At 40.9% G+C, this 72,089-nt stretch overlaps 1 long non-coding RNA gene across 1 annotated transcript; it reads left to right on the top strand.

The window, feature by feature from the left end:
* The first annotated feature begins 42,214 nt into the window (after nt 1–42,214).
* On the top strand, nt 42,215–58,742 carry LOC110205053 (uncharacterized). The gene is made up of 3 exons (XR_002323493.2): nt 42,215–42,334; nt 55,036–55,178; nt 58,382–58,742. It is a non-coding gene; the product is annotated as an uncharacterized LOC110205053 (long non-coding RNA).
* The last annotated feature ends 13,347 nt before the right edge of the window (nt 58,743–72,089 follow it).

Here is a 72,089-nt window from a genome sequence, read left to right as displayed (position 1 = left end):
CCATTGGCATTTATTTGGTTGTTTTTATATCCTCAGTCTGAGGGCCATGGAAAAAAAACAAGAGGAGAATTAATCCATTGACAAGTTTTTAAGCACCTACTATATTTTTCAGGCAAGTGTGCTAGGCATTAAGGTTACAAAGACAGAAATGAAATCATCCTTCACCTCAAGATGTTTGCATTCTATCAGGACAAATAACCCATGCAATTATAAGTATTACAAAGTAAACATATGCAGAGTAATATTCTGTGAGTGCTATTAGCTAGGACATTAGAAAACATCTCGTGTTTTGTAAACCACTCCAGTATCTCTGTCAAGAAAACCTCAAAGGGGCTAACAAAGAGTTGGACATGACTGAAATGACTCCACCAAAAACAGCTATTTTAATGAGATTTTCCTTTCTATTGTTTCCTCATTTGAGCTGAGTTTAGGTGGGAGCTGGGGATTTTAAAAGGCAGAGGTAAGGAGGAAGTGCATTCCAGGCAAAGGTGCCACACTCTGCAAGCAGAATAGGGTGTTGTATAGCAGCAAATATTGAAATACCAATGTTGTATAGTAAGTAGGCCAGCTCATCTAGGATTTGGAATCTGTGGAAGGGAGATATAATAAGCCTGGAAAGGTAGTCCAGAGCCAGATTATGAAGAACTTTCAATACCAATATGGGAGGCGACAAGAGCCTGAACTAGGGTAGTGGTCATTTGAGTGGAGAGGAGGGGACGAATGTAAGAGATGTCATGGAGGAAGAACGGACAAAACTTGGCAACTGGTTGGATATGGAGATAGGAAAAGATGAAGAGTTAAAGATGACTTGAAGATTAAGTAAGTAGGTGACTGGAAGGATAGGACTGAGGAAGTTTGGAAGAAGAGTGGATTTGAGAGGAAAGATAGTAAGTTCTGTTTTGAACATCTTAAATTTGAGATGCAATTCCAGTGTACAGTAGGTGACACGGGAGTGGAGCCCAGGAGAGATATTGGGGCTGGGTATACAGATCCAGGAGGCAGTTTTTTTCAGATGTTTTTCCAGTCATGTCCAACTCTTCATGACCTCATTTGAGGTTTTCTTAGCAGAGACATTAGAGTGGTTTGCCATTTCATTTTCCAGTTCATTTTGCAGATGAGGAAATTGGAGACAAACAGGGTTAAGTGACTTGCCCAGATCACACAACTAGTGTGTCTGAGGCCAGATTTGAACTCAGGATGATGAGTCTTCTTGATTCCATTCTAGTCACTGTGCCACCTAGCTGCTTCTTTCAGCAGCATAGAGATAATAATTGACCCCCAGCCTTGCTCCCTGCCCTCCCAGAGTTCAAAGACGAAATGGGAAGACAATATACACATATCATCCTCACCTTGAAGAGCATAATTTCTCATATTTGGTCAGTACTTTACAAACTTTCAACAAACCTTCCCAACCAGCTTCTCAGATACACAAAGTAAAGTGTCAGAGAATACAGTAGAAAGCATTGGCTTTGATATTTGAAGACTTAGGCTCATAAATCAGAGATTTTGAATGGAAAGGGCCCTCACCAACATTTTGAAAATGAGGAAAATCAGGCTCAGAGAGATTAAGTCAATTCCCCGGAGCCACACAGTCAATAAATGTGAAAGCCGGAACCTGAAACCAGGTCCTCTGACTCCCAAGTCAATGTTCTTTCTGCTGACTCAACTTTGTTGTTTACTGAGTATCCCTGAATAAATTATTTCTTCATTCTGGTTTTCTGTTTCTTTAGCTGTAAAATGAAGAGGCGGGATCTCTTAGACCCCTTCCAACTTTAAATCCTACGGATTATCCCGTGCATGCAGTACGCTTTTAATAGTTAATTGAATCTCTATTTTAAAGATGAGGAACCAGAAACCCAGGGAAGTTAAGGGCTTACGTTAGGAGACAATATTTAATCAAATACCACTTCACATATAACTGAGGGGCCCCTATGTTGTTAAGGTAATAGGTGTCCTCCTGAGCAGTCAGGAAAGAGGGAGAGTAATGTGGCGTAATGGATAAGAGTGCAGGCCGTGGAGTCAGGAGAACCTGAGTCCTCACCTACCTGGGGCATGCAAAAGGTGGTGGATCAGTAAGAAGGCAATGGATAAAAAAAAAAAGGAAAATTTAATGGGACAAGCCTGTAGAGCCAAGGCCCCACTTATCAACCCACTGCTACCATCACCACCTCCAACTCGGACTCCACCCTCGGTGTATCCCAGCTCTGACCCAAGAGCTTTTGCCTTCTCTTACCAGGTTCATGGTCTCCACAATAAGTGCTAGCTGTCTCCTTACTATACTCCCTGGGGAACATTCCTTTGAAGCTCCTCTTTTTTGTATTGTTTTCCTCTGTTAGAATGTAAGCTCCTTGAGGGCAGGGATTTTCTTGCTTTCTTGTATTTGTATCCCCAGCACTTAGCAAAATACACAAAGCAAATGATTAATAAATACACTATATGCCTGTCTGTCTATCCATCTATCTGTCTAGAGCAAGGTCTGAGCCTATTTAGTCCAGCAAATATTTAAGCACTTATGATTGTGTAAAGCCCTGTCTCGCCAAGTCGCAGAATTTTGAATCCAAAGGGATATCCAAGCCATTTAGTCCATTGAGACCTGATAAAGAATCATTTCTAAAACATACCCAATGAGTGGTCAGCTAGCCTTTTGTGGAAGACTTCTAATGATGAGGAACCCATCATTCTTCTGAGGCAGCTCATGCTGTTTGGGGATAGCTGTAATTGTTAGGAAGCTAGTGATGGGGTTTCAAAGACAGTAGTAGATCCTACTCTCAAAGAGCTGGCATTTTTGTTGGGGGCAGTGCGGTCTTGTGGAAAGAGCACAGGATTTGGAAGCCCTGAATCTCAGCTCTTCTACTTATTATGCATGACCCTGGGTGAGTCACTTAATCTCAATGGGCCTCAATTTTCTCCTCCACAAAGTGAGAGGGTTGGCTAGATGACTTCTAAAGGCTTTTTCGTCTTTAAAAACCAATGCTTCTGTGAAAGACGTGTACACAAATAACTATGACGCAAGGGAGTGTGAGGTAAGTGCAAAGTTGAGGTCCTGGCACAGTGCTATGAAAAATGTGAGGAAGGAAAAATTGCTGTCAGCTGATGGCAGAAGGCTTCATGGAGGTGGCGGCACCAGAAGCAGGGAACTATAGTGGAAATAATAATGGCCCTGGATTCAAGAGTGCCCTCAACTCCAATCCCACCTATGACACTTAGCCACGTGGCAATGGGTTTCTCTGTTAGAATGTAAGCTACCTGAGAACAGGGACTGTTCTACTTCTGTCTTTGCTTCACCAGTGCTTAGCACAGTGCCAGACACACAGGGGTAAATTAATAAATATTTGTTTTGACTGATTGATCAATCGGTGGGTTGGTTGCCCAGTTTTTTCCTCCCTAAAATGGGGATAATAATACCTCTGGGTATTATTAGGACCTACCTCCCAGGGTTGTTGTGAGGATCCATTGATATCTAAGTAAAGTGCTTGGTAAATGTTAAATGTTTCACAAACGAAGAAATAATTTCAATGAGGAGGGGAGGGGGAGGGGGGGAGAGTGACAAATCAGGGAAGCTCGGTCAGAGATGCCTGAGTCCTTATCACTTTACAGAGTGTTTCCTAAAGTCATCAGTTGGCAGCCAGATCAAAAGCAGAACAGATTTCAGACAATTTTTCATATATGGATTATTTCTAATTAATTCCTCTCCGGCACATGCATAATCTGCAGTTTCTCTTCCTCCTGGCTCTTCTACTCCCATGCATATTTAAGAGCTGACAGCTTTTTTCATGCTAAATATAAATCAATTTTGAAGCAATGAGAGTTCAATGTGAATTGACTGGTCTCTCCAGGATCCAGCCTCTTCCTTTTCTCCTTCACACTGCCAGTAGCAGAAGCAGGACAAGACCTTGGTGAGAGGATGGCCACAGAAGGCCCCTCACAGACAGTCTGGATGAAGATGTCTCTTTTTTTCAGCATCTACAGCATTCTGGGAGGACAGAGGATGCCACTCTGTTCTAGGAGCCCCCAGACCCGGGCTGGCAATTCCTAACTCACACCCCCAAAGGACAGAAAGGTTCTTGTCCATGTTGAGCAGAGCCCACCCTCTCAGCCTCTCCTGGAAAGCCATAACACGTGGGTCTCAGGATAGCAAAGGTTTGCCTTTGTCAGGCACTCTGGAAAGTTCTAAAGTGACACTCCTCTTTGTAAAGTGAGCAAAGGTGCCATAGAAATTCCTCCTCCGCAAAAAAATTTCATGACATCTCTGTCAAAACACTTCAAGAATCCTGATTTCCTCGGTGTGAGTACTCCTCCTCCTAATGTAGATCATAGCCCCTCTATCTATGCCGGGGTAGAGGAAGATGACGATGATGAAGATGATTAATGATGATGGTGATAGCTGAAATGGTATAGCACTTTAAAGTTTTCAAAGCTTTTTAAGAACATTAAGTCATTTCATTCTCCCAACAGTCTTGTGAGACAGGCATTACTGACATCATTATCCCCATTTTGCAGAAGAGAAAACAGAGGCTCAGAGAGGTAATGTAATAATAATGAAGATGATGAGGATGATGATAGTTGACATTTATATAGACTTTACTATGTGCCAGGCACTGTTAATCTCTTTATAATTATCATTTCATTTGATCCTTACAACAACCCTGGGAGGTAAGGGCTATAATAATGCCCATTTTACAAATCAGGGAACTGAGACAAACAGAGATTAAGTGACTTGGGTTATGAATGTCTGAGGTTGGATTTGAACTTAAGTCTTCCTGACTCCAGCCCAGCACTCTATCTACTATATCACCTAATTCTCTGTGGATAGTGACACAGCTAGAAATGTCAGAGACAGGATTTGAAACCCAGTTTTTTGACTCCAAGTCCCACCCTGTTTCCACTACATCTTCTGGACTTGGAGTCAGGAAGACCTGAGTCTGAATGCCAACTCTGACATTTACTAGCTGGATGACCTTGGACAAGTCACTGAGCCACAGTGAACTTCTATTTGCTCATTTGCAAAATGGGGATAAAAAATGTCTAGAGTATTTTTACCTTATAGGAATGTTAGGAAGATCAAATGAGATAGTATATGCAAAGTATTTTACAAAGCTTAAGTCATCATATAAATATCCATTTTTATTGTCGAATATATTAAATGTTAAATATATTTGTGAATTATTACAACTAAAAAAATTATTACCTGATGGCAAATAGTTGACACAGCAGATAGAGCACTAAAACACCCAGGAAGATCTGAGTCCAAATGTAGACTCAAATACAAATTAGCTATGTAATCCTGGATAAGTCACTTAACCTATTTGCCTCAATTTTCTCATCTATAAAATGGGGATGATAATAGCACCTACCTCATAGGGTTGTTGTAAGAATAAAATGAGACATTTGTAAAGTGCTTAACAAACCTTAAATGCTATATAAATGATGATGACGATGATGATGATGAGTAAATTTCTAGGAATGAACTTTTCTGAGCTTGGTTAAACTGGACCTTTGACAACAACTCATGTTCTCTGTAACACGTTAGGGTTTATACCATCAATCACTCCTCGGCCCTTTCTGAAGCCACACTGGCTCTCAGGTAGATGACCACCTTCCAGGTTAAGGATCAGCCTATTATGGAGGACTCTGGCAAGAATCTTGTCAGCAAGGACTAAGAGAGAGACCCCCCTGCGATTGTCCCAAGACAATCTATTTCCTTTACCTTTATAGGGATGGACAATGGAGGCAATGGACTCCTAGGGGATAACCTCCTCTTGCCGTATAACCTGGAAAATTTCATTTAACTTTTGCATGAGCAACGGACCCCCGACCTTGTAAATCTCAGCTGGAATAGAATCAGCACCAGGTGCTTTGTCACACGAAAGGAGCCTAATGGCATTCAAAGACTCTTCTTCAGTTGGAACTTCAGCTAGGGAGAGATTGACTTCAACCTGAGGTAAATGGTCAGTGGCTTCAGCATTGATTGATTATGGTCTGTTGAGAATGCTATTGAAGTGTTCAGCCCATTTCTCTTGAATCATGTCCTTATCACTAATCAATGTGGCTCCATCATCACTGAGTAGTTGAAATGCACCACAGGGGCATATGGTATTTGCTGCCTGACAAATCCAGGAAAAATACCAGGAGCAGAACAGAAGTCTTTACACAATGTAGATCTGACCAAGGCCCTTGATACTAACAGGCATGAGGGCTTATGGAAAATTATATCAAAATTTGGTTGTCCAGAGTTCATCAGCATTGTACATCAATTTCATTACGGCATGTTTCCTGGGTTCTGGATAATGGTCAATGCTCTCATACTTTCCCAGTCACCAGTGGAGTGAAACAAGGCTGTGTGCTTGCTCCCATGTTTTTTAGCATGAGGTTTTCAGTCATGTTGCTAAATGCCTTCAATAAGGACAAACACAGCAGCATCAAGGTCAGCTACCACACTGATGGTAAATTCTTCAACTTGAAAAGGCTACAAGCTAAGACCAAAGTGGAGGGAGTGTTAATGCATGACTTTCTGTTTGCAGATGATTGTGCACTCAATGTACTCTCTGAAGCTGAGATGCAAAAAAGCATGGATTGATTCTCTGTGGCTTGTGCTAATTTTGGCCTGACAATTAACACCAAGAAAACCTAGGGGCTCTATCAGCCACCACCGCACCATCCATACATGGAACCATTGGTTACAGCAAATGGAGAAGTTTTGAACTGTGTGAATAAGTTCACTTACCTTGGTAGTGTGCTTTCCAGAGATACACACATTGTTAATGAGGTCGATGCATGCATTTCCAGAGCTAATTCAGTGTTTGGGAGGCTCTGAAGGAAAGTGTAAGAGAGAAGAGGTATCAGACTGACTACCAAACTGCAAGTCTACAGAGACATTGTGCTGACCTCATTGTTGTATGCCTGTGAAACCTGGACGGTATACTAGCACCAGAACAGAAAACTGAATCACTTCCACTTGAATTGTCTTACGAAGATTCTGAAGATCACCTGGCTGGATAAGATACCAGACCCTGAGGTCCTTTCTTGAGCTAAACTGCCAGGCATTAAAACTCTTCTTCAGAGAGCACAACTCTGGTGGCTGGCCATATTGTTCAAATATAAAGCATATGCTTCCCCAAAAGACTATTTTATGGAGAACTCACACAGGGCAAGCATTCACGTGGTAGTCAGAAGAAACGATACAAGGACACTCTCAAGGCCTCTCTTGAGAACGTTGGAATTGATTGTGTGACGTGAGAAACACTGGCACAGGACCGCTCAGCATGGCATGCCCACATCAGAAAAGGTGCTGTGCTCTATTAGCAAAGCAGAATGGAAACAGCTCGAAAGAAACACAAGATGTGCAGATTTAGAGAATCCCCCCCAAATGTTCACATGGATTGTTTGTGCCCGACCTGCGGTAGAGCATTCCCAGCCGGTATTGCTCTGATCAGCCACAGTCGGACACACTGTACCTTGACTCTAGCATAGTGATGTTATTTTGGTCCTCCTCAAGAACGAAGGACAACAACCAACCAGGAGATATGATACACTTTCCTCACCACAATTCCCTGAGGCAGGTAGAGCAAACGTTATCATCCGCAAAGCAATAAATTTCCAGGCCCAAATGGTCCTTTAGTTGGTGACTTCACATCTTCTCTTTTGTCCAAGGGATGGTAGCACTCCTTGAACATTTGTCTACAGGTGAATTGAAGGTTAAAATAGACTTTAGAGTTACTTTGGGATCGTTTGAAGTAATGTATGTAGAGTATTTTGCAAACCTTAAAATGCTACATAAATGTTAACTCTTATCATTACGTGGAAAGACATCAAAAGCCTGCAGCTTGATGAGTTGTGATGGGAAGAACGATATGGGTTGATGGGCATGACAGGCAAGAGTCTCAGGTCTTCCTTAGCCTCCCCTGAATAAGTGGCTTTCCTCTTGTCTCCCCCTCAATAGAGAAGGCTATCTTTCTTAGATACTCACCCCCAGTTGCCAATAAACTATTCCCAATACTCAAGGGAAAGCTTCTTCTAGAGAAACACCAGATTACAGAACAGATGTGGGAGCAGGAAACTCAGGCTGCCCTCCTGGAGGAACCCACCTTGATCACCTCTGGAAAAATAGCTAGGCCTGCTTCAAAAAACAAAGTGTTTCTTTAGTTATTAGGCTGTGATTCATTCTTGCTGGGCCACATTCTCAAAAGTTCTCACTTTCTGATAATTTGCTTATTAACCTGCAGGTTATCAGTTAATGATAGATAATCTCTGGAATGGACAGATTTGTCCATGTCACTCCTCTGCTAAAAACCAAACCAAACCAAACCAAACCCTTCTACGACTCCCTCTTACCACTAGCATCAAATACAAACCCCTGAAGTTGGACAGTTAAGGTCTTTACAGAAATAACCTTTTAATTGGTATCTCTAACTCATACCTCTCCCCACTTCAATCTGTCCTCCACACAGCCACCAAAATGATTTTCCTAAAGCATAGATATTATAAACCCATCTACTTAACAAATTCCAGTGGTTTCCTATTACCTCTAGGGCCAAATTTAAACTCTACTGTTTGGCATTTAAAGGTCCTCACAACCTGTCCCCTCTTAACTTTAAGTCTTTGTAAGAATTACTTCCCTCCACACATGCAGCAAAACTGCCATACCTCCCTACTTACTATTTCTAACACACTCCATCTTTATGCCTTTGTACTGACTGTCTTTTATGCCTGGGATATTGTCCCTCCTCACATCCACTTCTTAGAATTCCTGACTTCTTTCAAGACTCAGTTCAAATGCCACCTTCTGCAGGAGGCCTTTCCTGATTCCCACTCAGCCTACTCTCAGTTGCTAGCACCTTCCCCTCCAAGGTTACCTTATATCTACTTTGACTGTATTTTGAATATACATACCCACATCTGTATTTGATGTCTCTCCATTAGAATGTAAGTTCCTCGGATCCAACCATTCTGGAGAACAATCTGCCCAGAGTTATTAAACTACCTATACCCTTTGACCCAGCAATGCCACTACTTGGTCTATTTCCAAAAATAATTAGGGAAAAGGGAAAAGAACCTATATGTTCTAACACATTTATAGCAGCTCTCTTTCTAGTGGCAAAGAACTGGAAATTGCAAGGATGGTCATCAATTAGGGAATGGCTAAATAATTCATGGTATATGATAATGATGAAATACTACTGTGCTATAAGAAATGATAAGCTCAATGATCTTAGAAAAATATGGAAAGACTTGCACAAAATAATGAAGAGCGAAATGAGCAGAACCAAGAGAACATTGTGTACAGTAACAGCAATTTTGTTTTAAGAATGACTTTAAGTGAATAAGTTTTTTTGACTATGATAAATACCCAAATTAACTATAAACTATAAACTACAAATTAACTATATATATAAAGTTATATATATATATATATATATATATATATATATATATATATATATATATATATAAACTATATGTGAAAAAGATGCTATCTGCATCCAGAGAAAGAATTCATAAATAGAAGTTACGTATGGAATAATTGTAAGTGTATATACTTATTTGTGTCTAATGGTAACTATCAGGGAAGGAGGAAGAAAAAAAGAAATGTACATGATAATTTTGTTGTACATTTGAAAGGAATAGCAAGTTGTACATAGTAGATTTACAGTTTCACATGCAATCATCTTTTTTATTGTATTATGTTATGGAAATACTTGTTTTATTCCATAAATTTAAAATAGTTTTTTTTGAAAGAATGTAAGCTTCTCAAGGGCAGGTACTGTTTTTGCTTTTGTTAGTATTCTCAGTGCTTGACACATAGTAGGCATTTAAAAAATGCTTGTTGATTGATTGATTCTCTTCTTTCAAAGTTTATGGTAGATGTCATTCGGTGAAGCCTTTCTAGACTCCTCACTGCCATAAGGGATCACTCCCCTCTCAAATCCCTCTGTATTTTTCACATTCTGCTTTGTGTCATTGTAATTTCCATATGTAGTTAATCTTCCCCCTTCCTCCTCCTAGACCATAAGTTTTTTGAGGGCAAGATATGTGATTTTTTTTTCAGATTTTATCCCCATGTCCAAGCACTGCACATACCTTAATACCTCAAAGACAGGTGAACTTACCAGAAGGGGTATTCCCTCCACTAATGCAGCTACCCACCCCTTCACTCCTTAGCTGTAGACCTTCATGCATTGTGGCACAGTCACAGTCATGCGCTACTTAAAGCCTTTCTAGATTGGTACGTATTAACAAAGTTGACATCGGACTGAGTCAGCCATTAAAAACCCAGACTCATGTCTTAACAAAGATGTGAGGGAGCTAGCTCTTACCACTCTGGAAAGCCAACTGTTAAATTTAGGTATTATCATTTACACCTCACAAATCATCCAACACTACAAATCAGAGCTTGATTTATTATTTCATTGATTACCTAGACTTAAGAAAGTAATGGAGAAAGTAACATTAATGCAAATTTAACCTAAAAATGTGTTGTATATACTTTTTTTTCCAGAAAGAGCTGGTTGGTAAACATTTACATGCACATCCTTGCCTCCAAACCAGGATAGGGTACCAAAAAAGGAACCGCATCACAGGCTTCACACATGGAAGATCCTTAATAAATAGGAATTGAATTGAATTGTGCATACATGTCCTTTCCCCGAGTTTCTGTACTTTTTAGAGGGTTTTTCCAGACCCAGAGCAAAGAATCCTTTCAACAGATTTCCTGACACTGGGGAAGGGGGGAGGCACATGGTGAGAAGCCTTCTGGGAACTGAGGGCCCTTCCAGGACCCCTAGAGCTCACACACAGCCTACTCATATCAGTACAGCCCCCTCCTCCTTCCTACCCTGCCTTGTTTTCTTCCTTATTCCGCTCCGGGTTTTGAATCTCTGGCCTACTTTTGTGTCCTTTGTGGGTACCTTAGCAGGTCAGGGGGAGAGTGAGGAAAAGAAAAAAAGAAAGAAAAATACTTCATGATCAGAATTAGCTTTTCACTTCAACCCAATTCACACGCTGACACACGTCTGTTTAAAGCTGACATTTCTCTGTGGGACACCTGCTTGGAAGGGGGTACCTTGTATCAATCACCTGCTGGTGGGTGGGGGGGCTGAGGGGAAACCAAGAGGAAAGAATAGGACTCCACTGAATACTCCTTTTAGGAACAGAGCTCAAAGATGAGACAGACTGCAGGGCCTGGGTTGAAGGCCTTGCTCATCTTTTTTTTTTTTTAATTTGATTTTATTTTTAAATCTCTTTATGAAATCATTGGTACGGCCTGTGTAAAGTGCCCAATGACTGCTATTCTTCACCTCCTGACCAGGTGTCCCTTGTCTGGTCCCAGAACCTTTAAGGGCCTCCATCATGCTAGGGCTGGGCGTCCGTTCTAAAAGTAGCCTTAATTTTAGAATTGTTCTCATTTTCTCTCAGGTGAAGTTTTATGAGCTAGAACTAAAAGCTTTGGACTCTCTGAGCTCTCAGACCTCAAGAAAATTTTTATTCTCTGCATTGCTTAAAAACAGACCAGGAGTTAGCATTTCAAACAATTTTCTTGCTTTACTAAAAAAAAAAAATGCCTTCGAAATAGCCACCTGTGATTCTGTTAAAGTGCAGGAAGAGACAGATGTCTGAGAATGGACTCAAAGCAGGCAGTTTGGGAAGCTTTTTAAAAGCCTAAAAAGGATTAAACATTTAAATAGGGTGGAGGTGGTGAGGAAAGAAAAGGATTGAGGAACTGAAGTGTTTACTTTCTAATCAGAAGGTCCAAATTAGACTAAACCCAACAAACAGAGATTTTAACACTTCAGGGTTTGAAGCCCTTTGGTATGCTCTGATCCATGGCTATGACCTACATAAAACAAATAATTAAAACAAGCAGCCCTGAATATGTTGCAGTGGGATCCCTTAGATCAGGGATGAGGAACCTGTGGCCTCAAGGCCACTAGACCAGGGGCTTAGCTGTGGCCTCCTAAAGTCCTTGTCAGAATTGAAAGTGACCTTCTCAATCATATACTGTACCCTTCTTGTTTTACAAATAGGGAAACTAAGGACCACAGATGGAAAGTGAATTGTCTGACATCACACAGAAAAGTACCAAATTGTCCAAAACCACACAGTACCAAGATCTTATACTTGTCTCCCCAACTACAGCAGTCCACTTTGCCACACTCACATTTGTGAAGAATTTTTTTTTAAAGAAATGGAAGGGAATTTGCAGATGTGGGGCCAACTCCCTCATCTTACAGAAGAAGAAACTAAGACCCAAAGAAAGTAAGGAACCTATCCAAGGTCACACAACTACTAAAGATATTCATTGAAGCAGCTAGGTGGTTCAATGGATAGAGTGCCAGGCCTGGAGTCAGGAAGACCTGAGTTCAAATCCAGCCTCTGGTATTCACTAGCTCTGTGACCCGGGCAAGTCACTTAACCTGTTTGCCTCAGTTTCCTCATCTGTAAAATGAACTGGAGAAGGAAATGGCAAACTACTCTAATATCTTTGCCAAGAAAACCCCTAAATGGGTCATGAAGAGTCAGACACAACTGAAACAACTAAACAACAACAACAGCATAACCTAATGTATCGAGAATCAGCCTAGAAGCCAAGAAAATGTGGGTTCAAGTCCTGTCTCTGACTCCTACTGGCTCTGTGTCCTTGGACAAATCACTTGAAGAGAAGCTGAAGAGAAGGAGCTGGACTGCACTGGTAGAGGGAGAGTCTGGTCACCTGGAAGTTCCCTCTATTGGTGCAATCTCAGGTCCAATTCCTACCCAGTACCTATGTCTTTTCCTATAGGAGTATCCTTCTCCCAGAGACACCCAGATCACCTAGACATGAAACAGTTTTATTACAAGATCAAAATTCATTGGGTTTTCAAGGGACCTGAATGCTGAGGGAAAAGATTGAGGTACAAGATAGGACACAGGGTTCCAGAAAGAGCCAGAGGTGCCACGTCCAAAAATGCTGTGTGGCCTTTTGAAAACATTTATCAGAATGCCGGTAGACTTTTAAAAATGAAAAAAAAAAAAAAACAACACTTCTCTACTTGTTACTGCTATTGCTTTTAAGTGCAGGTATCCTTTGATGCCTCCTTCAGGATTATTTTGAAGTCTTTTTATTCATGTATATAATTGGCATAGTAACAGGCAATAATTTTTTCTAACCATGGCAGCTTGTGAAGCTGTCTACAAAACAGCAGAGGAGTTAACAATCTGCACTTGTGAATGGTGTTATCCACACCAGTGAAATAACAGCTCTGATGATGAAGATGAAGAAGAAGAAGATGATGATGATGATAATGATGATGACCAATAACATCTACTAGGTGCTTTAAAGCATGCAAAGCACTGTTGAATTTGAAGCTCACAAAATCCTTTTGAGGTAGATTTCACAAGTATTATCATCCTTATTTTACACATGAAAGACTAAAAATCAGGGAAATTGACTTGCCCATGGTCATATGTCCAAAGTCAGAGGCCAGTGCCATGGGCAGGATGTGAATTCACCCCTAATTCCAATTCCAGCAATTTATCCACTCATACCTAACATATAGACAGCTTACAAAGTACATGTATATATATTATATATATACACATACACATATACATATATATGCATATATATATATATATATATATATATATATGTATATATGCCTATAGACCTATTAGAGACTCACCCAACCCCATGAGTGAGGCAGTGTAGATTAGATTAGATAAAGCATTTACTAAGAATTTGGGAAGCTAGGCTTCAGCAAGATGTGAACTGAGAATTACCAAAAGATGATTTTCAAAGAGGCAGATGAAATAGAGACCAAATTGCCAACATCCGCTGGATTATGGAGAAAGCAAGAGTATCCCAGAAAAACATCTATTTCTGCTTCATTTGACTACACTAAAGTTTTGACTATGCAGATTACAACAAAATGTGGCAAATCTTCCAAGAGATGGAAGTACCAGATCATCTTACTTGTCTCCTGTGGAACTTGCATTTGAGCCAAAAAGCAACAGTTAGAACTGAACTTGAAACATGATTGGTTTAAGATTGGGAAAAGAAGACAAGGTTGTAAGTTGTCACCCTATTCATTTAACTTATATGCAGAATACATCATGCAAAATGCCAGGTTGGATGAATCAAAAGCTGGAATTAAGGTTGCTGGGAGTAACATCAACAATCTCAGATATGCAAACATGGCAGGGAATGAAGAAGAAGCCTCTTGATGAGGGTGAAAGAGGAGAGTATAAAAGCTGGCTTGAAGCTTAACATCAAAAAAACTAAGATTTTGGCAACTGGTCTCATCAATTCCTGGCAAATAGAGGGAGAAAAAACCAAAGCAATGTAAGATTTATATTCTTGGGCTCAAGGATCACCACAGGCAGAGACTGCAGCCATGAAATTAAAAGGAGCTTTTTCCTTGGAAGAAAAGCCATGGCAAATCTGGACAGCATACTAAAAAGCAGAGTCATCATCTTGCTGTAAAAGGTCAATATAGTAAAAGCTATGATTTTTCCAGTAGTAATGTATGGCTGTGAGAGTTGGACTATAAGGAAAGCTAGGGGCTGCAGAATCCGTGCTTTTGAATTGTGGAACTGGACAAGACCTCTGACAATCCCTTGGATAGCAAGGAGATCAAATCAGTCAATACTCAAAGAAATTAATTCAGCATATTCACTGGAAGTTCAAATATCAAAGATGAAACTTAAATACTTTAGCCACATAATGAGAAGATGGAATTAATTACAAAAGGCATTGACGTTGGGAAAGATTGAAGGCAAAAGGAGAAGAGGATGCAGAGGATGAGATGGATAGATAGTGTCATAGAAACAATGAGTATGAACTTGGACAGACTTTGGGGGATAATGGAGGTTAAAAGGGTCTGGTGTGCTATGAGGTCACAAAAAGTCAGACACAGCTGAACAACAACAAATGTACTAGGTAGGGATACAAAACAAGGAAACAAATAATCCCTCCCCTCAAGCAGCTTACAGTATAATAAGAGAAGGTGACACCTAGAGTGGCCAGGGAAGGGGAGGGAACTAGTCTAAGACAACCAAGGTGGAACTAGGACAAAACAGAGAGTACACTGGGAGGGGGAAATGAGCATCTCTTCCAGGACTTCTGATGATATGGTGGATCCTGGCAAAAACTCAGCACTCGTCTAGTTGCCCTCATGGTAGAGTTATCTCCAGGCGGGGGGGGGGGGGGCGGCTCAAGGCAATCAGTGGAGGGGGAGCTTACAAGTGTACCTGGAAGGGAAGAAGTGTAGGCATTATTAGCCATTTTTTTTTAATACAAAGATACTGTAGCCAAAGGAGGAGAGTCATTTCACCTGAACTTTAAGGGTTAGTAAACAGTAGAGCCAGGCCTAGAAGCCAGGTCTTCCGGTTCTCTTGTAAGCTCCCCCTCCACTAACCAGGCTGGTTCCTTAAGGGAAGACACCACTTGAGCTATGCTTCTTGGCCACATCCCACTAGACCTAGTGCAGTTTGGGCTCATATTAAAAATCTTCTGACTGAGAACAACATGTATGCAGAGTGACAGGATGGTTCCAAGTAACCTCCCTACATCCCAGTTTCTTCATCAAAAAAATCACATAATACTAACATTTTCCCTGTGTACCTTCCCCCAGCCCACTCATCTCTACCTCCTGGGACCTGGATGGTTCTGAAGACAACCTTCAGCTCATCCTGTTTCCCCAGTACAGACATGCCATTGGAAAGATGGATAACCCTAGGCCTTTCTAGGCTGCATTACTGTACAGATCCTTCTGCCTAAGAAAGCAATGACGGTGCTCAAAATGAGGCCACAGTAGTTTCTGTAACCTCCTTGCTGCTCTGCCTAAAAGTGGCATCGATGTCCATGGAACCACAGGTGCATGGAAGCCAAGAATGTTAGGGTGGGGAGGGACAGGAGAGAGGGTGTCGTCTTGCCTCAGTGTTTCTACATAAGGATCAACTGAGGCTCAGAAAGATGAAGGGATTTATACAAGGTCAAATGGGAAGTTAGTGGCACAGCCAGGCCCAGGACCCAAGTCTCCTTAGCTCCTGGTGAAGCTTCCTGCTCTAGCATGTTTGCCTCCTCAGAAGTTTCTCTGGATCTCTGGATAGGCATTACTTCCTGAATAGTCGGGGGAGAAGGTGAGCCATGCTCCCACCCCAGTGTCTAAGCAGGGATGTTCTAGCTCATGTAAAACAACTGGTTCTCTGAGACACACTTTTAAATTTACTCTTATTAACATTTTCTCCAGCACTTCCTTAAATCTAAACGAGTAAGGATTTCTGCTCATGATGAAAAATTTCATCATCTGTACCAAGAGTCAGTATAAGCTGGCCCTAGCATACCTCTGCCTCTAAGGCTCTCCAGCTCTCCAGGACTTCTTAAAAGTCTTCTAAAATCTTCAGCCACATTTTCCTCCTAACCTTTAAGTTGATCTGTCTGGAAGCAGGAGAAGGATGTTACTTATGGGTTTTGAGATCCAAGTCTAAGGCAAGTCACCATGCAATCACCTTTCCCGTACCCTTACTTCCCCCTACCATTTTAGTATAATGTGAAAACACTACATACTTGTAAGGATTAAGTAAGTTAACATCTGTAAAGTGCTTTGCAAAGTGCTAAAAGTCCAACTCTTCATGACCCAATTTTGGGGTTTTCTTGGCAGAGATACTGGAGTGGTTTGCCATTTTCTTCTCCAAAAGCACAAAATAAATGCTAGCTATTATTATTTATTTTTATTATTATTATTATTATTCTAACCACACTTGCTCAGAGCCTAGCACAAAGCTCTGAGCACAGTAATTCAATTCAACATTTATTAAGCATCTGCTATGTGCCAGGCACTGTGCTAAGTAACTGGGAATATAAAGACAAAAAGAAACAGTTTTTCCCTCCAGGAGTTGACATTTCCATTGAGGGACTGGGGGACAGGGCATGGAATAGGACAACAAAGCAAGTATGTAGAAAATTAAATACAAAATACACACAAAGTTCAGCAGGCATTATGCACAAATGTGAGATTGAACCTAGATCCCAGGCAAATGTTAATAGGAAAAGAGGTCGCCAAAGGGCAGTATACAGCTACCATCTGTGTAGCAGACACTTTGCTAAGTGCTTAGGGGTACAAAGAAAGACAGAAGACAGTCCCCGTCCTCAAGGACTTCATATTCTATTGGGGGATAATTGTGTACATACAAGATACAAAATGCAAATGTGAGTTCATCTCAGAGGGACATCTGGGGTTGGGGGTGGGGTGGAACAGGGAGATTGTAAAAGGGCTCCTGCAGAAGGTGAGATTTGAGCTGGGTGTTAAAGGAAGCTAGGAGGAGAAAGAGATGGGAAAAGAGATTTCAGGCATAGGGGACAGCCACTGGAAAGTGACAGTGGAGATAGGGAGTACCATATGTGAGAAATAGGGGCCCCTAGGTGGTGCAGTGAATAGAGCACTGGCTCTGGAGTCACTAGTGTCCGAGTTCAAATCGGTCTCAGACGCTTGACACTTACTAGCTATGTGACAGTGGGCAAGTCACTTAACCCTAAGTGCCTCACCAAAAAACAAAGAAAAACAAAAAGCAATATGTGAGAAATGGCAAACAACCAGTGTCACTGGATTAGAGTGCACAGAGGGGAGCAAAGAGTAAGCAGACTGGAAAGGTAGGAAGCAGTCAGGTTGTAAAGGGCTTTAAAAGCCAGACAGAGGGTTGATGTTTGATCCTAGAGGCAACAGGGAATCACTGGAGCTTATTAAGGGGAATGGAGAGGCAGCATTTTATTCATGTCTGCACTTTAGAAAGATCATTTTGGCAGCCAAGTAGAGGATGTACTGGAGTGAAGAGAGACTTGAGGTAGATAGACTAATCAGAAAGTTACTGTGATTGCCGAGGCAAGCGAGGAGCCAAAGATCATGTCAAGATTGTGACTTTGGATGACTGGTGGTGCTCTCAAGAATCATAAAGAAGATGGGAAGAGAGGAGGGTGGGGAAGGGGAAGGGATAATGAGCACTGCTTATTGGTGATGTCTATGGAAAGCCAATTTGAGATGTCCAATAGACAGTTGGTGATACAAAACTGGAGTTCAGGAGAAAGGTTAATGCTGGAAACAAAGGCCATAGAATCATCTGCTTAAAGGCAAAAATTGAATCCATGGGAAATAACAAGATCACCAAGTAATATTGAACAAACAGAGAAGAGAAAGGGGCCAAGAATAGAGCCTTGGGAGAAACCTATGGTTAGTGGGTATGAGTGGAAGAAGATCCAGCAAAGAAAACTGAGGAGTGGTCAGACAGTCAGGAGGAGAACCAGGAGTCATGAAAACCTACAGAGAAGAGAATATCCAGGAGAAAAGGCAATTTTGCAATTAAGAGAACTTGCTAACTTTGAGGACAACAGTTTCAGCTAATTGAAGATGTTAGAAGCCAGGTTTTAGAAGTGAGTAAGAGAAGAGGGAGTAGAAGCACAGACTATAGAATTCTTTCCCAATGAGTTTAGCCTTGAAGAGGAGATATAGACGACGAGATCTAGCAAGGATGGTTAAATCAAATGAGGTTTGGTTTTTGTTGTTTTTTTAAGAGGGTGAAGATATGGGCATATTTATAGGCAGCTAGGAAGTAGCTGGTACTGAAAGTGGGAGGGGAGATTGTGGGACACTAGAGGATGAAGGAGAGAAGTCAGCCGCAGTAGATGGAGCCATCTTTGTCTCTCTCCCCACCCCGATACACTACCCATCTGCCTAGCTTCCGCAGGAGTCAGCCCAGAAAGATAGGAACCTTTGATGATTATACCGAGGTACACAATCCCAGGGACTGCTCTATCAGGAGTTCCTAACCATTGTTGTGTCATAGACCCCTTTGGCACTCTGATTAAGCCTATAGACCCCTTCTCAGAATAATGTTTTTAATACATAAACTATGTAGATTTACAAAGGAAATCACTTATATTGAAATAATTACCAAAATTTTTTTTTTAATTCACAGACCCCAAGTTAAGTGTCCTAAGCAGAGGGGCTGGGATGTCAGTGCTAGGAGAGCAGTGGAATAATAGCAGCCATTCCCATAAATCCTCCAGGAATGTTTAGGGGCACTCCCAATGCGAGTAAGTCCACAAAATCATGGCATCTCATAACTGGACAGAATGCCGTAAGATCATCTAGTTCCATCCATATCTAAGTAAGAATTCTCTCTCCAACCGTGACTTGGAATCACCCAGCTTTCACTTAAAAGGTTTCTAATAATAGGGGATAGAGGGAAAAGGGACAAGAGGAATACTATATCCCAAGACATAACATTCCAAGTGTAAACAGTTCAAATATTAGGAAAGTTTTCCTCACATTGAGCCGAAATCCAGCTCTCAGTAACTTTCTCCCACTGTTTCTAGTTCTTCCTATTAAAGCAAAGCAGAAGACTAATCCTCCTTCAAAGGAGAGCCCTTCATGCACTTGAAGACAGCTATAATGTTTACCACACTAATATCAGAAATGCGTCTTCTCCAGGCTCACCATCCTCAGTTCTTTCAACTTCTCCTGGCATGGTCTTCAGTTCTCTCCTCATACCAATCCCCTTCCTCTGGACACTCTCCAGCTCCAGCTTGTCAATGCTCTTCCTAAAATTTTTTGAAAACTATTATTATTATTATTATTATTATTATTATTATAAACTTGACAAATATCAACAAACATAAATATTTTCCTACAAAAAGAAGAACAGAGATGGAGGATTTTATATGGTGTATATGTGAATCTTAATTATGTACAGTTTATTTTAAGAATACATATTAAATTTAATATGACAGTTCCAACTCTGCCCAGAATTACAAATAATACCACTGATATGGCCTTGACAGGGTAGAGGACAGAAAGACTTTTGCCTGTATATGAAGCTTCTCTTAACACAACCTAAGATTCTGATAGCTTTTTAGGCACCATCTCAAATTGTTGACTCATATTGAGTTTGGGGTCCACTAAACACCTCTTAAGTCTTTTTCAAATGAACTCTAGTCTAATCTCATATCCCTCATCCTTCCTTTGAATAGTGGGTTGAATTTTTTTGAACCTAAGTGTATGAGAACTTAAATTTATGTCTATTGAATTTCCCTATCAAGCCTTAGATTTGGCCCAGCATTCTAACTTGTCAAGATCTTTTGGGGTCCAGATTCCACAATTCAATATATGGCTCTCCTTCCTGGCTTTGATCCGTATTTGAAATTTTGGCAAGACTAATTTCTAAGCCTTCATTTAAACCAGGGGTGGAGAACCTGTGGCTCTGAGGCCACATGTGGTCCTCTAGGTCCTCAAGTGCAGCCCTGTGACTGAATCCAAACTTCACAGAACAAATCTACTTAATAAAAAGATTTTAGATTCTAAACCAACACTTGAGAGTTCACTGGGCTTCAGCAGCACAAATTCCTTTCATCCTAGATAGGGCTGAGAAAAAAGGGAGGGCAGCAGCTATTATGGGGATGTTACTTACACACACACACACACACACACACACACACACACACACACACCACACACGCCACCACCACCACCACCACCACCATCATTAACCCTACTTAATTTCACCCTAGCAACATGGTTAATGAAATTATACTCAAGTGTGTCCATGATGCCAGTGCTATGTTAATCTGGAAGTTGTGACAAGAATTCTGCCCCCCAGACCTACTACCATGGACCTCTTGCTCTAGCTGGAGCTCACATTTATTTCTGCATTTTTCCCCCAATTGTGAAAGTGGCATTCTATAGTGCCCAGTGACCTCCCTTGAGACCGGATTTGTTTTGACAGCTTATCCATCATATTACATGTTGATTTTCAGGGAGAGTGGGGAGAAGGGGAAATGAAACTTCACGCTTAGCCTCGGGGCCAGAAAGACTCATGATGAAATTGGACTAATGTTCCTTGCTGTCTCCGGACTTATTTTTCATTCTCCTCCAAGGTGTATTCTGGGAGAAAAGACAAAGGAAGTGTTGTTCCTAGATAAACATGACAAATGCTGTGGGGCAAGGTAAGTCCAAAGGTGTTGAAGCCTTACCATTCATTATTCACAAATGTACAGAATCCCAGAGTAAAGAAGGTCATAAGGATTATCTGGTCCAAGCTCTTACCCAACCAAGGAAGCTCCTCTATAGCATCCTCTATAGCATCATTCAGACGCTGCTCATATAGTTCCAATGACAGGAAAGTCACTATTGATCCAGGCAGTCTATTTCATTTTTAGACAACTAATTGGTAGAAAGTTCTTCACATATTGAGCTAAAATTCATATCTTCATTCCTAGCTCTGGTCTCTGATATCAAGCAGAATAAATTTATACTCTCTTGCACTTAACAACCACAGTCTTAAAGGAAGAGAGAATGAGGTACTAGATTTGGAGTCAAGAAACTCAGAAGATCTGGGTTCAAGTTCCAGTTCTGTTCCTTATTGAGTAATAAATGTTACTTTAACTTCCTGGGCTTCAACTTATTGGACTTGATCCATCTTTCCAGAAAAATTAAAGGGATAGGAATCAATTAGGGAAGAGAAAAATAAACTGTGGTGCATGGATTTAAGCGATGGAATCGTACTGCTCTGTAAGAAAATGTTGAATGCAGGGCAGCTAAGTGGTGCAGTAGATAGAGATCTGGCCTTGGAGTCAGGAGGACCTGAGTTCAAACCCGACCTCGGCCACTTGACACTTACTAGCTGTGTGACCCTGGGCAAGTCAGTTAACCCTCATTGCCTCACCAAAAAAGCAAAGAAAAAAAAAGAAATGTTGAATGTGAAGAATTCAGAGAAGCATAGAAAGAATTATACAAACTGGTATAGAGTGAAATAAGTAGAATCAAGGAAACAACTTACACAATGACTACAACAGTATAAATGGAAATGGAGAGGAAAGAATATGCATGCTGGTTAAGAATAATGATCAGGACTGGTCCCAGAGAGGAGATGAGAAAATGCCTTCCTTGCCGAGGCAAGTGAAAATATGAGCATTAAACATTACATACGCTTGTCTGACTTGATATGTTGTTACGTATTGCTGAATTGCTTTTTTTCTCTTGTTTTTTTATTCTTTGTTACAACGGTTAGTAGTATGGGCAAAGGATGGGAGAAGGATTTAATAGGAAACAAAGGCAATGTAATAACAAAAGATATCAACAAAAATTTAAAATGTGAAAGAAAAGAAGAGGGTTGGACTAGATCAATCAGTAAACATTTATTAAGAGCCTACTATGGGCCAAGCAATATGCTAAGCATTGGAGATATAAAAAATGCAAAAAGACAGTCACTGCCCTCAAGGAGTTTACAATCTAACGAGGCAGACAACATGCAAGGAAACATATGCAAAGCAAAGTATATGCAGTATAAATAGGAGATAATTAAGAGAAGGAAGGCACTGGAATTAAGAGGGGTTGGGGAAGCCTTCCTTTAAGGTGGGATTTTAACTGAGATTAAAGGAAGCCAAGGAAGTCAGTAGTCAGAGCAGAGGAGGGAGAGCATTCAAAGTATGTGGAACAGCCAGAGAAAATTCCTGAAGCACTCCTAATGTAGTGTCTCGGTCATGGAACAGCCAGAAGGCCAGTGTCACAGGATCAAAGAGTTCATGTCAGGAAGTAAGATGTAAGAAGACTGGAAACAAAGGATGGGACTGAGTTATAAGCACTTTATATGCCAAACAGAGCATTTCGTCTTTGATCCTAGGGGCAATAGAAGGTAATAGATGATATCAAAAGTTCTATAATTTTGTAGTGCACCTTAGATGCAGGCTAACTAGAATTGCTCTTAGTGGGATATCTCCCAAGGGTTCCAGCTTAATTAGTCATTAGTACATAAATGTGAGTGAATTTTGGATCTGCTCCTGAGAGTAGGTTATTATGAAGGTAAAGAGAAAGAGAGAGAAGCAAGGAGAGATCACAAGGGTGAAGGGCACATAAAATGCAGCATGGGATACCCCAAAATGGAAGGAAAGATGAAAAAGAGAAAGCTGTGTAATCCATGTTTATACCCCAAATGTAGCCTAGCACTATTTTTCACCAATGAATATGGCCTAGTCCCCTGGTCTTGGCAATGAATATGTTCTTGCCAACATATTATTTCAAAACTGCAACAGGTCTGTGATAACCATCATTGTTGGTACTCCCTCCACTGGTATAACTCAAATCTCTCCACACCTTCTCATCCTGTTTAATTCTTGTTCATATCTTTCTATAACACCTTCATAGAGCACTTACCCAACTATTTCCTAGGAACCTTTTTCTGATTCTGTTACTATTTTGTGGCTAACAGAACATCACAAATATAATGCTTTATTAGTGTTCTACCACTTTTTTCCAAGGTATGGATATTTTGGTTAATATCTCTTGTGTTATCTTTAATACCTAAATCATCATAAGTGACATTCAGTAGCCCATTTATGCCCAACATATATCCTTCCATTGCCCTCATGCATATGCAATAATTATTTTTTAAAATTCTTTTGAGATTGTGACAACCCATGATTCATGGTCATATAGTATCACCAAAGGGGTGGGAGTGCTGCGGCCTTGAGGCCGCAGATTCCCTACCCCTGAAGAGAATATTAGTGTAAAAAGAGATGAGTAAGTATTTTGGAATCTTGAAAAGCACCGCCCCAAAAGGGGTTAAGCTCATGTTTCTCCTCTTCTTCACTTCTGGCATCAGCTCATTGTGTACCTGCAGTGCCTGTCCTAGACACATGTACTGATAGATTAATTCAATGGCCTACCCATGCAACTGCATGTCATAGGCTAGATAATATGTGCTTTTAATCTTATCATCATAGTAAGGGAGTAAAATACGTTGCTGTCAGTGTTTGTGATATGAATATTTTTAAGGTAGGTAGAAATATTTTTAATATATTTTACTTTTTCCCTTAATTATATGTTAAAACAATTTCTAAACTTTTTTTTAAAAAAGTTTTGAGTTCCAAATTCTATCCCTCCCTCCCATCTCCCCTCCCTCAGATAGTAAGCAATCAGATATAGGTTATACATGTACAATCATGTAAAACATTTCCACATTAGTCATTTTGTATATGAAGACTTGAATAAAAGAAAAAGAATGAATGAAAGAGTGAAAAATCGCATGCTTCAGTCTGTATTCAAGAAATATCAGGTTTTTTTCTCTGGAGGCAGGTAGTATGCTTCATCATTAATCCTTTGAGATTATCTTGGATTGCTATATTGCTGAGAATAGCTAAGTCATTCACAGTTCTTCATCAAACAATATTACTGTTACTATGTATAACATTCTCCTGGTTCTATTCACTTCATTTTGCATCAGTTCATGTAAGTTTTTTTCAGGTTTTTCTGAAATCATCCTGCTTGTCATTTCTTATAGCACAATAATATTACATTATAATCATATACTGCAGCTTATTTAGCCATTCTCCAACTGATGGGAATCTTCTTGATTTCCAATTCTTAACCACCACATAAAGAGCTGCTATAAATATTTTTGTACAAATAGGTCCTTTCCCCTTTTTCTTTGATGTCTTTGGGATATAGACCTAGCAGTAGTATTACTGGATCAAAAATTACAGTTTTATAATCCTTTGGGCATAGTTACAAATTGCTTCCAGAATAGTTGAATCAGTTCAAAACTACCAACAATGCATTAGTGTCCCAGTTTTCCCACATCCCCTCCAACATCCATAATTTTCCTTTTTGTCATGTTAGCCAAACTGATAGGTGTGAGGTGATACCTCAAAGTTGTTTTAATTTGCATTTCTCTAATCAATAATGATTTAGAGCATTTTTTCATATGACTATAGATAACTTTGATTTCTTTGTCTGAAAACTGCCTGTTCATATCCTTTGACCATTTATCAATTGGAGAATGACTTGTATTTTTATAAATTAGATTCAGTTCTCTATATATTTGAAAAAGGAGGCCTTTATCAGAGATACTTGCTGCAAAAAAAAAAAAAATTTTCCCAGGGGCAGCTAGGTGGCGCAGTGGATAAAGCATGGGCCCTGGAGTCAGGGGGACCTGAGTTCAAATGTGACCTCAGACATATGACTCTTACTAACTGTGTGACCCTGGGCAAGTCACTTAACTCTGATTGCCTAACCAAAAAAAAATTTCCCCCCAGTTTTCTGCTTTCATTGTAATTTTGGTTGCATTGGTTTTGTTTATGCAAAAAGTTTTAAATTTTATATGATCAAAATTACCTATTTTACATTTTGTAATGCGGTCCATCTCTTGTTCAGTCATAAATTCTTCCCTTATCCATAGATCTGACAAATAAACTATCCCATGCACTCCTTATTTGCTTATGGTATTACCTTTTATGTGTAAATCATGTACCCATTTTTACCTTTCCTTGGTATGTGTGTGAGATGTTAGTCTATATTTAGTTTAAAGGAAGGTAGAACTATTAAGGGAGTCTGGGCATTGAATTATTAGCAGTTTGACAAACTGATCAATTAAAGCTGTAATCCCGGTGCTTTGGCATAATGATCACATTCCACCATCCTTTTATTACTCTTCCCATTACAGATGAGAATGTTATCTATGCTAAATTTTAAGCTTGTAAAATATGCAGAAGTGGGGAGAGAAGAGAATAAGCATTTATTGAGCATCTACTAAGTGTCAAGCATGGTAGTAAATACTTTAAAAAAAACATCTCATTTGATCCTCAAAACAGCTCTGTGAAAGTAGGTGTTATTTATGATCCCCATTTTACAGATGAGGAAACTGAGGCAGACAGAAGTTAAATTTCTGGCCTAGAGTCACACAGCTGGTTTAGGAGACAGAATTCAAAATTAGATCTTCTTGACTCCAAACTCAGTAGTCCATCCACTACATCATCTAGCTACCTCCATGATATCAAGTGAGAAGGCATTGATGTTTTTCCCAAATTGCTTTAATTAGTATTTCATTGACTCTGACTTCCAAAGCATCAGGGAGAGGAAAGGAGAAGACATTTCCCAGGGGTTAACATCTGTGGTCATATCAAATGAGTGTGTGCTTAGTGCCCCAACTGCTAAAATCTCCAATGGCCAAAAGAGACTTCCACATCTAAAAGCAAATAATGCTTTGAATTTTACCATGGCTCTCACTAACACAACCAAACCCTGAATATCTGTGTGCACCATTTTAAAGTTCAAATACTTAGTCTACCCAAATCTAAGCTATAAGTTAGTCTCAACCTTTACAGAATTAACTAGACACTTTTAGGTCAAGTTACATAATTCTTAGTGAAAATAGTGCATTGACTTAGCATAGACCTTAATATGTTCTTGAAGGGGCTCACTGTCCTACTGTACATGCTTTAAAGGTATTAAGAAAAAACCCAGAATTTTCACAAATTCAACATTCATTAAGCACCTACTATATGTAAAGCACTTCTAGGTGCCAGGGATACAAAAATAAAACCTCAAGAAGCTATGCTCTATAGCTGGTAGAAGAACAAGCAAAGCAAGGCCAAATTTTTTTTTATCACAGTAGACACTAGGAAACAAATCTAACATATTTTGTTTATAATGCTCAGTTTTTTTCTCGCTTTCAGCTGTTTATTAGCTGTATGACCTTGGACTCTTTGAACCTCAGTCTCCTCATCAGTAAGACAAGGATAATAATAACACTTAACCTCACAGGGTTTTTGTGAGGAGCAAAGTGAGATAATATATAAAGAATTTTGCAAACCTAAAAATGCTACACACATTTGAGTTGTTATCACTGTTATCTTGCATTTGTCTTTTTTGATGGAGTTCAGATTGACTCAGTCCAAGGCCACGCCATGATTCTCTTATATTTTATGACTTATGGACTATGTAGATAAAATAACTTTCAGTAATTGAACAGAAATATTTGGATTTAATACCACCTTCTATAGAATCACTGATGATATCTTCAGGATAACTCCAAGAGTTAATAGTACCAAGCCTTGTTTACATGAGGTTGTAATTCCTCCTGCAAGGTCTCTATATGTTGAACTCTTTTTATTCCATGTAGTTTGGAGATTGTGAATATTTGGTATAATGACATCTATCAAAAACATTGTTGTTCTTAAATTTTTATGGATTGACAAGTTCATGTGGCTGTGAGGAATTGTTTCATCTATAATGATGGGTCCAGTTGTTACACAGTTCATTTGGTGAATCCTGAAGGGTATTTAAGGTTTGCATGTATAGTATGGGAATTTATCACCTCTTAGTTTATAAAGGATATTGAACTCCCAGTGTATAATCCTAGACACTTGATTGTGTCCTGTAATGCCTCAGTAGAGTACCTATCCAATTTTTTGCTAGAGAATTTTTTCTGATTCTTTTATTATTTTGTGGATACCAGAAAAGCACAATAAAAAAAATTTGCATTATTTATCTACCATTTTGTGTATGTGTGTATATGTGTGTATGCATGTTCCTCTTCTAGGTAGCCAATAGATACTAAGTTTTTGCAACCTGCTATGATATGCTTCATGCTTTCAAACATGTCATTGCATTGGTCAGAAATTCTAGATCACTTCAAGGTCTTCTTTTTCTAATTTCTGGTAGCAATATCCTGATCCCAGATGGTTATCTTAAACTTTCTGTTGCTAGAAACAAATCTGCATGATGCAAATTGATGATTGGGTTCATGAGGATATTACCCATGGGGTGCCTTTTGATACTACTCTTAGATCTTATTCTCTTACAGTCTCTGTCCAGATATAAACCATTGTGTTACATTCAACACATCCAGTGAGGTATCTTTAGATTTCTGTATATTTTTAACCTGTTTATGATGTGCCCTAAGAACATCAATACTCCTTATTTTTATGAGTGCATGTTCATTTTTCTATAGCTGCCTTAGAATGATGAGCTAAAATGACTAAGTTTCACCAGTATTACATGGGCATTTATTTGAACACCTCCAAGAGCTGCTGATATACAATTATTATATATTATTGTTGTTGTTATTATTATTAGGTAGAGAGAAAGTATTCTTATTTTAGAAGGCTCTGAGGAAGAATAGCACCAAACAGCAGACTGGTAAAAACAGGACATATGCAACTGACTTTGAAATCACTTTCATCTTCTAGTTTTTGAAGAGGTTGATTCTGATTAACTGACCTGCATGTTAATGGAACTGGAGTTTTAATTTGTATTCCTACTGCAGGAAAATCAGCAGCTCCAAGAAGATGGTGTTATTTAATTAGGTCTAGTAGTTAACTCAGACTAAAGTCTATGCACCAGCAGGATTTGGGAAAGAAAGCAAAGGCCCCTGGGAATCACAGGACTTCAGAGGTTAAAAAATGAGGAGTCAGTGCTTTAGAAATGAGATCTTCACCCCTGCAAAGAAATTGACATGGCTTTCTAAGTTGATCATTAAGGATATCTGATTGTGTAACTTTCACTAATTTTTGTGAATTTGATGAGATCAAAGAGAAGAATGTTGAAGGGTATGTCAGTGTAAATGTGTATTGCATAGGTATGAGAGCACATGGGTGTGTGAGAGACTGTAACTGTATATATGAGACTATATATGTGTGTGTAAGCACACGTGAATGTGAAAAGAATGTGTGAATATATGTATGGATGTGATTATGAATGCTCATGAGAAACTATATGAATATATGTGGGAGAATATGAATATTACACACACACGTTATGTGAATACCTGGGAGTATATACATATACATATAGATACATGCACATATGTATGACTGTGTAAGTGAGAGAATCTATGTAATTACACATGTAATCACTGGGAGTGTGCATGCATGTGTACATGCATGTATATATGAGCCAATGTATGTGAAAGCATTGATATAATGACATATATGAGCACATGTGCACACAAGATTGAATGCAAAAGAGTGAGAGTGAATCTGTATGAATGCATGCATGAGTGCTGAAATATATGCATCTGTGTGGATACCTGTTTACATGTGTGTGCTTAAACCTGCAAGATAAGCATGTGTGAAAGAGCATATGTGTTGTACAGGTATAAAAGCACACCAAGGGAAGCCATTTCTGGTAAATATGGCAGCTCTAGAATCCTCTCTTGCCCTGGAGTGTGTTAGTGTCTCGTTTCTGACACAGCTGAGCCATGAAGTTGCACATCTTCTACACTCGGCAGACAACAACCATTAATAGTAATGAGGGATATTATCCTCCCAATTATAGGTTGAGCCTTTCCAGTTGTCTCTTTGGTTCACAAAATAAATTACACATTTTCTCAGTGCTTGCTTTTGCCCACATGGTTTAATAAAGTGGTAAGACTTGGCGTTCCTTGCTTTTATTTAAAGAAGGAAGAGAAGGGGGAAAAAAACCCCAAGACATTGCAAATTACTAACTGACTTTCTCCTGATGAAATTACCAGGCAAGCTTAAAGCTGTGTGTCGCTGACAGATCCAGATAGGAAGAAATGAATTATGCTTCAAAGTTATAAGATGTGAAAATTGATTCAGGAACACTGGCTGTTTTCAATTTTATATTGCCATTTATTTTAAGAACACCCAGGTTCTCACAAACAGGAGTTTATATTCTGATATGAAAATATAATTAACACTTAGAGTGACACTTCACATCCCGTGGAGCTGGATGTTTCTGCTCTGATATACAGAGTCAGGCAAACTTGATTCTAGCCGGGCTTAAATAACGAAACAATGGAAAGTCTGGCTATAAATAAATCACGAAGAATCTACCGTCTTTTTCAGCCTTCCCCCACCCTCTCACCCTTCTGGCTTCCACCAAATTTTCATGAAGAAAAGCTTTCTCTCCGCCTTGAAGATGGTTGTTCTGCTCAGGTTGAGGATAACTGGAGGACGTTTCATGAGGGCACTGGGCCTATTTCTCCAATCTCTCTCTCTCTCTCTTTCACATTCTCTCTTTTTCTCTTTCCCTCTCTCCCTCTCTCTCTCTCTCTCTCTCTCTCTCTCTCTCTCTCTCTCTCTCTCTCTCTCTCACACACACACACACACACACACACACACACATACACACACACATACACACAAACACATACACTGCCCTCCCCACCCAATCTCCCAGGTATGAGGGGGGGAATTCATTCCTTTCCACTCCACCCCCTGCAAACTGAGTCACCATATTCTTTTCTAGACCTTCTTTGATTCCTTAAGAAAGAATCAATGTGGCATATCAGAATAAGAACCAGAAGAGTTTATTTGATATTGCTGCTGCTCAATCCCTGTGTGACCTTGGCCAATTCACAAGACGCATGGAGGAAAGAATGGATTTGGAATCAGAGAAATTGGTTTCACCTCACTTGCCTCCTGAGTGACCCTGGACAGCCTTGAGAAAGTTGTTTACCTTCTCTGGCCTTTAGTTTTCTCGTGTATAAAATGATAGGATTGGACTGGGTGATCTTTAAACCACTCCTAGCTCTGAAGTTTAAAGTATTATTACTCAGACACACAAATACTGCATGAGACCTGGTGGGGACCTCATTCTGATGTGACTGACGTGAACCAAACACTCGGAAGTGCACAACCTGCCAGCTGCTATGACCTTTAAGCAATTAGTTAAGCTACCTGGCCACCCCCATGTGACACTTCTGAAGACTGTACAGTCAATCAAAACCAACAACAAATATTTACTAAGTGCCTGGGCTATGCCAACCACTGTGTTCAGCCCAGACAATACAAAGACAAAAATGCATTCACAGGTTTTCTCCTGAAGGAGCACCCAACCCCCCTGGGAGATCCACGGCACACAGAGAAGCAAAGGAGAAGTCATGAGGAAGGAGAGAGCACTGAGAAGGAGCCCGCCACCTCCAGTGCCCATCGCCTACCGACTGCCCCTGGTGGGCAGGCCATCAATGGAGGCTTCTCCAAGGAAGTGGGATCTAAGCCGAGACTTGAAGAAGATAAGAGGTGGAAATGAAGAGGGAAAACCCTCCAAGTGTGGGAGACTGTTTATGAAAATGTGCAGAGGTGGAAGATAAAATGACAACTTTAGGATACAGATGGAGGTCTGATCCAGCAGAAACCTAGAAGCAAGTAGAGGAAGGGTAGTGTGAACCAAAGATGGGAAAATGGGTGGAGGTCAGATTGTGAAGGACTTTGAATGCCAAACAAATATGCATACGGAATGACTAGCCCTGTACTAACTGTTGGCAAGGAGGAACAGTAGAAAATATGAGGTATAATAACAGTAGTAGCAATAATACTAGAACTGATATCTTTCTAATGCCTTAAGGCTTTCAATGTGCTTTCTACACATCTCATTTAATTCTTCCTCCTTACCTCTCCCTCTTGGAATCCCTAGCTCTCTAAAACTCGGCTCAGTTTTGGTGCTTTGCCTCCTGATGTTTCTCTGTATTTACTTTGTAAGGATTTTGTTTTTATTTATTTTATTTTATTTATTTATCTATTTATTTTACTTTATCTTTACACACATTACAGACCCCCACCTAACCACCACCATCACCCTCTCTTCCAACTCATAGGTAAGCTGTTCGGGAAGAGACTGCTTCATTTTTTGTCTTGGTAACCTAGAAACTAGCACAGTGCCCGGCACATAGGAGGTGCTTAATAAATGACTGGTGAATTCAATTTGATTCAATCCAATTCATTTCTCACAATAGCCCAGAGAGGTAGATATTACCATCCACATTTTAAAGATGAAGAAATTGAGGCTAGAAATTTTAAGTAACTGGCCCATTATAATACAGCTAATGTCAAGAGGCTAGATTCAAACCCAGGTCTCTCCTAACGCTAAGTTCTACTGCTATCCTTGAGGAGTTTATAATTTCATGGGGAGACGTCTTATAAATCGGAGGGGGGGAGAGAAAGCATCATGTGGTACAAAGACAGTAAGACAAGTAAAGACCATAATTAAGGGTGAAAATGTGTAATACAAACTCTGACTACTGAAGGGGTTGTAGTGAAAGAAACACAATAAGAACCCCATTAGTCAGGCAAGGAGGGCTTCCGAGTATGGGGGTGGAGGAAGGGGTTACATGGGGCATAAGCTAAGTCTTGGGAGATGGATAGAATTTGGATACAGGTGAGAAACACGGAAGGGTATTTCAATCAGAGATAACACAAGTGAAAGCATGGAGTCAGGACTGATGCTGACAATGTCAATGACCCCTTTTCTATAGTGCCTTACCATCTACAAAGCACTTTCTTCACAACAACCTACCGCAATAGGTTCAAGTCTTGGTTGAGACATGGAAATGACCCAGATCCTTGAGAGTCATCTCAGCAGGGAACAAGGTCATTCTGTTTGTTTGGCAGGTCCCACCAAACTGAAAAGGCTTGCAGTATGGCCCAGTAAGTAAGCAAGCCACAGTGGCTACATGCCTATGAACTGAGACTTAACCTCATCATGTTCAAGAAGTCCATCACCAAGTTTGATGATTTTTTTTAACCCTATAAACTCTCAAAGAGTGCCTATGAATTCACAGGGTTAAGGGAGTGAGCACATTGACAAAATCACAGACCCTTGAGGTACCCAAGGATCAACTTATATTAGTGCAAAGGTGAGGAGGCTGACTCAATGAAATGAGAGGAGGAAGTATAGAAGACTGTTATTTAGTCGTTTCAGGTATATCCAACTCTTTGTGACTCATTTGGGGTTTTCTTGGCAAAGATACTGGAGTGCTTAGCCATTTCCTTCTCCAGCTCATTTTACAAATGAAGAAACCTGGGCAAACAGGGTTCCATAATTGCTTGGGGTCACACAGTTAGTAAGTGTCTGAGACCATGTTTGAACTCAGGTCTTCCTGACTCTAAGCCCAGAGTTCTAGCCACTGCACCACCTAGATGCCCCACAGAAGACTAGTAGAAGATAAAATTGGACTATAGATGGGAAAATCACTTTTAGAGTACTTTTAGAGCACATAAAGAGCTATTATTACATAGGGTTTATTGATATAAATTATTCATAGTGGTTCTGATGGTCATTTTGTCAGGGATATTACAGAGAGGATTCTTGCTCAGGAGCAGATTGGACCAGATGTTCTCCAAGGGCCTTTCCAACTCTTTAGATCTGGTGATTCTCTAATTCCTTTCCATATCATTAATGAGTTTGCCTTATTTCTGGGTACACTTCATAGCCCCACGGAACCCTGAGGCACAGAATGTTTAAGAATAGCTTCTGATTTTCAACCAGGCATTCCTCTCTCTTACCCATACCTGAGATGTTTGGTGGAGTGGAGAAAGCAATGGCTTTGGAGTCAGGATCCCTAGCCTTGGCACTCACTGCCTGTATGACCTTGAGTAAGTGACTGCTCCCTTTCTGGGCCTGAGCTGTAAAATCTGTAAAATGAAGGACTTAAGAGTAGGTGATGACTGAAGCTCCTTCCAGCTCTAAGTCCTATGGGAATTGGAGGACTGAAGAATCAGTTGGCAAGCCACAGATCAAGTTAGTGGCCTAAGCCCCAATTAAGTAAAAAACTTCCAAGACCTTGGGTTATTTATAATCCTGAGATGTCTCTGACTTTCACTCCTGGGACTGGCACCTGCTTTTATTAATAACCTTAGGTAGCTTTGCAGTAACAAACATCTTCCCATCACCAGTTTGCCTTGGTATGATGGGTCTGGAGGAGAGAGGTCAGGTCAGGTTAGGAGAATCACATTTATCAATATGAGGACTCAGACATCTCAGCCACCTGGGCTTGGCATGGTAGTACTTTGCCTCTGGGTGAAGAGTCTATTTAACTTGGCACCACATCCATTCTGGGAGACAACCCCAGGCTGGCAGGGCCAGTGACTCAGCTGGTTTTCCCCCGGATGCTGGGGAAGGGGTTGGACCTGCTCTGGGAAGAAAATCCCTTAATGGCCTCCTTTACAGACTCCATATTTACAAAGGTGAAAAGGCTCTTCTTAGACATCAAAGTGTTCCTAATCCATTCACTTCAGCTATGGAGAAATGTTTCAGAAGCCAATAGACCCAAAAAGCATGGGGTTAAAACCTAAGGACAAAATGTAATTGCAAATGGTCTGGTAGTAAGGGGACCTCGGTTTGAATCCTGGCTCTACTAGAAACTAGCCGTGCAACTTTAGCCAAGCCTTAACTTCTCTGACCTCATCTACAGAATAATTTTAAAAAGAATAAACCTAATATTCATAGAGATTTTCATGGTTTACAAAATGCCCTCAAATAAGTGAAGAGATTGTGTACTGATGTTTAAGGGCCTTTCAACTCTAAGGTTTCTACTCTTCTATCCTCTGCATCACATTTGGGGCCATTTCCAAAGTCACTTAAATCATTCGTTATATCTGAGCTAAATCTATATTCATTCAACCCTGGCTATAGGTCATATTAGAAAGCATTTTGCAGGTAAGAAGCTGACTGCCTGGCATCTTTGTACTGAAGGAAGTTTTTTTCTTTAATTTTGTGTTTTTTGTTTGTTTTTAGTCAAGACCTAAGACTTTGTCAGTGCAGGGAACTTCAGGTCTGGTTGCTATCTAGAGCCACCCCATGTAGATTGGGTCTAGTCCATGATTTGTTGCCTGGGGAACTGAGAGGTTAAATGTTTGCCCATGGTCACACAACTTGTGTTAGAGTCTGGAACTGAACCCAGATCTCTCTGTCTTCAAGACCAACCCTCTATCCACTGCACTGTGATGAAGAAGAGAAGGTGAATAAACTTTATCTTATGTCTACTGGTGCTTTCAACCTTATCTTACTGGATGCTCCAAATACCCTCTGAGGTAGACAGAGTGGGGATTATTAAAGTCATTTTACAGATGATGAAACAGACTCAGAGAAATGGAATGTCTCACCCTGAGTCCCTTAGCTCATTACTGATAAAAGTAGAGCTGGAATTAGAACTCAGGTCTAGTACCTAGTTCTGTGCTCTGTCCACTGATCCATATGCTATGCCAGCCCTTGTAGGAGGTAATCAGCAACCCAGGCTGCTTTTCAGGACAGGATGCTGTATCAAAGATGTTGTCCTCCTACAATGCCAGGAAAACCTGGGACACAGATCACCTGAGTTTAAGCAGAGGAAGGTGGTGATACTGGGGTGGTGGGTTTCTTTTCTAATTTCTTAATAAGCAGGGAGTGGGGGGATTGGGGAGTCCATAGAACAGGATTTCAGAAGTCCCAGGACAGCACTCCAAAAATAAATTTCCCTATCTATTTCCTAAAGGCTGAAAATACTTTCATGGGGGATTTAACCTTTAATTCCTTAAGTAGAAGTCAGGTTCACAATAGAAATCCCTCTAGGAGATGAATCTTTGATTTCAGGGGTATGGGTACATACTTTCTCCAGTGATGCAAATCATAGCTCATCTATGCCCTCTCCTCCTGCTATCTTGTTCCATGTTCTCCCATCCGTCTGTTACAGGGATGTTCTACCTAATGTACAGTGACCCAGCCCCTTGGCATTGTCCATCTGAGTCCTCAGACTCTCTTTGGGTTATCCCTGCCTCCTCAAGCCCACTTTCTTTTCCCAACATAAACCTGTGGGAGGGCTCATTGACTTCAAGTCACAGTGAGGTTTAAATGAGGGCTATCAGATCTATTTCTAGGAGCAGGTCCTGCTGGGGTGGGGAAAGCAGGGGAGAGCAGAGAGGACTAGATACCTGAAAAAAATTGAGGGAAAGGAGAACAACCAAAAGGAAAAGGAGAGTATGGGACAGCAAGGACGAGCTTCAAAGAAGCTTGCCTGGGGCCCCAGCTGCTTATGTCAGGGAAACAGTATGATGAAGTAGAAAAAAAGCATTTGATCTGGAATCTGCCATTTACTACTTGTGTGACCTTGGGTAAGCAAATTCTCCTTGCTGTGACTCAGTTTCCTTATCTACAAATTGAAGAAATTAGACTTGACTCTTCTTTTTTAATGATACATTTTCCTAATGACATCCTTTAATCTGATCCTTCCTTACTTGTTATGTGTGGCATCCCACTTGCATGCATCACATACCTCTCCATAGTCCTCTGAATATTATACCCATTTTAAATTTTTCAGAGACCATTAGTTTTCTGTAGTTTTTAACCATACAACAATGCCTTACCATACTGATATTAAAAGAATATCTTCCTCATTCCTCACCCTTCACCCCACGGTCATTGAAGAGGCTTTGCAGCTTTGTGAAGCAATCTTGCCTGCTCTCCTACTCGTGTCCTGTCCTGTTTCATTCTGGGACCAACTCACTGTCCATTTGAGAAATCCACAAATCTCAATCCAACAAGCATTTAAGCATCTACTATGAAAGAAAAAGTCGGGTCAGTCACATGGATGATGGCGAGACCATGGATGAACGGCCTATGTGTTCCAATACCAAGAGAGATCAAGGAAGGCCCCTGTCAGAACGGGCCAACTTCCTGTGGTGACTTTAGGGGAGGACAGAGACAAGAGTCCCTCTAGACAGGCAGGCAGGGAGAGATAGCAGTCTTTACTCTGTAGAGGAATGCTGACTTAGACAGAAGATATCACAGATCCATTGAGTATTAGTGACAGCATGGGCAAGGCACTATGCTAACTAAACCCAAGAACTGGGGGGAGATACAAAGACAAAATGGAAAATGCCCCCTGCCCTCAAAGAGCTTATGTTCCATTGTGGGGTTTAGGAAAGGCTGGCTCTTCTAGGTCCTTGGACCCGCACCACCTCCCAAGTAAAAAGTGAAGCATTTACTCTGTCACAATCAGCCAGCTGTTTTTGTCTGTATGTCACTTAGCAGCACATCTGAAAGAGGTTTGGTTTGAATTTTTTCAAAAGAACCAGCTATAGGGAAGGGGTGGAAGGATGGGGGAGATGGCGTACATGAAATCTGGATATGATCTATTGTTTTAAGTCTGGGTGGGGAGGGGGGATGTTTTCCATCCGGAGAAAGGAATTCCAAAGACTGCATTTTCTTTGGAAAGCTGATCATGGAGTGTGGATTTTACTTCAGTTGCATTTCAAACACCACAATCTGATTTGATGGCCAAGTCACAGAGAATGAGCACCAAATAAAGAAAACAGAAGACATGCCCAATCACTTCAGCCTGAAGCCTTTTTTTTTTAAGAAAGAGAAACTCTCTTTCATTTCAATGCCAATACAGTGGCACACACTGTATCTTTTGGACCAAGAAAGGAGGGACAAAAGTCCCGCCTTTAATGGCCACAAAAAAGTGAAGCTGACTAAAGCAGAATAAGTAACGGCTGCTGATTTGGGGCTTCAAACTGAACCCCCATCTTTGGGTGCTTTGTGAGGTTATTTATTCCTGGGAAGAGGTCTACTGATTCTTTTGATGCTTTGACTGTGGACCACAAACCATTGAGAAAGACTGCACATATACTTCACCCTAGTGAAAAGTGCCTAGAAATGAGAGTCAAGATGTACTACGCGTCTCTATCACTAACTCACTAGGTAACATTAAGTAAGTCACTGCCCCTTTCTGGGCCTCAGCTTTTTCTCCTGCAAAATAAGGGGATTAAACTAACTCACAGCCTCATACCTTTAGAGTTGGAAGGGACCTCAGAGGCCAACTAGTAGAGCTCCCCATTTGACAGATGAGGGAATGAAAGTTCAGAGAAAAGAGTGATTTGTCTGAGTTCATACAGGGAGTTAGAAATAAGACCTGAACTTTGGTTCTCTGACTCTAGAGATAATGTGTTTTTTTTCCACTGTAAGATTCTGAAAGCACCCTTCCTCAGGATCTCCATATGTAAAATGAGGATGTTAGACTAGATGATGTCTGAGTTCCTTTACAATCCTGGCATTCTCTGTTGGAAGGATCTTTCCGTAATTAAATAATGGATAGAGAATTGGCCCCAGAGTCAGGAAGACCTGGATTCAAGTCTTGGCCCTGACTCAACAGTCAGCCACATGCTGGCTGTATTACCCCAGACAAGTCACTTAATATCTCAATGTCTCAGGCACCTCTCTAAGATGGTAAGGTGATGAGCCAAGCCTATCTCTCCTACATCAGAAGAGAGAGTATCCTCCCTGAGAGTAACGAAGAAGTCAAGGTGTGATACTTCCTTACAGAGAAAGAGAGAGAGAGAGAGAGAGAGAGAGAGAGAGAGAGAGAGAGAGAGAGAGAGAGAGAGAGTTTTCCTATTCTAACATTCAGTGCTCCTTGTCCTTAGGTTTCTTCCAGTTCTAACATTCCAGTAAAAGAATGATTGCATAAGACAATATTCAGAACACCTCCTGCTATGGAAAAATGAAGTCCTCCCTATGGCCAGTCTGTAAATAAAGAGAGCAGAACTAATCTAGCACACCTTTCAGAAAACTGCAAAAAACCCGAGGCTTCCTCCTCTGTGTTTTCTGCAGAGCATCTAGAAATTGTATGTGTGGGGCCCATCGCTGGAAGCTCCTCTCTAGTGGTAGGAGTGGACCTAAGTTGACCAGGAAGTCGACGGGGCCAGAACCACTCCTCAAACAAAACAAAAAACTCTCAGGATGCTTGAGCATCTACCTTTAAATCTTCATTCAAAGGGGAAACTACTTACCCAGACAGCTAACAATAGGCCCTCCCGGACTGAATTCCTTGAAGATGTAGCACTATTTTTTTTTCTATTCTTCCTTTCCCTGGGAGGGAAGAGCATTATTTACAAAAACAGGTCTGAAATAAGAGCATGGTAATGAATGAGTCTTTGGAATCCTAAGGGATCTAGGCTCCAGGAACCAAAGGCAGGGTCCAAGTTAGGTAGAAAGATGAGCCAGATGTCTTCATGGTTAAAACCTGAATTCTTTGTATTTCTTACTCCCCCGTGGCTATCCTGGGGCTGAGCCTTTGCTTTCTTTTGCTTCTGCTTGGCATTAAGTATTAAAAGGAAAAGAATTTAGGCTTCAAAGATATTCTAAGAAAGGCAAATCAGGGGTCTCTGTAGCCACAAGGTAGATGGGTGAGGTCTTTGAATTGAATCGAACCTCTCTGACCTCAGATACTTCCTCCTATCTATGGGACCCTGAGCAAGTCATTTAACCTCAGTTTGCCCAAGTTTCCTCACCTATAAAATGGGGGTAATAATAGCACCTGTGTCCCAGGTTTATTGTAAGAATCAAATGAAATAATCATTGTAAAGTGCTTAGCACAGTGCCTGACACATAGTAGGTGCTTAATAAATGTTTAATGAATCAATGAATGTAGTCTACACTTATTTCTCTTCTTTTAGCAGTTGCTGTGGGACAGCATTCAGAGGGTTGAGCTTAGATATCCTTCTAAAATTTGGGGACATAGGATATAGAATATAGGTTCTTAGAATTAACCTAATCCAAAGCCCCTTCATTTTCCCAAGGAAACTAAAAGCCAGAGATAGGAAATGACTTCGATCATAGAAAGAGGGGGAGAGGAGACAGATTTTTTTTTAATGCTTGACAATAAATATTTTCTAACCTTTAAAAGCTGTTATTATTTTTTGTTTATGTCACCCAAATTTTTCAATGTATCTCTTTCTCCTCCAAAAGAGCCATCCCTTTACAACAAAAAATAAAAGAGAAACTTTAAAAAAATTCATCCAAAAAATCTGATGTTAAGAGAAATACAAATCAAAACATCCCTGAGGTTTTATCTCATGCCCTACAAATTGGTAAAAATGACCAAAAAATGGCGATAATCAGTGTTGGAAGGGTTGTGGGAAAACAGGCATGTCATTACATTGTTGGTGAAGCTGTGAAATGACACAACCATTTTGGAAAGCAATTTGGAATTACTAGAAAAAGTGACCAAAATATCCATACCCTTTGAACCAGAGACTCCATTCCTTGGCTGATCCCCTAAAGAAGCCATCATAAGAAAAAAAAAGTCTCTATATGAAGAAGCATGGAAAGAGCTACATGAACTGATATAAAGTAAAGCAAGCAGAGCCCCAAAAAACAATATATACAGGAACTATAACAATTTAAATAGAAACAACAATGACACACCAAAAAATCAAAAGTAAATGTAACAAAATTATAAAGACTCAAATAGGGGCAGCTAGGTAACAAAGTGGATAGATCACTGGCCCCGGATTCAGGAGGACCTCAGTTCAAATCTGGTCTCAGACACTGGACACTTACTTAGCTATGTGACCCTGGGCACTTCACCCTGACTGCCTCACCAAAAAAATAAAATAAAGGACTCAAGTGAAGAGATATAAGGAAATATCCCTAACCTCCCTCTTTATGGAGATGGGAAGTCCACATATGTTATACATTGCATGTGATTTTGAACTTTCTCAATGTTTTGATCAGTTGTGCTTGATTTTTTTTCTCTCAAAAAAATACTGTTTGTCATATGGCATGGCTGTCTAGGAGAGAGAGGGCAAAGAGGAGGGATACACGGGATATTGCGGTGATGTGAAAAACAGAAAACATTAATAAAAGGGGAAAAAACGGCTGATATCTTTACTGTTATTTTTACTGTTTACCTATCCATAGTCCCCATCCCTCCCACAATGAAGGGAAGGAAGTATCTTTTCATATCTCTTTTTTGGGATCAGTCATGGTCATTATAATTTGAAATCATTCTGTTTCAATTGTGTTATTGTTTCCATTTACATTGTTAAAAATTATTGTGTAGCCATTTTCACGTTCCTGCTCACTTCACTTTGTATCATTTAATGCAAGTTTTCTCAAGCTTTTCTGTATTCATAATATTCACCATTTCTTATAGTATTTATGGTACATGAATGTAATTTCTTACTTTGTTTCCAGTTCTTTACTGCTACTACAAAAGAAAAGTGTCATTACACTTATTGTTATTATTATTATTGACCTTTTTGGAGAATATGACCAACCATGGAGTTTCTAGGTGAGAGAGTTTGGATGTTTTAGTCACTTTCTTCAAATAATTCCAAATTACTTTCCAGAATGGTTGGACAACTTCACAGTGCCACCAAAGAGCATTTCAATGCCTATTTTTCCACAACTGGAGCAGCTAGGTGGCTCAGTGAATAGAGCTCTGGCCTTGGAGTCAGGAGGACCAGAGTTCAAATTTGGCCTCAGACACTTAACACTTACTAGCTATGTGACCCTGGGCAAGTCACTTAACCCCAATTGCCTCACAAAAAAATATATATATATATATATATGTGTGTGTGTGTGTGTGTGTGTGTGTATGTGTATGTATATATATGTATATATATATATATATATATATATATATATATATATATATATACACACACACAGAGACATATATATTTTCCCACAACCTTTCCAACATTAACTATTCTCCTCTTTTGTCAATTATGCAAATTTTCTGGGTATGAGGTCAAAGCTCAGAGCTGTTTTGACTTGCATTTCTCTCATTATTAGTGATATGGCTCATTCTTCAATATGGTTGTTAATAATTTGCAAATTGTCATAATTGTTTGTCAGATTTGAGAATTGTTCATCATATCCTTGGACCACTTATTGGCAAATAACTTTTGTTATATATTTCTTTAAGTTGCCTATGTATCTTGGGTATCAGACCCTTATCTGAGATTATTTGATATATTTTCCCCAGCCCACCACTTCCTTTCTAATTCTAGTTGCATCAATTTTGTTCATGCAAAATCTTTTGAACTTACTTTATTTGAAATTATAAATATATAATAAATAAATATAAATCAAGTCTTCTTTATTACCTCTATCTTTTATTTGGTTAAGAATTCATGCCCTAGGCATGATCTCTACTAATTTTTTATGGTATGATCTTCAATATTCAGGTTATATAAGTTTAGCATGTTCTAGCTGAAAGGGGAGTCAGTCCAACTCCTTCGTTTTACTGAATTACTATTTTCATCTGGAGTTGGTAATTAGACTGAGTTAAAATAAACAAATGGCTAGAAACCAAAGCAAATTTTATTTCGGAGGTTTCACGCGTTTATTATAATTTAATGTATGTTTCATTTTCCTCTTTTCAAAGTGTGGCCCTCACCAGTCTCAACTGGTTAAAAAAAAAAAGCCCTTCCCGGGGAACTAAGTGGACTTCTAATGCGGCTGTAGAAGGGGGACCACAGACTCAGGTAGGTCCCTATGATGCTATTTTTATTACTCCATTTCTGGGACTTCCAAAATAGACGAGGGTGAAAGTTGCATCTTGAAGGAAGGAGAAAAGCTGGTGTGTGGAAGCTGGAGGTTGTGGGCGGGGTAGCAGTGTCAAGGAACCTATTTCTATTTCCAAAGATTCTTCTCTACCCCCCCATCCCCTCCCGCATTGGAAATCAATGCTGAAATTCACAAATCGCGGCTATTCAGTTCTGGGCGCTTGGAAGTGAGGAGGCAGACGAGGAGGAAGCTTCTGTTAGACCTTTGCTTGTCGCTTAACTTTTCTTTTCCTCCTCTTCATCACCCGCTTCTTCATTTTTTTTTTTTCCTGAAGAAATGTTGTCCCAGGGAGTGTCTGACTAGTTCTGCAGCTTGGCAAAAAAGCCAGACGTTACCTCATAGCTGTGGCCAGACAGCCTATTTCTATGCCAAACAACCGATGCACTAGCGCAGCGCAGTGCCTGCCTGATTAGCCCTTCTGCCGCTTTCTAGAGGCCTGGAGTGTTTTGTTCAAGGTGGGCTGCTGAGTGGGTACTCTGTGTTCTTTTTGTGCAAATGAGCCGCGGGTTGGGGCGGGGAGGGGGGGTACGCAGGGGGAGCGTGGACCTCAGAGAGGGCCAAGCCGGGGGCTGGCTGGGGGGCTGCGGGCTGCTGGCAGCGGGGAACAATAGAGGAAGGTTACATTAAAATTCGACACTCATGGGATTGTTGGAAAACAGTATCCGTTTGAGCAGAACTGTTCGGAACCACACTGGGGGCTCCCAGTCCTCAAGGGAATGGGGAGGAGGGGCGGGGGCGGAGGGTCAGAACAGGCACGGGGGAAAAACACAAGGACCCTGATGCTGGAGAGGGCCAGACCAAATTAAATGCCTAATTGTTCCCCTTTCTTTAAGGCCAGGGCACCTTTGATTTCAGCTGAGAATCATCAATTCTTCAGCATATGGGGGGGGGAAGAGGAGGGGGGGTGAAGAACTGTTTGGGAAGGGGAGGAGTGTTTGCCAACACACAGAGAGAGACCACGTCCCATTTTTCTTTTTCTTTTTCTCTGTAATTGATTTATTCGCTTTTATCTGGAGCTCTGTTCAGTTCCTCTAGGGTAGAGGGTTTTTTTTCCCTCTCTCCAGATAGGATCTTAGGATTTAGAGGTGGAAGGGTCTTAGAGATAACAGTAATCATCATCATCATCATCATCATCATCATCATCATGCTATAAAGTTGGCCTGGCATACTCTTCACACTATCTCATTTGACCTTCACAATAACCTTATGAAACAAGTACATTCTGAACTGCCATTTTATAGATAAGGAAACTGAGTCACTCAAGATTTTAACTGATTTGTCAAACAGCTAGTAAGTATGAGGGAGATTTGGACTCTTGTTTCCCTGACTCCAGGTCCAGCATTTACTCTGCATTCCCCTGAATTCAAAGAAGAGGAAAGTGAGATCCATATATTTACTAAGTAGAAGAGCTGGAGACTATAAAGCCAGATCTGTTTCCTTTGCCCTCCTGGTTTAGGGTCTTAGGATCATAGATTTCAATTTGGAAGGACTAACAACAAAAGCGACAATGATAGCCCATTTGTCTAACACATCAAAGTTTATAAGACATTTTACATGTATATTATTTCACTTAAGCCTCATGACAACATGGAAAAGTAGGTGCTATCATTATCCCCATTTGGATGAGAGAAATTGGAGGTAATACCTGGAGAAATTGATGTGATAGCAATTAAGTGACTTGTCCAAGGTCACAAAGCTAGTATCCAAGGTGTTATTTGAATTCAGGTCTTCCTGACTCTTAAGTCTAACATCCACCTAGTTGCCTCTAGTTCAGTTGCCTCATTTTACAGATGAGAAAACTGAGGCCCAGAAAGGCTAAGTGGTTCGTATAAGGTCACACAAGTAACATGTGGCAGAGCCTGGATTTGAACCTAGATCATCTCACTCCAAATGCAGGGCAATTCCTATTCTGAGGACATGTGGGAAAGCCACGTGTGAGGGTGGGTGCGACTCAGAGCCCAGGCTCTAGGCAGAGGTTATACAAATGTCTATCACCTCAACTCTGACCTTTAACCTATAATGCTCCCAGCTGACCTAGGCCCTTGGATGAAAGAGAAATTAATCAGTCCTCAGGGAGAGTGCCAGATGCATGGAAGATTTTTTTTTTTAAAGAATAACACCTCAGATTTGTAGTCCGTTCTTCCCTCAAGGGCTTCTGGGCCCTTCATAACTAGACTGACTTTCCACTTCATCCTAGGATTTTGGCAAGTATTGCTAATAATTTTGGACATGTAGAAAACTTTGGCCTCAGAGGAAGGGATTTAGATCACAGAATCCTAGAATGTTAGAGCTGGAAGAAGCCCTAGAACATAAAATGTTTGAATTGGAAGGGACTTTAGAGATCATCCAACCAAACCTTTTCATTTTACAGATGAGAAAATTAAGGCTAATCACAGAACGGAAGTCACATGGCCCATAACAAAAACCCAAGACTATGTACTTGAAACCAAGGTTTTTCTCGTAGGACAACATCATTTCTCACTTTTCTTCTAGAAAAAACAACAACTAGCTAAGGCATGACTATTTTTAATCTGATGAATGATGGAAATAACCTAGGCACATATTTTGAGGCAAAACTAAGAGTACTTGGTACCTCTAACTTCAGTTTCTTATGAAACATACTTTCCCCACCCCACACCCAACTACATTTAGATTGTTACTAGCACAGAGCTGTGCATATGTTAAGCATTAAACAATGAATGGATGAATGATGAATGAATGAATGAATGAATGAATGATGAATGAATGAATGAATGACTTAGGGGCAAGAAACGAATATGTTCAAACAAGTTTCAGTGTTCTGGAAATATTAAACCCAGACTCCCTTCCAATGAACATCAGTCATTTAATAAACAATTTATTTCTTGAGCACCTGTCACATGCACCCCTCTGTGTTAGTTACATGGTAGTAGTAATATTATGATTGAACAAGTATTCCCAAGATGAGGAAACCAAAGGCCAAAGTGGCTAAGTGACTTGCCCAACTTAGTAGCAGCAGAGCTGTCATTAGAATCAAGATGTCCTGATTCCTTGTCTTAGACTTATGTTTCATCTGAACCTGAATATGTCTAAAATATGTCTAGCTTATACTTGAGGGTTCCCTGGGTTTTAAGGCAGTCAGCATCACTTAGGGTATCTCTCTTAGGGGCCTCATCAAAATTGAGCTACAAGAGTTTTCAATTTGGGCATGTTACTAAGCCCCCTTAGATTTGTGGAGGGGAAGCTAATACACCAAGCTACCAAGGTTATAGGGTCATAGGGCCGTAGATTTAGGACTACAGAGAACATTTAGTCTAATTCCTATCTCCATCCTCATCCCACCTGCACAGATGAGGAGGCTGAGGCCCCAAAATATTAGGTGACTTGCTCAACATCACACAGAGCTGAGATTTGAACTCAAGTCAAGTTATTCCAAATTTAGCACCATGTCCATTAACCTTCATTATCTGGCGGGATTATAGATTTATTCTAGAAGAGACTTCAGTATCTGATTAACTACCTCCATTTTCACAGATGAAGAAACTAAGCAAGGGTGTGCTGGGAAATGTTTAACAATTGATTTGGGGGCAGCTAGGTGGCGCAGTGGATAGAGCACCAGCCTTGGATTCAGGAGGACCCTGAGTTCAAATACAGCCTCAGACACATAACACTTACTAGCTGTGTGACCCTGGGCAAGTCACTTAACCCCATTGCCTAGCAAAAACAAAAACAAACAAAAAAACCCCCAATTGATTCACCAAATTGTGTTCCACATACTTTGAAGATTAATATGTATTACTAACATTTTCTTCACTTTCTTAAATCTAAAAATCAACAAATGCTCACTCAAACCCTGATTTGTAGCCTTTGCTGATTTCTTGGGTGCAGATGCCCATATTGAAAATGTAACAGTTAGATCTTGCAAGCCAATTGGAGATGACTCAGGCATAACACCTGAAGCTAAAGCCAAGAGAGGTTTACTGTGACTTGCCCAAGGTCACAGAGATAGTAGGAAACAGAAGTGAGATTCGTACCAGGTCCTCTGGCCCCTTCGAATCCATTGTTCTTTTTCCTGTGCCAAGGGACCTCTTCCACAACTCACCAACACACAACAAAAATGTATGAAGCAACATCTGTGTGTACTGTGGTTGGCAATAGAGTGGGTGGTTGAAGAAGGAGGGTGTTAGATAACAAAGGTGAATATAACTCTCCGTACCTTGCAAGAATTAGTGGTAGTGGCTCTGATGGTGGTATTTTTGATAAAGCAAAAGTATACATACAACATGGCGTGGTAGATGGAGCACTGCATTGGGAGTCAGGAGACCTGGGTTGGGGTCCCAGGTCAGCCACTGATTTGCTTAGTGCAAGTCATGTTCCTCCCACAGCCTCAATTCTTCCATCTGTAAAATGAGGAATTTGGAATAATTGATTTCTAAGCTCCCCCCAGTTCTGATATTCTGTGATCTGTGCTTTACATACATTAGGAAAAAAAAAAAGATAAAAGCAGTCAGCCCGCTGAGCTTTCTTTGCCAATCAGCTCTTACTCCAGGAGATATCACGATAATGCAGTAAATTAATTTGACCCAAAATCATTCTTTGCTTCAAGCAATAGATAGTTGACTCTTGATTACCTTTGTGCCGTTAGGGCTCCATAAATACCACCTTTTTGCATGTCACCCAATGAGGTTGCTCTTCAGGGGGCTCTCTTAAATCCAGGAGACTAAAGGTAGCAGTCAAATGGTCCTCTAGGCAAACAATCAATCACCAAGCTTCTGTGTGACAGGCACTATGCTGGGCACTGAAGAGACAAAGACTAAAATAACTCTTACCCTCAGGAAGCTTACATTAGATCAGGGGAAAAGATACACACATACACACACACATACATGCATGCACCTGTGTGTGTGTATTATATATGTAGACTTATAGTACCTGTGTATAAACTATATACAACATACATGTGCATACAACATATATGAACAAATGAAAAGGCTATTATTAAGTGCTTTCTATGTGAAAATCTCTGGGCTAAGTGCTGGGAATAAAAATAGTGAAGTAAGACACCCTTCCTCTCAAACAGCTCACATTCTACTGGAGGAGACAGCACATATGGAAGGTTTTAACTGTAAGTCAGATAGAAAGGTCCCATGGTCATTAGGGTACAATGGCATAGTAAATGCTAACACCCCATCTTTAATGTCATTTCTACTGATAAAATGATATCAGTTTCTGGTGTTGAACGATTTGGCAGTGCCAAGGACTTTGGTGGCAAGAACTCTCTTTTCTGGGTCTTTGGCCCTGGCATCTGCAGGAGCTGTTATTGCTAGGCAGAATCTCCACAACGTTTGCTTCCTAGGATGATGGCATGGCTTCTCATACCTAGGAGTTGCCATATGTAGATGGAGAGGCAGTGCCCTGTGTGACAAATGGTGTGCTGGACCTGGGGGCTGGAGACCTGCCTTCAGGGGCCACCTCACGTAACCTACAAGCTCCTGTGACCACAGGCAAGTGGCCGGACCTCTCACAGCTTTGGTCTTCTTGTCTATAAAATGAGAACAATAATGTTTGCACTACTTACCTTGTAGAAGCATTGTGAGGGAAGCCCTTTGGAGACCTTAAAGCTATGTGAGATTATGTCAGTTGGTTAAGACCTTCTGCTTATCTTGTCAAATGGAGTCACTAGCTTTATGTTTTATTGGTGGTAAGGCACAAGGGTCAGTAAGGGAAAACCTGGGAAGTGCCTGGTTAGTGATGGTTCTGGATCAGCTGGGCAGGGGGGAGGGAGTGGTGATCATGGAGAAACTAAGTCTCCAACTAAGTCTAATAATCTTTGAGCAATCTCTGTATTTGTGCTCAAAACAAAATAAACATTTATTAAGCACTTATGTGCTGGGCACTGTGCTATCCTGAATACAGGTAGTTTTGGGTATATCTGTGTGTGCATACACGCCCAACTATGGGCCTCTTTTCAGCTGCGTTATAGAATATCAGAGCTTGAAGGGGCCTCAGTGCATAGAATGTTAAAATTGGAAGGAATCCCAGGACACAGGATATCCAAGCCAGAAGGGACCTTCAAAGATAGAATGCTAGAAAAGGAAGAGACCTCACAGGTCATCTAAACCAATTTCCTCATTTTATAGATGAGGAAACTGAGGCCCAGAGATAGTGTGCCAATATTATTCTCATTTGGACTGTTGAGGTTTAGGGGAGATGTGGGAAGGGGATACTTAACTTGTAATTACATCTATGGACAACAAAGAAGACCAATATCTTTTGTCTTCTGGTTTTATGTTCAAGTGGAGTTAAGGGAGAAAGTAATGAATGAGTTGACTCCCCCAACCCCATCAAAGGGCTAGCATAAAACAATTGTCTGGCTCCTATGTCAGTCCTTCTAGACAGGGGACCAAAGAAGAGGCTTGAGGTAGAGACCTGTGGCTGAGGACTTAACCTGTCCATCTTTGTTTAAACTGGAAATAAACTCAGGCCCCTTTGCCCTCCCCTCAGGCCTCATCACACCCTCCCCTCAGGACTCCCCTCACCCTCCACCGCCCATCACCTCATAAGGAAGGGTGGCGGCTGCCTTGAACTTAAGAAAATATCACATTTTTCTTTGGGGAGATGTTAGGAAAAGATTTATGGGTCTGAGAGAATAGGGGAGCTCCAGTAAGGCAGTAGTGCCATGTCATTATGGTCTGAGGTGAGGGAGGTAAAGCAGAAATGGAAAGATTTGACAGGCCACCTGGGCAAAAAACTCACAGCTGAACTGAAAAATAACTGCAAATCACACAGCCACTTACAGCAGAAGAAAGGAAGAAAGGACACCAAATGTTTGATGGTGGTGGTGGTAGTGAAGCCTAAAACCAGCAGGTCTGGTTTTTCATTCTTTTATGCAGAAAAAGCAAATTTGGAGGTATCTCTTCAGGCCCACTTTTTTTTTTAATAATTTTTTATTTATTTCCTTTCAGAGCAGGGATAAAGAGCTGGCCTCAAAGCCAGGAAGACCTGGCTCTGAGCCCTACCTGTGACCCAAACTGGCTGTGTGACCCAGGGCAAGTCACTTAACCCCTCAGTGCTCTAGACCAGAGGTATCAAACATGTAGCCCAAGCAGATTAAAATGTAATAGGGAAATGTTTAACAAAATAAATGACAATGTAACAGAACATAGATAATGTTAATATGTGGTTTTTTAAGTCAATATGCAGGAATCTTTATATATGGTTTAGTGAATACATGTTTACTTCAGTTTGACACTGCTTCTCTAGGCAATTCTTTCAAATTATAAATTGTAGAGAAGGTACTGATCTGCCTTGGTAGAGTTCAGATTAAGTTTGGATTGGATTGAGTTTCCTCACTCAGGAGTTAACTTCCTTATCACTTTTATTTTTATATCACCTACATTTCCCACTACATCCCTCCTTCACCTCCTCCCAGAGAGCCATCCCTTATAATAAAGAACAAAAACTTGAAATAAAAGAGGGGGATAAAGTTCAACAATATTGGTAAAGTCTGAAGTTACATTGAGTATTCCACACCTATGCCTACTCCCACCTTTGTGAAGGGGTCAGGCTTACAGTTGAACTTGAATGAGGAGCTCCCACTGCCTAGAAAAACTGACAACTTGACTTGTTAGCATCTCAAAGTGTAAAAGGAACTGGAAAAAGTCAAGAAATGGAAGCAGACTGAGGAAGCTACTTGGCTAGAATTCAATATGAAAATGGAAATGAACCTTCAAAGTCAGCATGGTATCTCCAGGAGAGCACTGCATTTGCAATCAGAGGTAACGGACTTACATCCAGGCTCTGTTATTAGCTAGGCAAGTTCCCTCACTTCTCTGGGCCTCAGTTTCCTCAAATGTAAAAAAATAGGCACATGAGCTACCTACCTCACAGGGCTGTCATGTGAAGGGTTAAGGGTTCACTTTGTAAACCTTAAAGCCCTACATAAATTTAAGGCTTCCTTCTTGTTGTTGATAAACCCCACAGAAACACCCATTAGGTCCCAGTAATTGTCATGGTCTTTCTCCTGACTTCTGTCTTCTGTCCTGAGTGGGTGTTAGTTTGAAAGAGGATGAGGATATGGGTGATCCTCAGAGGTCAGCCATGGGAAAGGATGAGAGCAGGACTCAGGAAGCTATCAGAAGGCTGTGAATGAAGGTTACAAATACACCAGTTAGGAGAAGACCCAGTGAATTCTCACGTTCTGACACATCCTCTTCCAAGAGTCTCACTGTGCTCTCCCCTTGAAAGTGCTTCAGATTTTCCTAAAACCTCAAATCAGTTGGTATGCTAAGGAGGACAGGGCCAGAATATTATAGAATCATAGATATTATAGGATCATAGAGGTGGAGATCATCTGAACCAGTCCTTTTTTGTGTCATGAGGGATCCCCCTTGGCCATTAGGGTGAAGTCTATGGATCCCCTCTCAAAAATATTTTTAAATGTATAAAATAAAATACATAGGACTACGTAGGAAATCAAATATATTGAAATGCCATTTTTTTTCTAAATCATGGACCCTAGTTTAAGAACCTCTGATCTAAACCAACTGATTATTTTACATATTGAGGAAACTGACGCATGCTGAAGGGAAGGTCCTTCCAAGGTCACACAGGTAAGAGGTAGCAAAGGTCAAAGTTTAAACCCAGGTCCTCTGGGTTCTGACTCCAAGTTCAATGCTCTTCTCACTGCATCAGGCTCTGAGGAATGAATTCCAGATGCACAGGAAAGAGGGAGCAAGGGGGAAGATTGAGAAATTATGGCCCGTTCAAAGTCAGATAGATGTGTCCAAGGCCTGAAGAGTGCAGTCTCTGCCCAGCTGGTTCAAATTAAAGCCCAGCAAGCCCTGACACCTGCCTTTAATTTAGAGCTTTCCAAATTAAAAGATAACAGAAGGATCAAGGTCCATACTGTCAAACACACATGGATAGACATAAAAGAAGCCTACTAAGTGAATCACCTTTCTCCACTGAAGTCCTCCTGATACTTCATTATGATGTGGAGGTGATACTGCTTTCATAAAGATTCTGCCTGGAGGTGCAATCATAATCTCAGACGAAGCAAAAGCGAAAATAGGCCTAATTAAAAGAATTAATCAGGGAAACTACATTTTGCTAAAAGGTATCATAGACAATGAAGTAATATCAAAAATTTTATAGCAGGTTTCTCTGATAAAGGCTTCATTTCTCAAATATATAGGGAACTGAGTCAAATTTATAAAAAATAAGAGCCATTCCCCAACTGATAAATGGTCAAAGGATATGAACAGGCAGTTTTTGAAAGAAGAAATCAAAGCTGTTTATAGTCATATAAATAAAACTCTCTAAATTACTATTGATTAGAGAAAGGCATATTAAAACAGCTCTGAGGCACCATCTCATACCTATAAGAAATGACAAATTCTGGAAGTGATGAAGGAAAATTGATAAACTAATAAACTATTGGTGGAGTTATGAATTGGTCCAACCATTCTGGAAAACAATTTGGAACTATGCCCAAAGAGTTATAAACTGTGCATACCCTTTGACCCAGCGATACCAGTACTAAGTCTGTACTCCAAAGAGATCAAAGGAAAAGGAGCTGCTATATGTACAAAATATTTATAGCAACTCTTTTTGTGGTGGCAAAGAGTTAGAAATTGAGGGGATGCTCATCAATTGGGGAATGACTGAACAAGTAGTGGCATGTGATTGTGATGGAGCACTACTATGCTAAAAGAAATGATGGGGGATTGAGAAAAAACATGGTAAGATCTATATGAACTGATGCAAAGTGAAGTGAACAGAACCAGGAGATCAGCATACACAATAACAGCGATGTTATGATAATGCTCAACTGTGAAAGACTTGGCTATTCTAATCAATACAATGATCCAAGACAATTCCAAAGGACTCATGATGAAAAAATGCTATCCATCTCCAGAGAGAGAATGGATGAACTCTGATTGTAAATAGAGTACAATTTTCTCACTTTATTTTTATTTTATGTAATATGACTAATATAGCAATGTTTTTACATAATTTCATGTGTGTAATTGACTACATTTTGCTTGCCTTCTCAGTGGGTGGGGGAGGGGTGGGTGGGAGGGAGAGAATTTAGAACTCAAAATGCTAATAAATAAATAAATAAATAGATAGATAGATAGATAGATAGATAGATAGATAGATAGATAGATAGATAAATAACTTTTTTAAAAAGTAAAGGCCCTGCCAGGAGAACACAAGCTCTGGCAAATTATAAAGGCTTCTACCCAGGGATAACCCCACCTAGTCTGTCCTCTGAAGAACAGCCTAGCTATTTTCAAGGAGACTCATCACCAAATTGGGCACAGGGTGATATATTTTTTAGCCACAGAAACCCTCAAAATCAGTCCAAGGCACAGTGGAGTTGGAATCTGTGCAGGTAGAGGAAGGATGCCCACTGTCCTAGTTGTAGGAGACCATTTCACAAAGCAAGGAGCTGCTGTGCCCCTGGGGCAACTTGACAGCTGCTCCCTGGACCTAGATGAGGGTGTTGGGAAGAGTTCCGACTGATGATGTTTATTTCAGAGGATGGAAACTGACCGGGTGTGGTTCAGGAAGTATAGCTCCCAACAGCTCATGTTTGCCTCAAGTGCACAGAATTTAGTGAAGTAGAGGTGGAGAAGGGAAAGGAGCAGTGACTCAGTGGCTCTGCAGGAGGCATGAGTCCACATGTCCTTCAGGGAGAGATTTGACTTTGGGAGAGTCAGGAGCTTTGCAGCACAGTAAGGCCAGCCAGTTAATGCTGGAAGCAATAGGCCCTTTTATTTGGGGTGTTTAAGGCAAAGCCCAGAAGAGAAAGTCATGAGGTTTCACAGGAAATGCCCAAGGGAATCCGTGTCAGGGAAGCAGCATGACATGGCTAAGAAGAAAAAAAAAAAGGCAATGCATTTAAAGTCAGACGACCTGAGTTCAAATGGCAACTGTGACCCTAGGCAAATCATTTATCCTCTTTGGATTTCAGTTTTCTCATCTATAAAATGAGAGATTAGACTTAATGATCTCAAAGGTCCTTCCCATCCCTAAACCTATAATTCTATGACAACAAAGAAAGGGTATTAGGGTAGCCCACTGACACCCTCCTTTGACAACAGAGCCAAAACTTAGGTAGCCTGCCAACTGATGCCCATTAGATCTGTGATGGACACCTCCAAAGTAGAGCTGGAAAGATGAAGGGAAGAGATACAGCCAGCCATGCCCTAGTGTGATGGTCTTCATGTCATAGCAGGAAGACTTCCCGATGGTCCGAGGAGGATCTGCTCCCAGGACTAGGCCTACATCTGTACTAACCCTTCAGTGGGCCTCCTGGGTCCATGTATCAGGGAGGTTCCTGGGTTAGAGTAGCTTGCTCAGCTCAGAGGTCATGGGGGCTCCTGAATCAGATATCCTCCAATGTTTTATAGAGAAGGATTTCTCTCAAGTGAATCTAACCGGTTTAGAACAGAGCAGGGAGTCACCCAACAGCACTGGGATGCTGTGGATAGAGTGCTGAACTTGGAGTTAGGAAGACCTGGGTTCAAATCTCATTGTAGACACTTATTACCTATGTGACCTTGGGCAAATCCATTCACCATTCTGGGCCTCATCTGTCAAATGAGGGAGTTGGATTTAATGACTTCTAAAGTCCTTCCTAGCTCAAAAACATGAGCCTATGAATCCTGAGACCTCCAGAAATTAAAGATCCAGAAATGGGGTTGGTGAAAAGAGGGCAGGGGAGGCAAGAGAGGCTGTTTAAAAAAAAAGAAAAAGAAAAGAAGCAGTACGGGAGAAAGGGGAATCAGGCAGGAGGAGGGAACACAGTTGGAGAATACCTGGTTAGACAGAAAAAGACTAGATCAGAAAAAAAAATCCTGCAGAAATTCTTCTACACTATAACAGGGAGCTTGGAAAAAAGAAAGTCAAAATGAATGGGTTAAGAAAGTATTCAAGGCAGAGGAGAGAGAAATTAATGGTAAGTCCTAGTGCACGGTGATCTTGAGCCCTGGCTGTGAAAGTGACCTGGGGCCTTCTGCCCTGTCTCCCTCAACCATTATAACAGCAGGAAAGACCAGGGGTTGAGAGGCTGTTAATCTGGTCGGCATCACTTATGTAAATCGTGGAGCTGAGCTCCTCCTAGTCTGGTTTGGGTACACAGTGACCCAGGGCACAGGGTGTGTGCGGCTGGGACAGTTGCATGACGCACACACAGATGAAATCACTGATCCTTGAAGCATTCAAGAAGCGCCTGGTCCTGGATTGCTCAAATCGATGAGCAGACAATACACAGGTGGGCAGCCCAGAGCAAGTTATTACATTATCAATTCAACAAACATTTCTTAAGTGCTTCCTCTCTGCAGGCCACTATCCTACTTGATGGGGCTTGAGGAGGAGGAGGCAAAAAACCAAAAAATGAAACAGACCCTGTCTTCAAGGACCTTATTTTCTGGAGGGTGAGGAAGGTTGGGTGGTGGGGATGGGATATAACATGTATACAAGTACATAAATACAAAGTTTACGATAATTTCAAGAGGGTGCAAGTAGTAATAGGGAAGAAGGGGTGGGGAAAGAGTTAGAAAAAGCTACTCATAAGAGATAGCACCTGATTCTATAAGGCAGAGACGAGAAAGGAGTGCATTCCATGAATGGGGAAGAATCCTGCAAAGACCCAGGGGCAGAAGATGGAAGTGATGTGTTCAGAGAACATCTTGCAAGCTGGTTTGACTGGAATGGAGAATGTGTGCAGAAAAGTACTATGGAATAAGACCAAATGCTCCAGAGTTATGGATCCTACCAGAGACACCAACTTGCTGAACCAAGGGGAATCTTCAAGCTGGAGAGAAAAAAAAAGGGAACTATTTAAGTCAATCTCTGCCTTGTTTGCTTTTGTTTTCCCCAACTCCTCGGAGCTACATCATTTAGCCTTGAGGGAATACTTCTAACTGAGCACCAACTTGATACTGACCAAATATTTGAGGAGGAGGGCAATAAACCCAGACCACCAAAAGAAGTCACCATCTTCCTATTTAATCTGATCGTCTTGGTCCACAAGAAGTCTGAAAAATAGAGCAAACCAAAAGAACAGATGGTAATGCCTTGCAAACTCTTTCTCTCTGTCAATACACATTTTTGAGAAACACCAGCTTTTTCCTTAAATTTGAAGAATGCTCCATTTTTCTCCTAGGACAAAAATGTTATGCTGATGGCCTCCATTTGTCCCGAGAGGAGCTCTGGAGGGGTTGAAGAGTTCACAAAGAGGCTGGTGGATAGGAAGACTCGTGACAGTGTCTGTCTCGAAACCCTTATGATCATTCATGTCTGTAGTGAGTGAGTTGGATATTTATGGGCCTTTCCAGCTGATAAGAAACCAATGAAATGTTTTATGGACCCTGTTCCACTTCCTTATTATTCTTTTGTTTTGTCTTCAATTGGGATTATTTTATTTCAACCTACTGGTAGTACGAGCTATCTTGACCTCTGGTTTAGAAAGGGCAGCATATTGAGCAAGGGTATACAAAAAAAAATGTCCTCTGTTATGAATGGGAGCTCCCTCAAACTCACTATTTAATCATCTCCAAATGCTAACTGGCCTATGTTGTAGCCTCTTCCTGAATGGATCCTGTAATCATTTCCTTTTATTGGATGTCAGTGACATTTTCTGGAAGATATATACCCAATTGAAAAGGAGAAAGGTTAAAAGGAGTCGTTTGCATCCTGGTGATGAAAGGCAGCTTTCTATGAGCCTCAGACTCCCTTAGAAAACATACTCCCTGTCTTGGTGTCAGCTCAGTATTGATGATGAGTAAAGGAGAGAGAGGATTGCAAGTCAAAGGTCATGAAACTGTGAATGCTTCCTCAAGCCAGATGGAACAAAGATGGCGCTCAATTGGAATATAGAAATTGTTTCCCCAAAGGACAGTTTGTAGGATTATAGATTTAAAGCTGGAAGCATTGTTGGGGGAAATCTAATTCAACCCCTTCATTTTATAGATGAGGAAACTGACACCCAGAGAGGGTAAATGACTTGGCCAAGGTCACATAGTTAATACGAGGCAGAGTCAAGACTTGAACCCGGTCCTCTGACTCCACTCCAAGCAAAATTTATAAGTGGTCCCATTCAATCAATAAACATGTGTTGAGTATCTACTATAAGCCCAGCATTGTGCTATGGGATACAGAGAAGTAAGCGTAAGACAGAGTCCATGGCCTAACTGAATCACAGAATCTGTGATTAGAGGATGCTAGTTAATATATGTGAAAGTATAAAGACTGGACCAAGGTGGCACAGTGGATAGAGCACTAGGCCTGTGGTCAAGAAGGCCTGATACAATCCCTGTAATGATAACAGCACCTACCTCCTGAGTTTCTTGTGAGGATCGAATAAGATAATGTTTGTAAATTGCTTTACAAATCTTAGAGTACTAGCTATAATATAATAGACTGTGTAATAATTTAATATAACAAATATTATTGTTGTTGTTGTTGTTAAACTCATAGCATTTCAGAGTTGGGAGTGACCTTAGCGGTCCTCTAGTCGGACCTGAAGTAGATGTCTCTCCTGCTACACAGCCAAACCACGCCTGGAAGTCCTCTAATAAAGAGCTTATTTACAGTCTCCCAAGGCAGCTGTTTCTGCTTTTGGAAAGCTCTAATTTGTGAGAAAGTTTTCTTTCTGAAGTCAAGCTCCTAGAGCAGCTAGGTGTCACAGTGGATAGAGCACTGGCTCTGGAGTCAGGGGGACCTGAGTTCCAATCCGGCCTCAGATACTTAACACTTACTAGCTGTGTGACTCTGGGCAAGTCACTTAACCCCAATTGCCTCACTAAAAACATAACAATAATAATTGAGTCAAGCTCCTTGCCTCCCTGTAACTTCTACCCGTTGTTCCAGGTTCTGCCGTCGGGGCAGAGCAGATCTGATACTTATTCTCTGACCATTTCTCATGCCTGGAATTCACTCCATCCTTACTTCCAAATCTTAGAATGCCTAGTTTTCTTCAAGACATAATTAAAAAAAATTTTAAAAGCAAACCAAAAAATTTTTTTGTTAAAATAAATAAATAAATGAAGACACAGTTCAAGTACTAGCTTCCTGATCTCCTTCCTAGCAGTTAATGCCCCCACACAAATGCTTTGGATTTATTTTTTGTAGCTCCATATACATATATCTCTCCCTATAGAATATAAGCTCCTTAAGGGCTTTATCCATTGTGCCAGCTAAGCCCTGTCATTTCCCCTTCACATGCATTATTTTAACTTCACAGTAACCTTGCAAGGTAGCTACTGCAAGTATTCTGTTCTCATTTTACAGATGAGGAAATGGAAGCTCAGAGACGAGCTACACAGCTAGTAAGGATCAGAGACAGGATTCAAACACGGGTTTCTCTGATTCCTGGCCTAGTCCCCTAGTTCCTGGAACTTAACCTAGAAGCTTGGCAGGTGGCCATTTCTTTTGACCCATTTCCAGCTCTCTCTGCTTGTGTGCAGGTTCCAGCCTGTCTCCTTTGTATCTAACAGAACCTGAATTGTCCCTTATTCTCTGGCTTGTGGATTTCCTATACAAAATATCATGCATGCGCAGAAACAGGAAAGAAAAATACTCAGGTCTACGACATCTCTTGAATGACTCATTCACTTGGAGAATCCTGAAGAACAGTGTCAATTCCAGACATTAGTATGCAAATTTTAGTCTCTGAGTTCCCAACTAGTGAATGGAAACTAGAGAGTGATTTGGCAAGAATTACTGTGTTTGCAGCATATAGGGCTCCCCCTGCCCCAATTTAATGAGAGTAGTTTGGTTATAGATTAGACTCATTCGTCTTCTACCAATATTGTACCCTTTGAATAGACTGATTAATGGAGGCAGAATAACAGGGCAATTAGATGGTGAAGTGGATGGAATGTGGGACTCAAGACCTGAGTGTAAATCCTGCCTCCAAAGCTTACTAGCTATGTGCCCATGGGCAAGTCAGTTAACCTCTCTGGGCTTCAGTTTCTCCATAGGTAAGAGGAAGATAATAATAGCACCTACCTCAGTGTTGTTGGGAGAATCAAATGAGTTAACATATGAAAGCAGTTTGCAAACTGTAAAGCACTATGTAAATTCTAACTCATTATTATTCAAAATGTTGGGCTGGAAGGGACTTTAAAGATTATTTAATCTAACCTCCCCATTATATAGATGGAGAAACTGAAGCCCAGAGAGGGAAAGGCGCTTGCCCAAAGTCATAGGACTAGTTGGTAACCAACCCCAGCCAATCACCCCAATTGTGACCAGTATTACCCTTCACTAGGACTATTGTCTCTCCAATCAGTCTCTCCCCACTCCAATCCATCTTCCATGAAGATGCCAAGGTGATTTTTCTAAGGCGCAGGGTCTGACTGTGTCACACATCATGGCCCTCTCCTCATTTCAGTGAATTCCTGTGGCTCCCTGTTACCTCTGAAATCAAATATAAACATATTTGTTTGGGGTTTAAAACCCCATCCTACCTTTCTAGTCTTTTTTACATGTTCCCCTTCTCTCTGCAGTGAATGTTCCAGCAACAGTGACCTACTTCTTGTGGTTTCTCAAACATCTCGCACCTCCATTCGTGCCTTTGTACCAACTGGTCCCCACACCTGGAATGCTCAGACTCCTCACCTCCACCTCTCAGTGTTCCTGAATTCCTTCCAAGACTCAGATCAAAACCTCCAGTCTAAGTGACTTTTTCTGGTTCCCTTCCATCAATGCCTTCTCCTCTCAGACTGCCTCTGCTCTGCTTCATATAGCTTTATGTACATGTTGACTCCCTTGAGGGCAGGGGCTCTCTTCTTGCCATTCTTTGCATCCCCATCACTTAGCACAGTGCCTGGCATATAACAAGTGCCTAATAAATGTTTCTTAAACTGCCTTGACTTGAACTGATCTTTTCATTATTTTATTATGCCACTGAAAAGGTTGCAGTCACAGGCCCAAGCTCAGAGAAGCCATACCCTTGAGAAGGAAGCCGTGGCAACAAGCGAAAGAGGGGGCTGGGCCAGCTGATCGCTAAGGTCTCAGTCTAGCTTTAACATCCTATATTATTGTGTTCCAACGTCCCTTCCAGCTCTGGTATCCTCTGGTTCTGTGATCCTACAGGAAAAATTTCTAGTGCCACAGACAGACATACATACATACACACACATCTTGGGCATTGTTTGTTTGTAAAGCTTTTATAATTTCTACCCCATTAAACATTTTTTTGCTGATGGGTTGTAGTTCAAGGTAGCTTTGTTAAAGGGACCCAGACAGATAGATACAGACAGAGACAGGGACAGAGACAGAGAGGAAAGGAGAGGAAGAAAGAGAGCAAGAAAGAGAAAGAGAGAGGAAGAGGGAAAGAGAGAGAGGGAAAGGAAGAGAGAGGGAAAGAGAGACAGGAAAGGAGAGGAAGAGAGAAGAGGAGAGAGGTGGAGACGTAGAATTTGTTAAGTATTTATTTATTATGTGCCAGACACTGTGGTAAGTGCTTGAGGATACAGATACAAGCAAGTACAGCTACATGGTTTGAAGCTGACCAGAAAGTCACAATGGAGGTCCCGTTCTAGGCAAGAAAAGATGAAAGCAAACCTATCAGACCCAGGCATCCAAGGGTCTGAGTCCAAGGTTTCAGTGGGAGAGGATGAGGATAGGGGCTGGAATGAAGGGGTGGAGAAGGTGGCCCAAAGAATAAAGAAGACGTCCCTGCCCCATCACCTCATCAGCCCAGGACAGGAGGGGCCTCTGGTAGTCTTGGCTATCAGCTTTCTTTCTTCATATCTCTCCTTCCTGTTCCCTGCCACACTGTAAAACACCAGACAAATGGTGTCACTGTTCTCTCTGGAGTTGGAGTTGATAACTGTGTCCTTCAACAGAGCCAGGCTGATTTAATATGTGAACCAAGCACCACACACCGTTTCCATTCCCAGGGACCCAAAAGCTCAGAGCTGACAATTGGAGCAGGACTGAACTGAGAAGGGTTTGGCCGGTTGTCTGTGGGGGCAGGGATGTTGGGCTAAAGGGATGGGGGTGGGGATCTGCTAGAATTTTTTTAAAGGAACTAGGAAAAAGTGGGGTGAAAGAGAAGGAAAAAGAAGGGGGGAAAGCAGGGGAGATTAGACTTTTTGTACATGCAGTTACAGAATTACTCCCTGACTTGTTCTCCCTGCTGACAGCATCAATCAATAGAGTAGAGTCTGCCCACTAAATAAAGATACCGGCTTTGTGTAAAATTGGACCAGACGAACAGACAGCATATTGTAAGGGCACTGAGACCTCGGAGGAAGAGAGTGAGACGTCTGGAGAGAGAGAGAGTTCTTGGCCCCCGTCATTGTGCTGTCTGCATTAAAGCAAGCCGAGGGGCAGCAGGAAACCAGGCTGGCCCAGGCTTAATCCCAGCCCCCAGGGTCTGAATTCCTCAGAACACCCGGACTGAGCCCCGCAGTCCTTGGTTTCTGGAGCCAGGGAAGTGGGCTGAGATAGAAAGGGTGCTTATTATATTGGATCTGGCAAATGTTTGCCTAACAAAATGCTGGGTGGGCGTTGTAGGTGAAGTGAGGTATTGAGGCTTGTAAAGCCTGTGGAGGGCAAAAGGCTTGGAGGTAAGCTTAACTCCTGGAGGGTATGGAAATTTTTAGCAAGGGTCCAGTTGCTCCCAAACTCCCAACCCATTTTTTTCTTTAAAAAAAAAGTTTTATCAATTTTTTGTGTGCTTTTAAAAACATATAGCATTTCCCAATAACCAGCCCAAAGCCAAACCCTCCTTTGTAACAAAGGAGGAGAATTAAGCAAACCGAATTGTCACACTGACCATGCCTGACCACATATGCTCCATTCTGAGTCTGTGGTCTACCATCTCTCTACCAAGAAGAAGAACACATCTTTCATCATAATGCCTCTGGAGTCAAAGTTGATTGTCACCTTGATCTGTATTGGGGTGTCATTTAGTATTTTCCTTTACACTGTTGGGGAGATTTCATGTCTTATTCTCTTGATTCTGTTTGCTTCATTCTCCACTGGTTCATAAATATCTTACCATGTTTCTCTGAATACCTCACATTCATCATTGTTTATGATACAATAATATTCCATTACATCCATATATCACGGTATGATAAACCATTCCCCAAGAGATGGTTCACCCTCCTTTGAAAACAAACTGTTGGATATAAGATACCCTATTTCTGTTTTTCTTTGGCTATTAGAATATTCATGTTTGTTAATATTCATTAAGTTTGTAGTACAAAAAACTTAAAGGATCATGTCTGACCATTCCCCTAAAAAGGTTGGGGAAGGAGAGTGGCTATGAAAATCTGGGTGGGAAACAGCTCCACTGCTTGAATCTTATTCTGGCCAAGGCGGGCCCTACATCAAGATGATAATTAAATTCATAAAAATCAATGGATTCAGAGCTAGCAGAGATCTCAGAGATAATCCAGTTTAACTCTCTTTTTTAAAAAAAATTAACAGAGGAAGAAACAGAGGACATAGAGAGAAACGATCAAGACTTGAACCTAGGTTTTCAGGAGCCATGCTCCTTACATTCCATTGTGGATAAAATCTGTGTGCTGTGAGTCTTAGAGAATCATCTTCTCCCTAGAAAAAGTAACCTTAGAAGTCAAAGAAAGGGAGCAACAAGATTGTGTGAATAGACTCTTAGTAGGTATTTTATTCAACACTGTGGATAAGCCAACTGATTCTATCTTGAAAGAGACCTCTGCTGTCCTGAAGACCTCCAGTCCCAAGATGCTTTGATGCTCTGATGAGATTAACTACAGAGAAACATCTCGGTCAATCAATCAATAAACATTTATTAATTGCCAGTTGGGGCAGCTAGGTGTCCCAGTGAATAGAGCAGTGGGCTTGGAATCAGGAAGATTCATCTCCATGAGTTCAAATCTGGCCTCAGATACTTAGCTATGTGACCCTGGGCAAGTCATTTAATCCCGATTGCCTAAAAACAAGCAAGCAAGCAAAGGAACAAACAAACAAACAATAAATGAATAAATAGATGAATGAATGAAGTAATAAATACACAAGCAAATAAATAAATACATGAATGAATGAATAAATGAATAATTAAATAAATAAAATGAGCCAGAAAAGGAAATAGCAAACTACTCCAGTATCTTTGCCAAGAAAACCCCAAATGGACTCTGGAAGAGTCTGAAAAGATTGAACAACAAGAATAACAAAAAGTGCCAGCCACTGTGCTGAACACTGGAGATATAAAGAGAGGCAAAACACCTGCCTTGCCCTCAAGGAACTGACAATCTAGCAGGAGAGACAATATGCAAACAGCTATATACAAAGCAAGCTATACACAAGACAAATAGGAAATAATTAAAGGAGGGAAAGCACTAGTATGTATAGAGGTTAGGGAAGGATTCCTGTAGAATGTGGGGTTGTAGCTGGGACTTAAAAGAAGCCAGGGAGGTCAATAGTCAGAGCAAAGGAGAGAAAGTGTTCTAGCTATGGAAGGTAGCCAGAGAAAATGCCCAAAGCTGAGAGATGGAGTGACTTGTCTGGGAAATAATTAAGAGACCAGTGTCGCTGGATCAAAGAGTATGTGGTAGGGAGTAAGGTGTAAGAAGACTGGAAAGGCAGTTAGGCTGTGAAGGGCTTTGCCAAACAGAGCGTTTTGTATTTGTTCCTGGAGGCAATAGGGAGTTACTGAGTTGAGGTGAGGTTGGGGAATGGGGAAGGTGACTTGATTGGACCTGAGCTTTAGGAAAATCACTTTAGTGGCTTCATGGAGAATGTACTGCTGTGGGGAGAGACTTGAGGCAGGCAGTTCCACTAGCAGGCTATTGCAGTAATCAAGGTGTGAGGGAATGAGGGTCTACACTAGAGTGGTAGCAGTGTCAGAGGAGAAGAGGAGGCCTATTTGAGAAATATTGAAAAGGTGGAATCGACAGGTCTTGACAACTTGGATATAGGGGGTGAGAGACAGTGAAGATCCAGGCTGACTCCTAGATTGTGAGCATGAGGAACTGGAAGGATGGTGTTGCCCTCTACAGTAATAGGGAAGGTGGAGGGAGAGGAGTCTAGGGGGAAAGATAGTAAATTCTACTTTGGACATCTATTTGATTTTAAAATGTCTACTGGATATCCAGTTCAATGTCTGAAAAGCAATTGGATATGTGAAACTGGAGGTCAGCAGAGAGACTCAGTGAGGAAAGTTAGATTTGAGAATCATAGCATGGTAATTAAATCCATGGGAGCTTATGAGTTCACCAAGTGAAGTAGTATAGAGGGAGAAGAGAAAAGGACCCAGGACAGAACCCTGAGGGACACCTTTGGTTAGGGGGCACAATCGGGGTGAGAATCCAGCAAAGGAGACTGAGGAGAGATCAGATAGGTAGAAGGAAATCCAGGAAAGAGTGGTATACTGAAAACCCATAGAAAAGAGAGTATCAAAGAGGAAAGAGTGATCAACAGTGTCTAAGGCTGCAGAGAGATCAAGCAGAATGAGGATTGAGAAAAGGCCACTGGATTTGGCAACTATGAGATCATAAGTGACTTTGGAGAGAGCAGTTTCAGTGAAATGATAATGTGGGGAGCCAGACTGTAAGAAGACAAGGACAGGAGAGATAATGGAGGCACCTATTGTAGACAGCCTTTTCAAGGAGTTTGGCTATGAAGGGCTGAAGAATTTTAGGATGATAGTTAGTAGGGATGGAAGGATCAAGTGAGGGTTTTTTCAGGATGGGGGAGACATTAGGCAAGTTTTTAGGCAGTAGGAAATGAACCAATACACAGGGAGAGATTGAAAATAAGTGAAAGAATGGGAATGACAGAGGTGGGCAATCTGTCGGAGGGGAAGGAATGGAACGGAATCACTTGAACAAATGGAGAAGCTAGCATCAGAGTAGGGGTAGGGCCACTTCGTCATGTGAAACAGGGATGAAGGAGGAGGAGGTGACAGAAGGTACTTGAGTGATAGGAGATCAAGAAGAGCAGGGGAAAGGGAGCTCACAGCAAATGGCCTTACTCTTTTCCTATGAAATATGAGACAGGGTGCTCAGCTGAATGCAGGGAGGGATAGCCATGAGAGGTTTGAGGAGGGATGAAAAGGTTTAGAAGAGCTGCTGTGGAGAGTGGGATAGTGAGATGATTAGAGAGGCATGACAGAATTGCCTAGCAGCAGTGAGGCCCCAGTTGAGGTCATGTAACACAAGTTTGTAATGGAGTCAGTCAGATGGTTGTGTGATTTTCTCCACTTTTGTTCAGCAGCATGTGTACAGGCAAGAAGGCAATGAACAAATGGTGGAAGTGATCTGAGGAATGGCTGGGCATAACTGGCAAAATGATAAAGGGAAGAAGGATTCAAGAAAAAAAAACAACAACAATCTTTGGCAACTCCTTGAGCCAAAAGGTTGATAAGTTACAACACCAAGCTTAAGACATTCTCTCCCCAACTGATCTGACATTTCTAACCCTCAGTCTCTTAAATAAGGAAAGTAGTTAGATTCGTTTTGTTGCTTTAAAGATGTGCTATGGCTATGTAAAGCACTATATAGATATATAGATAGATAGATAGATAGATAGATATAGATATATATGTGTGTGTGTGTGTATGTGTATACACGTATATATATATACACACACACATACATATATACATATATACACATACATATATATACGTATACATATATATATAGAAGTTGTTATTCACATGTTATCAATTGACACTAATTACACTTTTTTTCTTCTAGCCTGGCCTCTTGATTTATTGACCATTCTCCATGAGGATTCTAGGGTCTCTAGGTTGAGGAATTCCCCAATGCCATCATGCTGTCATCTCTGATTGGACTCTCCCTCTTTACAGATGAAGAAACTGAGGCCCAAAGAAGGCAGAAATAGCTTGTCCAAGGTCATGCAACAAGTAGCAGAGCTGAGGTTACAACCTCAGGGCACTGACTCCAAATCCACTGAGCCTTCTTTCTTTCTTTCTTTCTTTTTTTAATTTTTTTTTTCACGGAGCCTTCTTTCTACCCAAACACCGCTTCCTATCTTCACCCATCACACTGTTTTCACTCTAACAGTTTCCTGAGTTGTGGAGAGCTTCATCTTGGTTTCCCCATCACCCCCCTCAGAGACCTTGGGGACTGTGCTGAGTTCAGGCTACTCTATGTGGGAAAAGCCTAGCAGTGAGGGCCTCAGGGGATCGGAGAGCCAGACATCTAAAGGGGAGAGGGGTGCAGAAGCTGGAGTAATTCACTTCATGCCAGCCACTGAGCTGCTATCCCTACTGAGGCTTCCTGGAGCATATGCCAACAATCCTGGCGTGGCCCTCTGCCCAATATTTTGGGTGCATTGGTGCCCTCCAGGCTAAGGAGCTATCATTTCCCTTCATCTGCCACCATTATTGGCATGAGATCCACTGCTTGGATTATAGTTTGTTAAGGATAGGAACCAGGTCATACTTTTCTTTATAACTCCCCCAGAATGGATCCTAAGACCCACCAGCACAGTAGGGAGGTAGTGTTAAAAAAAAAAAAAAGATGTCCCAAAAAAATCTTAGTTCAGTTGTAAATTTTAAGAGCTTCACACCCCTGTATGGCAGGAAGTGTGCTTGACCTGAAGTCAGGAAACCTGGATCTAACACATGTCAGTCAATCAAGGAGACAGAGACCAAAGCAGATGATGCTTTTGAACTAGACCTATAATTTCACTGGCATGTGGCACTCCCTCTAGGAGTGACAATCAGCACGTGTTATCAACCAATCAATCGATCAACAAACATTTATTAAATGCCTACTAGTCACAGGCACTGTGCTAAGCTCTGAGGATAGAAATAGAGTCAAAAGACAATCTCTAAGAGGCAGCTAAATGGCGCAGTGGATACAGCACCAGCCCTGGATTCAGGAGAACCTGAGTTCAAATGCGGCCTCAGACACATAACACTTACTAGCTGTGTGACCCTGGGCAAGTCACTTAACCCCATTGCCTAGCCCTCTCCCCCACTCCCCCCCAAAAAAGACAATCTCTGCCCTGGAGGAACTTACAATCTAATGGAGGGAAGAGGGGGACAACATATAAACAAATATATACAAAGCAGGTTACATGCAGGATAACAGGAAATAATTAACAGAGGAAAGGAAGTGATACTAAGAGGTGTTGGAGAAGCCAGGAAGGTCAATAGTCCAAGCAGAAGGGGGAGAACATTCCAGATGTGGAGGACAGCCAGAGAAAAGGCCCAGAGCTGAGATGGAGTATCTTATTCATGGAACAACCAGGAGGCCAGTGCCTCTGGCCTTACTAGTTGTATAACTATTCTCACTCTAAGCCTCACTTTTTTCATCTGTAAGATGGGGACAATACTACTTTCACTGTCTACCCCAGTGAGTTGTTTTGGAGGAGACAGTTTGTAAACCTTAAAGTACTGTATAAATGTGAGGGTTTCTTTTTTTTTTTTGATCATTAGTAACAAAAAAGAGCTATATTTGGGGGAAAGAAGAACTGGGTTCAAATTCCAACTCTGCCACTTACAATTTGTGAATTTAGGACAAGTCATTTAAATTCTCTGGACCTCAGTCGCCTCATATATATATATATATATATATATACATATATATATATACATATATATATATATATATGTGTGTGTGTGTGTGTGTATACATATATATACATACATACATGCATATGTATATATGAATATATAATATATATTTCTAAAAATATAAATATGTATACATATACACACATATATGTATGTATATACATATATATATATATACATATACATCCACATACCTCAGAGGTCTCTTCTAGCTCTAAAGCTAGGAATCTATGAAATATTATTAGTTAACATTTATTGGATAAAAGATGTTACCAGCTGTGTGGCTGTGAGACACTGGGCCTCTCTGAACCTCAGATTCCCTCATCTGCCTATTGGGATTGATATTACTTCTACTCCCTCCTTCAGGGGGATATTGCCAAGAAAGTGCTTTATAAACCTTAAGACCTTGGGAAATGTGAGCTAGTGTTATATAATTCATTCACGTTTGCCTGGTCCTGCACTGAACACAATACAAATTGGGGCAAAAGGGATAAATCCCTGCCATGAAGGGATTTATAATCTGGCTTCATGTAGCCAGAATTTATCATTCTCATAGGCAATGCAGCTAGGACCTCTTCTGTTCAACAGGTCAATCCCTCTGGTTCCCAAACTAAGGACCTTAGTTCTTTTCTTCTCTCCTGTGTAAGGCTGATGAAGAATAAAGGGAGGATACACTTCGATTTGGGACCACTATTTAGTGTGCAATTTTGTAATGCTCCACGAAGCCAGCCAGGGCAGATGCTCCTTTTAACCCTGCCTTGATTCTCCTTGACTGTGCATCTATTAAACCCACCTGTCATTGAGCAGTTAATGAGCATTTACTGATTGCCCAACATTCCTAGTATGCTATATAATGTAAATCCCAGATAAGTGTGAGACATAGCCCTTGCCCTCAGGAAGCTGTCCGGTTGAGATGATACAAATGGAGGATGGAGGAGGGGAATAAGGGGGCAGTGTTAGTAAATATTTAACAAAAAGCTCTCAAAAATATATATATATTTATATATATAAGTTGGACAAATTTTTCAGTTTAATCTTCATTATTAACATTTTCTTCATCACTTGATTAAGTGTAGACAATCAACAAAACAACAAATTAAGCCCTGATTTGTAGCCTTTGCTGACTTCCAAGGTATAAATACTCACGCTGAAAATCTAACAATTACTTCTCAAGCACTGAGGAGAAATGGCTCAAGCACACACACCCCTGCATAGACTTCAATTCCATTCAGTAAACATTTATTTTATTAAGTGACCATTGTTTGAAGATTCTTGTGCTAGGTTCTGGAAGAAATGGGAAATTTAGAAAGTACCTGTGGAATTTATGGTCTGATAAGGAGACGTGACTCATACACAGATGTCTATGATCCCAAATAATATGATTCATAGATTGTGAGAGATGTCTGGACTTCAGATAACAACTAGTTCAAACTTTCGTTTTATAGATGAGCATATAAGCCCAGAGAGGTGACTTGCCCAAGGTCATATGGTTAGAAAATGCATAGGTATATTAGAGAACATGGGCCAGGTGTGCTGGCAGAGAGACAGAGACAAAAAGAAAAAGAGAGAGAGAGAGAGAGAGAGAGAGAGAGAGAGAGGAATTTGGGTAGGCAAGGGCACAGTGGGACCAGAGACCAACCATACTCTTTATACTAATTTTGCAGCCCTGGATTGCTCTCTAAATTGCTTCAGGCTGTGCTCCTGAGTCTCTAGGTCTTTTTCTCTAGTGCTCCAAAAACTTCTTCACCCTGGAAGCCCATTCCACCCCTGGACTTCCCGTATGGGAAGTGCCCTTGTCCCCTTCAGACTCTCCCTCTGAATAGCTGCTTCCTCTCAGAACCTCCATTTTAAGGAATCCCTGGCCAGCCATATCTTTATTCATCTCTCGACTATCCCCTTGACTCTCCCAGAGTCTCTCTATGATGGCCCCATCTGGGTACCTTCATCTTTTCACCCCCTCTCCCTTCTGATTTTCAGCTGCCTTTTACGTGCTGTCTTCTCCCATAAGAACTCTAAGGACAGAGACTGTTTTTCTTTCTGCTGGTATTTCTGCTTAGCATGGTGCCTGGTACGTGCGTGGTTTGTGCTTAATAAATGCTTGTTGACTTGAAACTAGGAAGAGGTCATTTCATACCACAACTTCTCTGACTCTGACCAGGGACATCTTTAGGTTGGCTGAGGTTTAGGACTCATTTGTCAGTACTTGCTATAAAGACATCTCTTGGAGTGAAGTTCAGGGAAGAGAGCTCTGCACTTTAAGTCAGGAGACTCATGTTCAAATCTCAGCTCTGACACTGACTAGCTGTGTGACCATGGGCAAGTTCACTTCCCTCTGGGCTTTGTTTTCCTTATTTGTGAAATGGCAATCAAATATACACTGTCTGCCTCCCAGAACTGTGGTAGGGGAAAAAAAATACTTTATAAACCTTAAAGCATTTTATATATATGTGGGAGTTATTTTTACTTCCTTCTTAACACTTTTAAATTCAAATGCTTTTTTATCTCTGCTAACCCAAAGAGTTCTACCAATTAAACACAGATCACTTAGTCCAGCCCTTGACTTTGTGACACTGCTTTGCCCCAGAGCTAGCTAAGACTGATGGCTGCTTAATGGATAAACAAGAATTTGATAATGAACTGTGGCTTCCTCTCTACCCCACCTCTCATTATGTGTGCCTAGGATGAGGGAAATTAGCGTTGACCAAGTGTTGGGACATCCAAGTCTCTGAGTCTTAACTTTACAATCTAACTGGCCATGTGACCTTGGGCAGATAATCAGGAAACATTTGTTAGATGCCTACTGCTGGCAACCCCCAGTGCTAGATGCTAGAGGATGTGCTAACTTATCTAAGAGGTGAACTTCACACTCTTGGGTTTACAGACAATTGGGGGAAGAGGGGGACATCAACATAGATAGCTGTAATACACAATAGTATGCTGACTGACAGGTCAGGAGTCCTAGTATTATCCCCAGGATTACAAGGTGATTTGGCTAGTATCACATATCACTTCCAAGGATTGAATTAGTCTTCATTTTATCACCTGGTCCTCCAACAGCCAAGGTAGGCAGAGCCAATCAACATCCTCTGATTTACAGGTAACCAATAAGATCAGAGATCTGCTTCCTCAAATTTCTAAAACACCTCATCTAACCCATGTTCACACCATCATTCATTCATCCACATACCTGTCACATCAGCCCTAGTAAAATGTAATCTCCCTGAAGGGATGATGCTGCATTTGTTTTAATTTTGGTATTTTGTAAAAATTACTGAACTAACTCACCTGTGGTCAAAGGGACAAAGTAGCAAAAAAAAAAAAAAACAACCCAAGATTAAAGCTTGCTTTTCTGACAAGTCAAACATCCTTTATTCCTTCAAACTGAGCTGAACCTGCCTATACTGCCACCATTCTTCAATCACAAGGGATTTCTGCCCAAAAGAAGCTGGAGAATGAGCACCAGAGACATGAGAAGCGAACTCACTGAGCCCTCCGTGCTGTGTGTGGGGCAGCTCCTTGAAACTGGACCATTGTGATTCCTACAGGCTCCTGAGCCTGTGACCTGGAGAGAACAAGGAACTGGCCCAGCCTGGAGTCAACAAGGACTTATTACTGCCAACAGTATCATAGACACTAAAGACACCGAGACAAAAACCATAAGGGTCCCTGCCATCAGAGAGCTTACATCCCAAGGAAGGAGAATATGTATAGCAATTAAGAAAATACCAAGTACATATGTAGTAATCCCAAAGAAAAAGCGTGAAGGAAGGCCTCTTGTAGAAGTGGACCCTGGCCTACAAATTCTAAGAGGGGTAAAGGAAAATGGCAGCAAGCCTTTTCCCCCAGGGAGGAGTGTGATCCCATCTCCAAGGCCCCAGGGGCTGACCCCAGGCCACTTGCTTCTTGAAGAAATATTTATTATGAAAAATTTACCACCTTCTAGTTTTGGTTAATTTCAATTAATAGGCAGTTTTTCTTCATATCAAGTGGAAATCTCCCTCTCCTTAATTCCACCCATTAGTCCTAACTCTGTTCCCTGGGACCAACTAAAACAGATCTCTTCCACACTTTTTAAATAGGTTAAATGGATTGGAAATAAGCAAGATAAATATAAGTGAAAGCCTATAGTAGAATACATTTATTTTTATCTTTTGGGTTTGTCTGAAATCATATCATTTGGTAGTACAGAGTTGAAGTTCGGTAAGAAAATTGTGCATCTCATACTTACATTCAACTTTGTATTATAGCTAGATGCGCCCTGCTCAACTGTAAGCTCCATGAAAGCAGTGACAGGAGTCTCTTCAGATGCTTATGAGGCACAGTCCTCAGGCGTGTAAATTAGCATGTGTTTAAAGCATTCATTCAGTGCTTTGCCCACAAGAAAACTTTACATTCTGACATGTTTTTAAAAACATTTTCTTTGCTTTTCTGACATGTTACTCTTGGCTTTTAAGGTCACTATTCACTTGGAATGTATATGTCTTGACAAGCTCAATTATTGACAATTTGGGTGTCCCCCAAAGATGCTTTGACTGGAAATTGTTCACAGGCTGGGTTTATTTGGTGGGCACCAGGCTATATTTTAAAAACTTAACCATTTCAATGTTCAGAAACTATCTCTTTAGTACTAGGATACAATTCCAAGTTTTATTGCTTACATCTCATTTGCTTACAATATAAAAGTGATTGTGATGGGGCCCATTGGCTTTGACAGTGAACAAAGTGGACATGATATTTTGGCAGTATTTTATGACCCGGGTGTTGGAGTATCAGAATTACTGGGGGTCTTATCCAGTCATCCTGATCTATGTCTTGCCCCTGGACCCAGACAGCTCAGGAGAAGAGTGAGGCTGGTGACCTTGCACAGCCCTCCCTCACTTAAATCCAATTCACTTGCAAGTTGTGACATCGCAAAATATTTAAGAAATATGTTCACAGGTTCTCCCCCCCTCCCTCCCTCCCTAGTTAAGAACCCCTGGACTAAGTACTAAGGCAGCTAAGTGGTCCAGTGGATAGATAAGAGTGTGGAACTCAGAAAGGAAGACCTAAGTGCAAATCCTACCAATGATACTAGCTATGGGGACCTAGGCAAGTCACTTAACCTCCATCAGCTTCAGTTTCCTTATCTGTAAAATGGGGATAATAATAGCATAGGGTTGATATGAAGATCAAACGAGTTAACATATAGAAAGTGGTTTGCAAACCTTAAAACCTAATATGATTGTGATTGTTGTGGTTGATATGGTTGTGGTTGTGGTTATCCAGTCTCTATCTTAACCCTGAAATTCTATCAGTCTATGATTCCAATGTACAAAGCCTTCCTTGATCCTTTCAGTTGGGTAATGACCTTCCACTACCTTTTAAAACACCTTGTTTTGAAATCTTCTAATGTATTTATGAGGTATATGTTTGTTTGTTGTTTGTCCTTCGTTCTTGAAGAAGTCCATGACATCAGGAAGGCGATGTCACAACTTGCAAGTGAATTGGATTTAAGTGAGGGAGGGCTGTGCAAGGTCACCAGCCTCACTCTTCTCCTGAGCTGTTTTATGTATTTAAAAGCATTTTTCTGAGCAGTTCCACAAGACTGCCAAAGGGGTCTAGGAAAAAAAAAGGTTAAGAACACCTGATCTTTGAAGATGTCTTAGATCATTGTATTGCTGAGAAGGACT

Source organism: Phascolarctos cinereus, unplaced genomic scaffold (assembly GCF_003287225.1).
Source record: "Phascolarctos cinereus isolate Bilbo 61053 unplaced genomic scaffold, phaCin_HiC Scaffold_2;HRSCAF=192, whole genome shotgun sequence".
NCBI lineage: Eukaryota > Metazoa > Chordata > Mammalia > Diprotodontia > Phascolarctidae > Phascolarctos > Phascolarctos cinereus.
The sequence above is the reverse complement of the archived record's forward strand: the minus strand, read 5'-3'. Positions and strand labels throughout refer to the sequence as shown.